Here is a 72,089-nt window from a genome sequence, read left to right on the forward strand (position 1 = left end):
AGCCTCCGTCACAAGGTCTATTGATCCTGTATTCTATCTAGAATGAGGTCTTAGATATACTTGATTTTCAATGGTTATTCAATTAAATTAATTTAAGAAATGAAAAAGATTTAGCATACAACCTTAACAATCGCCATCTTAATTAATTAATTCACTCGTAAAAACCGATTTATCAGACATCTTCCATTGTTTGGTTTCCCTTATCACTTTTATCTTTTTGCCCTGTTTAATGCACTATATATCATCTTATTGTTGTTTTATTTAATCTAAACATTTTCCACGGTTATTTATGAAATTCATTCGTTTGATGATCATCCTATTACCTTGAGTTTGTTCCTATTCTCTTTTTACTCAATTAAAATATCAAAATAGAATCATTTAATAATTCTTTTTGCGATTCTTGTTACTTAATAAACAACCGTTGGTTCAGTACTATTTGTCAATGATCAGTAGCAATCTAACTGAAATAAATGTTCACTGTAGTAAAACAAGTGATATAGAGCTGTCATTACTACAATACCACATTTTACACTTATGAAATAAAATAATTAAGAATGAATTGGGAATAATTAAGCTTTTTTAAAACTTGACTAAACAAGAAAAATGCTTACAATTAAGTTGCAATAAAATCACAACTAGCTGGGAAACTAGTAAATAACTTTCCCAACAAGTTACAATCTGTTATATCCCGACGAGAATCATGAATAGTAACTTTTGAGAACTGTTAAGTAGCTAAACTATGCATATTCATGTTCCTCTTATTATAAGCTTGACCCATAGACAATTACACGATATACCGTTCTTGAGTTATGCCCAGTCTATCAGTTATAGTCTCGCACATTCACAGTCACATTGGGCTAAATATTGTACAAATGTTATTTTCTATTTTATGGTACGATGTGGTCTGTTTGGTTGGTATAGAAACCCAGTATGTTTGAAATACATGATTCATATCGTGCAGGTTGAGATTGGTGTTCTGGATTTAACGGGCAGGGTTAGGTAGGATAAAGCACCGATAAAGACTCTAAACTGCTCGTACGGGTTTATGCGTCATTGATTTGGTCGATAAGTTACTGTTCTCTAATTGGTGGTATCATTACGTTTATATATTAACAGGGCTACAAGGCCACAAGTTATAACACAATCAATTTGACGTAGTATACGTCGATTACGAGATAATCAGTCAGCTTCATGAAAGGATTATTATAATAGTAATAGTAATTAGCAATTCATTCATTATTATGTATTAACCACAAATTAATAATTTAAACGAAGATAATCACTCTTAGATTTCTTTATTGAAATAGATACTCAGGTCAATCAAGAAATAACCAACCAAATTACTTTAGTAGTTTCCTCGTAATCTTTATTTACATTGCAATATATCTATAGTTTAATGTATATAGTTAAAAAAGGTTTCTGCAACATTGATTAATGTCAAGGTAATTTCAACTGCAGATGCACTCCAGTTAGTTCTCTTCTGGCAGGCTTTTTACTTGATGTATATATGTTTTGTATATGTATTATACAAGCAAAACCCTTAGTTTTATGTTAGTGAATTCTGAGGAAACCGTTACTTATTCTGTTAAATGACGAACAAGGACAAATCTATGAGTAAAGTTCGGAAAAAATTTAAGTAAACAATATAAGCAAATATACAATGCAGAAGAATTCGCGAATTGAAATTGTAAATGTCGGTTAACATAAAACAACTAAATCCTTTTTATATAAAGTTGAACGTGAAATTTTCCTTAACGTTAACAATCAGTCCAAATGACTAGGTCAGTATAGAATAAATGTATGGATCAAGATAAATAAACACTTCATAAGAATGAACAATTATACAGCATTCATGCAATTTCTTACCTTATTTCATACACCGAAAACTTGATTACAAATAAATCCCTTAGTACAAAAATTCAAGGCAATTCGATGAAGAAAATTCTTTTTCTGACGCTATTATATACGTAAGCTGTACAATCGTGTTCATAGTTAATTAACAAATCAAATAATCTTTAAGAAACTGGTGTAAAGTTACATCCTGTTGTGTGTCAAAGAAAGTCAGAGAAGGGTTTTTGTGGATATTATAGTAATGGATTGGTTGAAGTTAGACATTAACACCGTTGGATGCCGACTCAGTGGTCCAGTGGTTAAGCGCTCGCGCGCGAGACTGTCAGGTTCTGGGTTCGAACCTCGCGAGGCGGGATCGTGGATACGCACTACTAAAGAGTCCCATAATAGGACGAGACAGCCGTCCAGTGATTCCAAGTTTTCCATGGTAGTCTAGCTTAGATCGACTCATGAATTCAACTATCAAAGAAAGTCGTGTATCAATCGAGAATTTGAAGAAAGATAATAAGATCAAATCAAATGTGTGAAAGATAACTGTCCACTTGACGAGTATGAGAAGGGTGATTAAAACATTGGAAACATTAAGATGATAATAACGAATACTTAAAGTTAAAAATATATAAAATATCAGAAGGATGAATCAACAATGAAATTATCTTTTATGAAAATTAAGCGTTAGGACCATGGGACAATGAAGGCTTGCACTTGTCGCTTTGTACACAAAGTTTAATTCCTAAAAAAACGATGGATTACTAACGCTGCTACAGTGCATACATTATTAATTTGCGCTCCTCATGATCTAAATCATCTGGACATTTTAATTTTCAGAATGACTGAATCGTAATTTCTACTGATTTTCAAAGAAATGGAAATAAGGGAATCACATAAAATGACCCTGAATAAATATCTACGACTTGATAATCATTTTTACGTGAGGACGACAAAACTGAAATCATGATTAGCCCTAAGAAATACAAGCATTTTTTTTTGCTAAATACTGGTTATTGGCCCATAACATTTTTGTTATAATCGTCCATGTACAATCTAAGTTCATTGTTTTAAATCTGATCAAAATCGGATCAATCCAAGTTGTGGTGTTCCAACAATAGTACATATCACTAGGTATTTGCTTATTACTACAACAAAAGACACATTGAAGAACATTGGCACATTTAATAATAATATTAATTTTCTAGATTAGTAAGGCTTTATAGGTACAATGATAAAATATTCTTATTTTATTTCTGAGTAGTTTTACCAAACTTTCAAGTAGATTTCCTCAAAGCTTTAGGGCTGTATCACATGTGCTCATTTGTGAATATTAAAAGATCAAATCGTATCATTCTTCTAAACCATTCACATTATTTTCATGCCATTACATTAATATACATTTTCTAAGATAAAACAATGTCATTTCTCTATCTAATCATCATATTTGTGTTAATAAGTTGCAATCCTTGTTTTTACATTCGTATTTATTCTATTCTAGATGTTACACAACCAGGAATTTATTTATTACTTGTTCGAATACTGGTTGGAAGATTTCAAAGTATTTTGGTAAAAAGAGTAACAATTACAGGTCCAGGTATTTTGTGAAATTTAGAAATTATGCCGATAATACATGTATATATTTATATGCTTTATTCAAATGGATAATCTTATAATAAGCTGAATACTATAACTGTCTATATATTAATGTGTAACAAATTTCGACCGAAAGTTATTGGTCATGTTTATTTTAGACAGTTTGCTTTTGGACGGATGACTACGACGTACTTCTGTTCATCTACTGACATTTTATTCATCGGAATTATGAAATATTTCAATACACAATTATATCTATCCGTATGAAGTTATAACCGGTTCATTGTTTGGAGTTAAACAATGAGAACAGATTGGTTGATTACTTCACTGTAATATTAGATTTTTTGAAGTTACCATTGTAGATCACAGGAATCCTACTTAGTGATGTAACATTGAAACGACTTTTATTTATGTAGAGTTTTTGTTATTAAATCATAATAGTTGGAGAGCCATTGAAGAACAAACACCATTGATCTAAACTGCTAACAAACATTGTATTCATAACGAACTTTCTTAAACCATCTAAATACGAAACTGTATGAAAAGTGTACTATACATAATAGATGAGGGTTATTTATCATTATAAGCCAGTTTTTTTTGTATTTTCTGTCCAACTTAGTTAATATGTATCAGATGAATTGGTAGTTTAACAAACGCTTCCATTGTTTATTTACAGACATTTACCGTACATTACTAGAAAATCAATCGCTAGAAGTAGTGGAAATAGTTTTAATCGTATTGGCTTGTTTATTACTGCTGGTTATTGGATTTATCTTATTGTACTATGTAAGTCATTATAATTACATATGCTTATGTCACTTAATCATTTCTTTTATACCTTATCGTAACTAAGTATACCAATGTTCATTTAGAATGATTTCGTATGTATACTGTCAGTGAAAATGACCTCATCTAATTAGGAAAAAAATACCCAGAAAGTTTGATTCTGAAAATAATCAGTTGATTGATTTATGAATTCTGCTTGAATGATACAAGACCAAATATACAATGTATTCTTATTGTTATTATTATTACTGTATTCTTACTGTTTCATTTCATTGTTTTTATGTGTTGTTTAGTAGTACAAATTATGAGGCTGATTGCTGTCCACAAATACTCACTGTTTGAAAGTAACACAATGAGTGACTGAATAGTTCTTGTATTAATCCAGCAGATATATCAAACCTTGGTTATTGAGGATGTAGTTCTGAAATGATTAGACTTGGGACCTATAAATTTCGCAGCTAGTGAGATACATTAGAGTGAATAGTTCACAGTTGCATCCGAAGTCATACTGTGATATAAAATGGTTTTCATAAAAGATTAATTATGATTATCGATTTCGCTAACAGTTTTATTGACTCCATTTATCTGAACTTTCTACTATAACATCAATTCTTAAGCTTATCATCAGACCTGACATTTATGATTGCGATTCTATGTGAGGTATAATGCTCTCTGAAGTTGGATGATTTTTCCAGCTGACGTCTATTGGTGATGAAATGCACTTTGAATTCGATTAAATCCTCACAAAATAAGCTTTGGATTCTGATTACATAATCCATGAATCAGTAGTTTCATTGCATTTCATTATTTGTATTTTCATAACTGCTCTATTTATCACGAAACAGTTTATAAGAAAACATAAAACAAACAAGGAAATCGAAGAAACTTGGGTACTCAATCCAGAGAAAATTTGTGATGGTAAGTAAATATCATAATAATGAGTTAATTTGCAATAAAACGGATAATGTTGGATGCTGAAATTGAAGATGAGCTTAAAAAAGTACTTTTCAGGAAACAGTGTTATTTAAGAAACTATTTTTGACAGGATTTCATTCAGATTTCGATAACAAAATCTTTGTTAAATCAAGTCTCTACAGTATTTAAGAAGGGCTTATCACGAGGAATTCTGAAATTCAAATAAAAAATATTTTCAACTCATTAGACTGAATTCTCGTATATATATATAATAGTACATAAAGGATGGAGAAATTTTGTTCAATAAAGGAACAATTATTATAAGCTGAGATGATGGTGGCTAGTAGCGGAATGCAGGACGCACGTTTTGTCCTATTTGGGACTCGTCAGTTAGATGCACCTGCATTCCAAGATTGATATTCAATTAAGGCAATGACGGGGCAATCTGCACAGGATACACATATGCCAATAAGTGACTGATCAGTCGCAGTCCTAAATACCAACTAGGAAGATTCAAGCAACTAATACAAAATGAATTAAACTTCACCTTATTACACTAGCTGTCTTGACTCAATAGCTAAGTGGATAACGAAACGGCGTTTGAAAAAAACGGTAGTGAGTTCGAGTCTCGGAGTGAGCATCAACTCAGAGATCCAGGTGCATCCAGCCAACCTGTCCCAAATAGGATGAGACGTAAATTCCTCTACTCGCCACCGTCATCTCAGCTTATAATTTCTGTTCCTAAGCCTTGTATGTTCATTATTCTTTAGCCTTCTGATATTCATCTCTTACATTATGTGATTGAGGTTCATATATTTGTTTACTTTATCATGTTGAGCGAATACCCAATCACTTAATAAATTTCATTACCTTCTTGGTGGAGTTTTGTTCTCTGAGCTGGATGGTTTGGTCGTGGAGCTTTCATCGTTCTTCTGAACGACATCATCAGCACAAACTTCAGATAGAAGTGAAGTGTTTGAATTTCTCCATATGTGTCTCAAAGCTTGTTCTGTGCACCTCGACGTTGATTGGTTCTTATTGACCTTAAATTTGTCGTTGTTTACTTCTTTGTTTTGGTTGTGTCTCCCATTGTTTTGATTTTTGTTCTTATGTTTGTGCATGCATCCTCTGAATTACTGCTTTCCAACTTATAAATATATATAGACCATAGCATTGTATACCTATTTTTCTCATTCTTATGATTTCGATTACGTTTCGAATATTTATCTAAACTACACAAACTAAAGTGTGTTAAACATTTATTATTAATTATATCTATATTAGTGATTATAATTTTAAGTTGTATACAAGTGATGAGAAACCATGAAACAGACTAAGGAATTATTTTTACTGTGCAAACCTTGTTGTTTAAACTCTGTCTAAAGGGAGACTTTATTTTAATGAAAGATGAGAAACGTTAAGGTATACATGAGTTATTAACTATTGTTTAGACGATCCGACCATGTTAAAAATGAATTTTAAACATTTTAAAGCACATTATAGTGGGATTTTAGAATGATTTATATTAGTTTGATTTGAGCAACATAACGAAAAGTTATTCTCACACTAGTATGTGTTTGTTTATTGCCGCTCTTCTATGATGTATACCCAACATTTAGTTCAGGAAAAAGTTTTCAAGCAAAATGTGGTCATCATTGACCTTTATTGGTTTATATACAAGTCCATTACAGGTTTTCTGTATATTTCTTAGTCTGTCCAACCACTCGCTTATTTATATAAGTTAATATATACAATCCAACATAGAATAATGCTTGTTTGATATTGATTCGTTCAATCAGATCGAGATCTGTAATAACTTTTATTAATTACAATTATTTTAGTTGATCCAGAGGACAGGTGGATTAAAATGTTTCTATCCCGTTCAACAAACTGTTCGCTTAAGATGATGTAAGTTACTTTCAACAACATTCATGAAGTTTAGCGACGTCAATATTTTTATAATTATTGCATGAAACCTATACATTAATTAAGAATTAATGTAGTATGGTAGAAATAACTTCTTTTAAAATTTCAAAGGCATTACTTACTTACGCCTATTACTCCCAATGGACCATAGGCTACCTACCAGCACTCTCCAACCCACTCTGTTCTGGGCCTTTCTTTCTAGTCCTATCCAATTGTAGTTCATTCTTCTCATGTCTGTCTCCATATCTCGGCGTGATGTGTGCTTTGATCTTTCTCTTCTCCTTTGGCCTTAAGGATTCCGTTTGAGGGCTTGTCTTGTGGCGCAGTTGGGTGCTTTCCTCAATGTGTGTCCTATCCACTTCCAGCGCTTCTTCCTCCGCTGGAATCTGGTTATAAAATAATCAGTTTTGACAACTTCAATTAAATCTATTTTTTTGAAGACATTACAACCTTGGTCGCTGACATACAACTTAGAAATTAGTTATCCCAATTTACTAGTCATAGAATGAATCTCTTCAAGATAAAAGTTCATGAATGAATTATGCATCTGAAGTACGTTCTAGTGATCTTTGTACCCTAAGAGGACACAATAATTTATTATTATACCTTATGATTTAATTCGTCAATTTCAGTCAGTTACAAAGATCATATTATGGCATAATATTAAATAATAACTAATAACAAGAACACAGCTATCAAGATAATTTTATAAGGTAACTGTCCTCAAGAAGAGCGGCTTGTACTGATCATAAAGCCATCGAAAAATTAAACAATATCAACTATCATGATGTTATTTATCCAACATCCGAGAGAAATTGTTGTCTTTTGAACAGAATAATAAGTTGATAAACATTAAGGTGTTCAATCTGAACATTCACAGTATGATTAGATGGTCCTAGTTTGATTCGCAACCTGATCATATTACACAAATATTTTACAGAGTTTTGCAGGAGTTCAGAAATTATTTCGTTGTGTTAGTGAACCATGATCAATTAATAATCCTTCTCTTAGGTGAAATAATAACTGGTTACAGATTCTTGATTAAAAATTAGATTATTGCTCTTAGTTTGTTTACTTCATTTAAACTAATAGTTATTACTGTTGAATGAATTTTGTATACAAGTTATTGATCTTAAATTCATTCGGAATTCGTGGATATTACTGCACGTTTTGGTATGACTAGACGCGCAAGAAGATTAATCTTCTCTGGAGGTTTTAACAGTCTGAAAATGTTTCAGTAATAAATCACTGTCTGCTGACCTTGATTATCCTTAGTTTGATGGAAGTAAATGTTGTGTGCAGACAAGAAAGTAGCGTTTATCTAGTAGTCGATAATTAAAGAGTTTTGTTTTATCAATGTTGAATGGGTAATAAAAAACACTCAATTTTGTACTTTTTAAAATTTTTAGCGACTGCGTTCCAGTAGCAATGAAACAAGTCTACGTTGAATTTACTGAGTTAACAAGCGATATGCAAAGACAACTATGGGAAGTTAAGTAAGTTATAATAACAGAAAAACACGATTATTCTTTATAATTATGCTGGATTTAAAATTATCGATCACACGGTCCATGTTTATTGGTCTAGTGTCAAAACCTGAAGGCTTTCAGTTTGATCTTATGTAAAGTCATGGATAAACGCATTTAGTAAGCTTCAGACTGCAATTGATAACTGTTTAATGCACTTTGGTTATGGGATTGATGTCACTTCACCATGGAAATCATCTTCAAAATAATTAAAAAAGCCACTATTAGATGTTGTTTCACGTAATCATATATAACAATAACGTAATCATAACAACAAGAAAACTCGACCTACTAATAATGAAATCGAAATTCGATCTATCGTAAATGACATATAAGAAGCAGATTATAATTTCGACTTATCTCATTCGATGTCAAGTGGCTGATTTTACTTCATACGATATCCAAAAGTGGTGACATTAAGATTTTTTTCTTCCCTTTTTCATAAGCCTAAGTACGTGTAGAAGGTTTTCGGGTTGAGATTAACTTTCATTAAAAATCAACTAGGGATCACTAGTAAACCAGAAATCCTTTAGTAGCTGTTTCGTCCTAGCCTGTGCATTTTTATTAGTTTACATACTACTTCAATGAGTTCTTGCCGAGTTACTCAAAGTGAACTATTTCCAGACTCTTGAATAACCTTATTTATCAATTTTAGCTGATTTGACTCATGATCTTTTCTTGGTGAACGCTGTAAAACAAAAAAACTAGATATTTATATTCCAAACAAGTAATATACCAAATAGTGTAGTACAATGATTTGCATATTGTTGGAACTACATTGTTGAATTGATGCACTGAAGAGGAATGAACCGTAGAGTACTCTATACTCGATTCTCTGATAAACTAAACAAACTCTGTCTTCTTGATGTCTTTTATTGAGGCAAACAGTTAAAGATTTTTACTAATGTTACGAAGTTGAATTTTTCCTCATGTATTTTACAGGAAAATGAAACATAATAATTTAGTGAAGCTCATTGGGGTCACATTTATATCACCTGTCTTATCATTGTATACAGAGTTTTGTGATAGAGGAAGTTTGTGTTACGTACTTCGACGTGATTCTATCCCGCTAAGTTGGAGTTTAAGGTAAGTGTACAGTACACAGGATATATTTTTGAATATTCTCACAAGACCAGAATAACATAGAATTAAATTACTATGGAGCATCTCTAGTTTATTATTACATAACATTTATTAATAACTGATACGAGCCAATATTAATTAGAGTAAAGCAACATTATTAACTATGACTGTCTGACATATTCTGAATATAAAGATATTTACCACAAAAGTCAAATTTTTTAAAAATCTTGAATAATTGCAAATTATATCTTAGATGATGAATTTTTCAGGAGCAAAGCAAATAATTTATGCTTTCCATGAAGAAGCTCATTAGTTCAGAAATTCAACATTGAATATTCAATAGAGAATTCAATTCATCATTGATTTACACTTCTAGATTAGTCACTATCTTGAATGAAGAAATATAACGATGAACTTTCATATGAATTTTAACAATTGCATGAACTGTTTTGCATAAACAGAATCTTGGATTTTGGGTTTTAAAAATCAACTACTATCAATGTTAAGTAACATTAAGTTTCAGTTTGAGAAGGACAGGAGGCTTGATGGCCTGTGTTAGTCCTGGTAATGGTGGTCTCTCAGTTGATCCAACTTTCTTTTGAAAGAGTCGACTGATGGAGCCTTAAACACGTGCTGAAGTAATGAGTTCCACTCGTTGATGATTCAATGGGAAAGTTGGTATTCAGCTGACAAGTAATTTGTTCTCGGCTTATGAACTTTTTTGAAGTGTCCTCGTAAATTCTCTGTTTTGGAAGACAAGAAAAATTAGGGCATATCAGGTGCTAATTTATCACTAAGTAATTTGAAAACTGTTATCAAGTCGCCTCTAGCTCTGCAATATGACAACGGGAAAAGGTTCAGCTTGGCCAGTAGGGCTTCATACGGAAGATTCGTTATTCCGGGAATCAGCTTAGTTGCCGTTCTCTGAACCTTTTCCAGAAGCTCACTGTCTTTTTTCAAGCAGGGGCTAGCCGCTTGTATGCAGTACTCAAGTTTAGGACGTACGAACACTGTATACAAAGTCAAAAACGTCTTAGCGTCGAAATGACTAAAAGCCCTACGTATTAACCGTAACGTTCTAAAACCTTTGGCGGCTATTGCTCGGCAGTGTGCAGTAGTCTTTAGGTCTTGGCTAACGATGACTCCTAAGTCATTATATGTCTGGACGACAGGTAGCTCAGTGTTATTCATCGTGTATGTATCTGTACCTTGATGACCGATATGCATTGCAACACACTTGGAAGTATTTATCGGCAACTGCCAGGTTTGAGACCATTCAGATCATTTCTTCAGGTCATTTTGGAGTTCTTAGCTATCACCCTCACATTGTATCGTTCTCCATATCCTGACATCGTCAGCATATAGCAAGACCGATGATGATAGGAGACGGGGAAGGTCATTTACATACAAGAGGAATAGCACTGGTCCCAAAACTGTACCCTGGGGCACTAAGCACAGTTCCCCAGCTAGATAACCTTGAGTTCACCCGTACTCTTTGTTGACGCTCAACTAAGAAGTCTTTTATCCACATAAATAGATTGCCTCCAATCCCGACATTTCTTATCTTAAATAACAGCCAGTTGTGCGGAACTTCGTCGAAAGCTTTGCTGAAATCAATGAAGGCTACGTCTACAGGTGACTATTGGTCCTTTGAAGTAAAAGTTATTGACATCTAATTATAGAAATATGTATTTTGTTGAATATGAATTTAGTATAATCTTCTTTTTCTTATATATTTCTTTAAATAGAATAGGTTTTTTAACTGGTCTTGCAAATGGTTTAGCTTATTTACATCATTGTCAGATTGTACATGGTCGATTGAATTCATCAAATTGTGTGGTTAGTGAAAAATGGACATGTAAAATAACAGATTATGGATTAGATAATTTAATTTGGTCAAATGATTTTGAAAAACATAAAACGTTTTTAGATAAACCAGAAAATTTACCATATATTCCACCTGAATATAGAGGTAAGCGTTAAATTTATGAAGGTTTTATAGTATTTTTAATAATATCTTTAACAATATGGTATTGCGGGGTCGTGGATACCTATTGCTGAGGAGTATCACAATAGGAGGAAACGGCCATCCAGTGATTCCAGGTTTTCCATGATGGTCTAACTTTAATTGACTCATGATCTCAACTACTGAAATTACTACAATCTCCACAAAACCCTTCTGATACTAATCAACATATGCTCACCAGTGACTGTCTTCAAGAGGTATATCCTGGAGTTCTAGTGAGAAGCAGTGACCACTGGAGTTCAACCGGGTCGGTTGTGAGATAGTAACTCACTGATGACAATGGTGAATGTGTCTCTCAGTTTTGTGGATTGGTTGAAGTTAGACATTAACACCGCTGGATGCCGGCTATCTCAGTGGTCTACTGGTTAGGCGCTCGCACGCGAGACTGATAGGTCATGTGATCAAATCCCGCGAGGCGAGATCGTGGATGCGCACTGCTGGAGTCCCACAATAGGATGAAACGGTCGTCCACTGCTTCCAGGTTTTCCGTGGAGATCTAGCTTCAATTTACTCATGATCTCAACTACTGAAATATGATAACAGTTTGACTAAATCTACGGAAAACATTACTGCTGGGATGTGCTTTATTGGTTAATTTTTGGGGCATTTTAATTTCTTATTTCTCAGGGAAGTTAAAGTAAGGGTATGTTCAAAAAGTTTTAATTTATTATGACACTAGTTTATTTTGGAGGTCATACATAAATAAGTCTATCCTCATTGTTACTATTTTGTAGCAAATGAACTTAGCTCATTTACATTAAAACAGTAATTCATATCTTTGAACTATAATACTATCTTTGATGAATTGAAAGGCGGGATAACTAAATGCTATGTATTTTGATCTTTTGGGTTATGTATATAATTACATTATGTATCATTATTTTGTAACACCTTATTTATTAATCTATATGAGTAATGAATAGGTATTTTCCAACGCTTATTATTCTTTATGTTCACAATTTTCTTCCATCTGTACCCTATTAGCCCTTCATTGTTTTACAGTATTTAATTGCTTTTTCATACTGAATAATACTTATGATTCTATCTTATTATACACTTAGTTATGGTAAATAGTTGTGAATATGATTGTACAGCTACGTTAAATGATATCGTTCAAATGGAAATAAGTATTAAAACCCGGAATTAAAGCGTATGAGAAATCGCATTTCATCCATCATAGGGTAGTTAAATAAATGTTGTTTGTCAAAAACACAGATACTATGAAAGAATCAACACTTGAATTGAATAGAAATAAGGCTCAGCTATAGGTATTGAACTAAGAATTGCTTGCTGAACATGCTAATCAGCTCCATACAACTTTTAGTTAAGTGGAACTTCGCTAATTTGATTATAAAATTTTCGATACGTATTCATTTAACCTTCAATCGTCTGCATATCGAATAAAGCTCAGTGGTCTAATACCACTATTGTTATCCACCCATCTTAGTTATGATAATTGTTTCAAGAAGTTGGTCAGTTCGCACAACATACCTAGATATCATTTGAAACTTTATTCATGCCAAACCCTGATCAGTTAGCATTACACATTGTAAATCATGGTATGTTTGTATCCTAAACACTTTGTTTTCATCCAATTTTGAAAACTTAATTAGACATTGTAAGAAGTGTTGTTAATGTAACGAAGTCTTTATTTATTTCTTTCTTTCAATGATAAGCCTAGATTGATCATGACATTTAGCTTAATGTCTGATGTTAATGATTTTAATTCCATTGTTCAGAATGCATCCAGTTAGCATCAGTTAAATAAATCTATTTCCAATTTTTTTTCTTAGATTATAAAGAAACACTATTCGTGCCAGCAGTAGACATATACAGCTTTGGTACAATCATGTGGGAAACGGCAAGTCGGAGTGATCCGTCTCAAGTTAGTTTTAAAATTATTTATGTGGTACAGTCGTTGTTTATAAGATAAGTTGGGTTGCAAAACATTATGTTCAAGAGGGTGATTAAAAATATCGATTATTGTAGGTTAATTTATTTGGTTTTTCACACTCAAGTTAACATGTTTGTCCTCTAAATCAGCATTATTTTTTTTATTTGCTAAATTAGGATGACGAATTTGTGGCAGATCCAATGTATAATCACCCGGAATTGCCGACTAAAAGACGTTTTGAAACTGATGTTAAATACGAGGTTGCAACAGTACCGCCTTTTGAAGAATACAACAATGTGAGTTTTAAGTCAAATAATTCCGGAAAAATTATTTCCTCAAAAGGTGTAACTTTTCCATGCTTACATTACGGTTTTGCACTTTAAGGGATGTTGACACGAAAATTTGATTCCTTTGGATAAAATCAAGGAACATTTCATGAACAGACGGTTTCATTGAAAGAATTTGACAATTTGAAGATCGGCGCCACAAGTTACGTTGCCTTGGATGAACATTATATATTTTACTATATCTTAATGTATGCTGAATTATTAAGTACTGTTTACTTTGCTTTCTGCCACTTATTGCATGATTTATTCTTCTAGGTGCTGTGCGAATTTCTCTTCGAATTCAAGTCTGGAATGGAAGTAGAGTTGCGATAAGTAGACCGATAGGAGTGTAGCTCATCTCGACTTATTATTAATGGTGTTAGTCAGAACGTAACATTGGTCACGTTTAGAATGCTCGGCTATAGATGATTTACAAAAAACGAGGCGGAAAAATTATGATAGGAATTGTGGTTTACAGGTCGAGTATGTTGTGATGAAAATCATCTCAAGATGTGGCAACTTACCTAATTGTTTATCTCTCCGATTACGATATAATATTTCCCCCAATATTTGTATTTCACTTGCTTTAAGGAAACATCTAAGCTAGCGCAATTTAAACTATTCCATTTTTGAATACGCGTATTAGTAAATTGTTAACAGAACAAACTAGCCTGACGAAAATGTATCATTGGGAGTCTCATGACTTTCTGGGCAATATCTTGTTTTCTTGGAAACCTTAATTTCTTAAGTTTCAGTTTATTTATGAATATTAATCATCATAGCACATATCACTACCTGTTCTGACGAGAATGTCATATAGAATCAGTAGTTCCATAAAGTCTCGTGGTTTGAATTAACCAAACTTCTAATCTCAGGTTGTGATTACTTTTTTGACAGCAAAATATTTTATTATTGAGTGAGTGTTTTAAGTTCCACACAGGTTTGTCTCAAAGATTCATAAAATATCACAGATTGAAACCATGAGTCAGTTGAAGCTAGACCACCATTGAAAACTGACTCATGATTTCAATCTGTGAAAATTTCTAAAAATCTCCACAAACCCCTTCTGATCATAAAATATCAGTCACTAGAACAGTTCGAGACATTTTAACAATCTATAAGTATTGTGTTTAACTAGCTCCAATTACTTTGTTGCTTAGAACTTATACGCACATGGCGTTCAACCTTTTACAAGTTCTGTTGTGTGATTTGCAAGAAAGGACGAATAGTTTTTAAAGCAAACAGAAAAACATCACTTTCCAGTATGGGCCATTGTGGTGTATATTACTTATGTTTGCAGATATAAGTAGTATGTAACACAAGTCGGAAGTGGAATGTCTGTGAACAGAAGGTTGAGGAGATTAAAATGAACAGAAGAGAGAACGAAACTAATAGCAATCAAGATAACAATTCAAAGTAGTTGTGCAAATGATGTAATCGATGTATTATTTTCACTTTGTGATTTTGCATCCACCAGAGTTCTCGTTCACTACACTATCACTTAATTGATTTCATATAATAATCATGTGATTATTGTTTAATTTGTCTTACATTAGTTGATGGAATCTTGTTGGAGTGAAAATACACTTAGACCAAACTTAAATGCAATTATAGAATGGTTGACAAAGATTAATCCAAAAAATATTGGAGTTGATGAAGATACAATACTTGTAAGTAGTATCATTTGCCTGTTATAAGTGGATTATAATGTTATTGTTGATTTTATCACTTTACAAATAAACAGTATATCTTAATTTTTCAATAATTGTTATTATTAGAGAGTTCAAGCGCTTGTCACAGTCATTTTAAAACTTAACCATAAGGCAGATTGTTTAAAGAAAGGGTTTAAAATAATGCAGCACACTACTACGTTTCACGACAAGAATATTAGATTCTGTGTGGTTCAGAGTCTGAAAATTCTAAGCCTTATTTAAAGTAGTATTGTAGTAAATGATCACTTAGGTGCTATAAACCGATTTATTGTTTTACGTAAGATCAAACAATGGGTTAGTAAAATACGAAAATCATACATTTAACAAACCATTTGCACATCCTTTTTTGTTTTGTACTTTAGATACTCTATTATTCCGCTAATTCTGTTGTTATTTCGATTACTCTCCGATTTTTCTGCCAATTCTCTTCATTTCAATCTACCTCTGTCAAGTATGCCACTCCCTATTGATGCTACATAATATTGATATCTGTCGGTATAAGTAGCATACACCATAATATGTCATATTTTGAAATTCTGTTATTACCAAACACAGTGTTATTCACTCATATGACAAACAAACTGATCTATAATTTTAGGGTTACCTTTTATAGTGAACTAATACCATACAAAAAACATTTAAGAAAAAGATCACCATTAGACAGTTGTTATGTCCTTATATGAATCGCATCATCAATGTGAATCTATGGTCTTACATAGATCAAATGAAAATATGCATTTGACAATTTTGTTACTTAAGTTGCTTTAAATAAAATAAAAATTGTGCATAGATTTATCGTTTGACAAATACGTCTGTTATTTCCATAACACCAGCGCCATAGAATTCAAATATTTTAAATGTTTTGATCAATTATACAGATGATAGAATTTCTAAGTGAACATAATGAAATCACCGAAATTTACCATCATACAAACTAGACTAAGATGAATGATATCAAGACATATGAAACTTTATACAACACGAATGGACATTGAACTATTATTAAGCCTACATTGTAAGAGTGGATACAATAGTACTGATGAGTACCATTTCATAAAAAAAATTATGTAACTTGATAAAACAACTATTTTTATGGCTTTTATCACGGACTAAATGTCGTTAGATAAGTATTATGCATAGGAAGCACTGAACAACTGTTACATTTTAGTATGGGGTGCCCCAGTAGTGTACATTCACGACCCCACAGAGAACCAAACCCAGAAAATTCAAGTCTTGATGAGAGCGCTTAACCTTTAGACCAATAATCTGGCATCCAGTGGTCTATATGTTTCAGTTCAATAGGTTTTGCGATATCATACTACTATCTTCTATTGTCTCCGATGAATAATCGTTTCGCACCTGAAATAATTTATTTCCAGTGGTTACGGGTTTTAACTGAAACTTATTAAATTAACTTCTAAAAGTATTCGCTCGAGAGTTGGTGTAGGGGGTCTGTGGAGATTATCACGTTTTCACGGTTTGCAGTGCTTCCTAGATTTCCATCATTGTTATGTAAGCTGTGAAATTTCTTCAGTATTCATAAAGCCCCTTGTACCAAAAATAATTGTTTTCCTTTTTTGTGTTAAATTTTCTAACTACTCATGTTTGCTTCCTTTAATTTAAGACGAAAGAATATGCTAAATGTCTTGAATCTATTATTGAAGATAGAACACAAGCGCTTCGTAGTGAACAAAAAATGGCAGACACTTTACTTAACAGTAGGTTGAACATTTGTTTTGGGGGCTAATATATACATGTATATCCAATGGAGACTATGTCCATATGATAATTTATTATTTAATTGTACATAAACTATAGACATAAATCATGTAAATTTTTTATACCATTCAAAATTCAAATATGATAAGCTTTGTGAACTTTTGTGATCTTATTGAAATCAAGGACTGAATATTCATGAATGGGACTATCCAATATATAATTGCAATGAAGCTTCTCTGAGACCCTACTTAGATGGAAGTTAAAAACTGACCATGAAAGTTAATGATTCATAGATCAATAGAAGTTTATAATCTACAAAGTTTTAAATGAATTATTCATTTTACTTAAGTGTTCTCCATTAAAATGTTTGATCAAACTACTGTTAAAAACATTTATATTTGTAGAATTTAATAGTCTATCGTTTACTATGCTTAATTCTACTGTCATGCATCGTAATGGTAAAATAAAGTCTTTATTATCTATAGAGATATAGTATCAATTTTCAGTACAACGTGGTTCGATCAAGGCGGCCTCCTTAAATATCTGAGCTACCTGCTCCTGCCGTCTGAATATTTCAACAAGTTATCTGTTTTGTTGTTATTTTTAGCATATCATTATGCCTATTAGTCTCATAACCTATTCAGGTGAGTTTGTGAAATGTTTACCACATTTCGCTGTACAAGTTACAAAAAAGCTCAATCAGAGACATCGCGGTTGCTGGAAATATGCATCGAAAAGAATATACATTAATAAGATGTCTATTCCTGAACTGCTAACATCTAACTACTTACCACTCAATCTTTATCGTCAATATCGATCAAGAACTAAGAAATGAAAACTCGCTGAAATACTTTGTGCTGAGAATTCTATAATGTACCAAAAACATAATATTTAATGAAGCCATTAATAAAAATATTAACCTGTTTTACCATGCAGTTGTCATTGTTTGAATATTGGCACAAACTAATTGTCACTTTTGCTTACCATTAAATACTTGCAGTTTACAATGTTTTGTATATTGTAAGGTAAATGAAAACCTAATTATTTCACAGTTACATATTTAGGGGGATTCATTTACCTTAAATATAGTATAAAATAATGATATTGTTAGTGGTCTAGAATGTTACAGAATATATTGCAACTGAGCGAAATATTTATTATTCCAAGTTCATTAAAGCACAAGTATGGATTCTGAACGGTTAAATTTACTGATTACTTTTAAGTGTAATTAGAGCACAGTTGCTAAAATTGCGTTAATTTATAAATAACCTTCGTTATAGTGGTTCAAAGCAAACATTTAGATTTGTCGAAACCTCCATACAAATAAATTTAATCCTTCTTGTCTGTTTGATAGCATATTGTATTGACATTTAATCTACCCAGGAGTTCGATAAGCACCTTCTTATAACATTATTTAAGAATATGTATATCATTTGATCTTATTGATCGATATATCTTTATATAAAACGTTCTTAATGTTCACAGTGTTGTATACTTCAAGTTACTAAACTATTCTACTAACTTATCTAAAGCTTAAATTCACTTGGTTTTGTGGTACTTGAATCTTCCCATTGATGATTAGGACTACAATTGATCAGTCTCTTATTGGCGTATGTCTATACTGCGCGTATTGCCTCGATATTGCCTTAATTCACAAGCGTTATAAGCAAACGCGCGTTCTGGATTCCACTGCTAGCAACTATCCATCTTAGCTTATGTATCTAAAGTTTATTTAGTTAACTTGATTGGTTACATTCCCACATTTTTAAATTCTTTTTTAATTTCTATAACAACTTTTTTCACTTTCTATCTTACTTTAGGTATGTTACCAAAACAAGTTGTAGAAATGCTAAGACATGGTGAGAATGTACCGCCTGAAGCATTTGAACAATGTACAATATACTTTAGTGATATTGTCGGTTTTACCACAATTTCATCAAGTTCTACACCATTTGAAGTAATAATTTATTTATTATTATAAGAAATAGTTATTTAAATTATCTTCGTGTATGTAACTTCATTGGCTTTCGGTAAATTTTGAATGGTTGAACTTACGTATGTAAAGTACCATCAAGGATCTTTCATTATATATGCACATTACGGGTTTGAAAAACATTGTTGTTAATGTACTAGATAGATCTCCTAGAAAATGGTATTCTCTCTACAAAGAATGTTCATAAATAATTGACGAGAAGTGAGAAAATTGCTTGACTGGAAAGTATTAATTAGCGGGAGATATAGACTTAGAGCATTCAATCAGTTTATCTTAACCACTTAATACTAAACTAACTCCAGTGATTAATGCTAAGAATTCTTGATCAACTTATCATAACTATTCTTCTTCATTAATATTCAAGTATTATTGTGGATTACAGATTGATAGCACTTTGTAAATAGTAGTTTGGAACGATATACACTGATCTTTCCTGTTTTTTCTTCTATCTTTATGCATCAGCTGCATTCATCTAACCAGTGATTTATGTATGAAAACAATGATTATTTATTTTTACTTGTTTTAAATAGACACGATAGTTCTGTTTCATTTTGTTATTAAAACACAATGTTCATCTCACTGGAGTTTTACTAGATTAACTACCTGTAATTATATGAAAAAAACCCAATGATTATGGCTATTGGCGATAACGAAATAGACATATTTGAGAAATATTCCATCTTTTAATTGTATAGAAATCAAAAATTTCCATCAAATTACTAATATTTTAATGGTTGAGATCATGAGTCAATTGAAGCTAGACCACCATGGAAAACCTGGAAGCACTGGACGACCGTTTCATCCTATTGTGGTACTCCTCAGCAGTGCTCATCCACGATCTCAACATTCAGTGCTTTCAGGTTTTCCATGATGGTTTAACTTCAGTTGACTCATCTTTAGTCAATTTTTAGTGAAAATTGATTAAGAAATAAGTTAGGGAAGTTGCTAAATCAACCTTTCTTCATTAATGTATAGATATATAGTTTGTTAAATAAAACTTATTTCCAGGTTGTAGAATTTCTAAACAAATTGTACACTCAATTCGATGATATCATTGATCGATACGACGTTTATAAAGTGGAAACAATTGGTGATGCATGTAAGTAATGATTTTTCGTAACAATTTTATTGTTGACTACATATTAGGTATGTAATTGTTGGAAATCTAAAAAGCAAACACAAATCTGTCATATTTCTTTGACACTTCCTAGAATTCTTAAAATGTTGCCTTAAAATTTTCCATTCCAGGGTTACTGTGGTAGGTTTCAGTTAACTGACGTTGAGTATCTTCTCTAGTAATATCAGAACAGTTGTCTCGTGAGTAAATGTGTTTGCCTATTTTAATCGTGTTGTTTGAGTATTCAGGTATTAGTTGAGTAGAAAAATAAGATGGAACAAGTGCTTATTGTTCTATGGAACGAAGAGTTGGTCAGTCATTAGATTTCTGTGAAGATTCAATCTTGATTTACAGATTTACTTAGCATTTTAACATATAATTGATAGTTTAAGTAAAATAATTGCAATCTGAGCACAAATAAATTATGATACATAAAGGTGAACGAAATGAGACCTATATTAATTGATTTCGTCATTCTAATTTACAGAATTTCACCAATGAAGGCAAGTTGGAGAAAAAGGAATTATTAATAAGATCAATAAAGCCTCAGATTAATCTTTTCGCTTTAATGTCATTTATTAAACAGATATGAATTATTATGATACTGATCCATCATTAATAAATTCACTATAAATCTCTTCTGAAGATCAGACGGTTAGATTTGCTTAGATGTTCTCTATCTACCCGTTTGAAACTCATCAGAGTAACTTTTATAGACATTCAACTGTTTGAATTCACTCTAGAATCTCTTGAATGTCACTTTTTCAAGTTTAAAGAGGAGGCACTGTTTTTCATCATTATTTTAGATATGGTTGCATCAGGTGTTCCAAGAAGAAATGGTGAACGTCATGCGATAGCAATAGCTGACATGTCACTTGATCTAGTCAGTGTTTCACACAGTTTCGTAATTCCTCACAAACCTGATGAACCGTTAAAAATTCGAGTTGGTTTACATTCAGGTAAGTAATAATATGGTAGGTGTTATACATCACAAATCTATTTTTTAGATGAAAATATAGTAATTTTTTAGGACTACTAAAGTCTAAAAAAACCGAACAAATCCTAGTTCAATCTTTTATTACTATTGGTCAGTAAGATTCAGTAATATACTTCTTAGCCTGATTAATTATGATTTAATAGGTGAATATATGGATTTATACATATAGTCTCAGTTTCACAAACGTTTTTATTACAAGGCCATATGAACATTGATATCATGGCAAATAGAGGTGACCTATCAATGCCAAAGTAACTTCACTAAAGATATTGAAATTCTTCAATAATTAATGAAAGTAATAGCGTTGCTTTATCAGTGTTACAAGTAGGACTGTTCAGAGTTTCCACTTGTCAGGAATCATTTCGCTGCTTGAAATGAAGAGAACTATAAATTTCCAACTGTTAGTTGGGATCTGAATTTAGATTTACTGAAGTTCAAGTTGTTTTTTTTGTTACTTGTTTGAATCTTCCCCACTGGTATTCAGAACTGTAATCGATCCGTCTCTTATTGGAATATGTGCATTCTGTGCGGATTGCCTCGATATTGCCTGAAGCCACAAGCATTGTAGGCAGAGATGAGTGGTGGCTAGCAGTTGAATACGGGATGTGCGTTTCGTCATCTGGATTTACCTGCATTTCACGGTTGATGTTCATCCCCGCTTATTATGCTTTCGAGTTGAGACAATATCGAAATAATCCGAACAGAATGTACATAAGCCAATAAGTGACTGATCAATCGCAGTCCTAAACACCAATTAAAAAGATTCAAACTACCAATACAAAAATGAATTAAACTTTACTTCATTGCACACACTAGTGGCTGTCTGGAGCCAGTATCTAAGTGGATAACGCAATGGCTTTTTAAACAAACGGCAGTGGGTTCGAGTTTCGGAGTGAAAACCAACTCAAGGATTCAGCCACATCCATCTGACAAGTCTATAATTTTATTTATTTAGCTAGCTGCCTCAATCTTAAATGAATACAGAACAGTCATTTAAGTGAACAGTAATGCAAACGCTTTGAAATCTTCGAAACAATGTGAAAACTTACTACCAAACCTTGTAGCTATACAGTCTCTGGAAAGACACTTTGTATTTTTAATGTTAGAGAGTGAACTCAGTGAATCTTCTCAATTTGTATAGAAAGCATATTGAATTTGATTAAAAACGCCAACTTTAATAGGTTTTATTACATAAACGACATGTTCCTCGTAAAATAATTTCAAATTATCTGAATAATCCTAACGATATCAGTCTTGAATTTGACTATTACACTTGGTTGGGGTTAGCATTGTAGCTTGTTTTTCAAGGGTTACTAGGAGGTTTTTAATTCAAAATTATAAATAAAGCGTAGAAAATAATTTGTTGATAAAACATAGTCAAGTTAGTAACATAAACTGCTTTCGTTTCAATTCACTTGGTATTGTTGTACTCCTATCTTCTCACTGTTCATCCTGTGTGAACTGCCTCGATATAATCTTAAGTCAAAAGCTTTCGTATGTTTTAATTTTAAACTTTTGATCTTTCGTTTGAGAAGTATGCAATTTATGAATTGTTAAATCAATAGAGGAAAATCTTGACATCAACGTTACGACAAGTGTATTCATTAAACTACTCGGAATAAAACATCTTGTTTGAAAATAAAGGTACCAGGTATCGACGGTTCAGTTAGGGTTTGTGTATTCTCGACGAAATGTGTTTACCTTGGATAAAAACTATTTTGTCCTATGAACATTACACCAGTCAATCAGTAGTTAGCAATCAATATCTTGTTATTTGATCCTTTGTTTTGAACGACATATTAAGGTCATATTTGTGAATATACCACTAAATTATGGTACTTTATTTGAGGTGGAATGGTTGGATATAGACGACAAAAAATGACGAATCCAATTTCAGTTCTTTCTATGATCAGTCACCAGGACATCTTTACAACTTAATGAAGATCAGTCATGGCCAATTAGAATACGATGCTCCAGATTTTCTATCACTTTACTCTAACAACCCAACATTACACTAAGTGTCTTAAAATAATTTTTTTCAACAAAAATTAAGTCAGCAATACAGAAATTGTAAAATTAGTTTAGGTGCCAATCGGTAAGCTGTTGACAGCTATGGTGTGATAGCTAAATGAATTCCATGGGAAGCAATAAATGGATCAACAGTTGATCCACAAGCTTATTCTTTTTAACGATGACTTTATTTTGAACCTTCAATAGAACTGTTATTTTCGATCTATTTGACTTATCAATTCCAAAATACATGAAAATTTAATCATTGTTTCCGTTTATTATTTTCAACCACACAGCTGTCTCAGAAACCTTGTATAAATTGTTTTTTTGACAGTTGCTTGAATCATGATTAAGTAGTACGCATACTAATCTATAACATTTAATATTTTCCATCTTTAATAATTATAGGTCCAGTATGTGCTGGTGTTGTTGGTTTGAAAATGCCAAGATACTGTCTTTTTGGTGATACAGTCAACACAGCAAGTCGAATGGAAAGTACTGGCGAAGGTAAATTTACTATTTCAATTTATTGTATTCCAGTTAAGTGATGCCTTTAAATAGGTAAATCATGAAAAAATAAGTATGAGAAACACCATACCTTGAAGGATTCTTTCCTCATAAAAAATCTTCTTAAGTGAATTACGATATAAGGAAACTGTGATTTCCAAAGTATCATAAATAAAGGAATAAATGCATCTACATATAAAATTCTTTTGACAGGTCAGACTGGTTTTCTTAAACTGATAACTTAATCCCACAGAAAATCCAATACTCTAACAAACATGTGTACGCAGGTCAAAGCTGAAAATCTGTTGGAAAACAAAGAGTGAATGGATCTGGACCACTGAGATCGATTCTGACTAATATCGTCCGATGTCTCCAGTCATTCGTTATTATAATATTCTGGATATTAACCAAGTATTCTTCATCTACCTAAATCCAGCTGTTATTGACCTCCTGGACTAATGTCACATTTTGATTTGGCCCCCTTAACTTCCTTTTAACGCCTAAACCAGCAAAAATCATGTGTCGGATTAAAGAGTGGCTGGACATACGCAATCTATGTCCCGATCACATCAATCAATTTCCCACCCTTACCTATTTTCTCACTTCTAACATCAGCATTGCTCACTCACTGACCTTAACATGCATGGATCAAAGTGAATTAAACAGATCTTTAGTCAAAAGTTGACAACCTAACAGTGTCTATTTCTAAAAGCCACGTTTCATGGCCATTAGTAGCATTATAATACATAAAGTAATATAAACAAAAATAAGCGTGATTACATGTTGTAAATCAGTCACTCGTAAATTAAGACTTGACTATTGGGATACTCCGACCTATATATATATCACATTACGTAAGTAAGTAGTAGAAGAAAATTCTATAAGGTAGTGGATCGCAATTAGCAAGGTAGAACGAACATGATCATACATTTGCTTACATTAATTGACCACTGATTTACAGCTAATGCCAAATGATCTCTTTCTTACTGATCTAATTTTAAAGATCATGTTGTAACGTGTTAAATGGTTTAAGTGACTTGATATCATGGTGCGCAACAGGATCAGACATGATATTGATTACTGTCATGTAATCCATTGCTGCTTACATGTTAAAGGTAATATTTTTTACGATAACACAGTGTGATATTAGTTCATATTCTGCAGGAAGCATCAGTTGCATCAAAATTACGAATTTACTAACATGACTTAGTGTACATAGTTTACAACTATCAAATTAATTGGTCTTATAATTAGGTAATCACTAAATGATTATTATAGTTATGATAGACTTGTAATTTGTTTTTTTTCTTGCTGTGGAATAATGATCGCTAGACCAAATATATTGATAACGAATGTTATTGGTGTGTTATTTAGAGAAAGTATATGTCACTAGATTTTGTAAAGTTTATTCATTTGTAGAATTTTTCCGGCATGACTAGGCTTATTTCGTTTTATTTTTTTAATATTGATAAGCTTACAAAATACACTGCTCAGAAACAACACACGCTATATTGGATCGACTTGGTGGTTTCACTTTTGAAAAACGTGGTACAATAACTGTGAAAGTAAGTAGAATAAAAGAAATGTTTTTAATGTTCCTCTTTTTCAGCCAGTTTCTATCAGTAACCAGATTAAGCGGTCTATCACTGTTATAGCTTTGGGGTTCAGTTAATTACCTGATACACTCTTCAGTCGATAATCCGACATATCTAAAAAGAACCAGACATAGGCCAAAATAAAGTTTTTTGAAAGAATCATTTATACAATATGAATAGTTCCTTATACGTTGCATCTCAGATATATCTCTTTGCACTTCTTGACTAATCACAATTCACTTAGGTTAAATAAATTATAAGTGATGGCTTTTTCATGACAATAAGCAAGTGGTGAAGTGCCACTAGTGAACACAAGACTGGATCTGTGGATTTTGAAGTAATATTTTACTTAGAACTTCAGGTTATTTTAAAACTGAATTAGGTGATGCCAATATTTGAAACCATTATTTGTCATAGATTGGGATCAAATAAATCAATGAAAATAACTGTAGAGAAGTTTCCTTCTAGTTTGTGACCCATTAGTGGGACGCTTACTGAATTGGAAGGTGGTACGTCTGTTCACATGCTGACGACAACAACTCATCTAATAATCAAAGCTTGCATTAACGGTCAATCCAAGTTCCATCGATGATTTATTACCTCACTGTTTGCAAAATCCTCTTAAATCGGAAATGACGTTTTATCGACTTGAAAATGAGAATTTATAATCTCGAGACCTATATATAGATCAGTGATACATTGTTAAACAAATTAACTTTATGTACATGGACCAGTGGATTTAGAGGTATAGTGCCCGCTATGAGATATTTAGTTCCGCAAATCTGTCGCATATCAAAGTTTCTAATTAGAATATCAACTACCAAAGCATTCTCTTTTAAACGTTATGTAGTCAGTGTTTGTTTTTGTTAACAGCCATCTTCAATTCGCTAGTCACCGTGAAAAAATCTTTGTTTTTCCTGTTGAAGACAGAATTATCAATTTAGTTTTGAAAACTTCTAACTTCTCATATAAAGGAACATTTTCCCACCGAATATCCAGCTTTGTACGATATTCATGTTTCAACTTATCTATGACATTTGAATTCATTCTCGGAATTTATCAAGTGTCATCTCAATTTTGTTTCTCGCGGTAAATATTTTACATTCAAATATTCAATGATAGTTAAAAACTTTCATAACGAAATTAATGACAAATTAGCATATAAGTGTAGTATGATTAAGCCCAATATGTTTATAAAACGAGTGTCATACAGTAACGCTCTATGTTTTATAATAATAATTTAAGGCATGAAAACTCATGAAGGTTGAATTTTTATAATTGCATCCTATCACACACATTTTAAGATTCACTTGTGCTAGTTAGCATCCCTATATCTTATCAAACCTCTAATAGTAGCCATTTGAAACCAGTGAAACGTTTCTGAATTTATATACAAACTTAATGTCTTTTCTTTATTGACAATGAAGAGCAGTGTCTATTATCATTAGTATTTGTTTTCAGGAGTTAGATCACTTATAACACAGATCGCCATTACAGAAATCATATTTCGATGCGGAACCTCAAAATATATCGGTAGGTAGGTATGGATACTCTCACTAATATCAAAATAAGCATTTTACATTCGATTACGCAAGGATTTGTGGGGTGACATTCTACTAGTTGTGATCACACATAATTTAAACCAGTATCCAAGTATTCAACATGGTATTATTTAACGGCTGATTAAATTAGAAATCATAATTAGTTTAATCTTCAGTCTACTCGATCAACAGTATTATCTACCACAACAATCATTCATCATGTCAACTCACTTCATTCCAAAAGTGAATACGAATTAACTGATGAACAAAATCCCAAACATAACTCATTATGCCTTATGTTTGCATTTCATTGATAAACAGATACTTTGAAGGTTATCAATACTTATGCGAATTGATTTGCTAATTCAAACTCCTTTCCGAAGGGCTTTTACCGGTTACATAAAAAGAAATTCTTCATTATTAAGCACTTAATGAATGATTATATCTATCTCTAGTGAGTTCTGCAACATAGATTACATTTAATAACATTTGTCTTGTTATAACCAGTTATATAACATGATACATTTTGTCTCTTTATTCAAGGGAAAAGGGGATATGCAGACATGGTGGATCACAGGACGTACTAGAGCTGATTTGGCGAAAGATTGCTGCCCACTGCCAATGAACTGGAAAAAAAGACTGAAAAAAACAGAACCTTCGAACCAAACTGAGAATCCATAACAAAAATTACATTCATACCATTCATGGATTGACGAAAACTTAAGAAGATCTTGTAAAGTGTTATATATCATATCGAGTCCTCAGATTATATAATATTATATTATTTATGGTGCTTAAAAGAGTATTCGCCACAGTTCATGCATTTTAATCTTGACATCTTTAGCAAGCATTCTCATTTTGTTTTGAATAATGAATCCTACAAAAGTAACTGACTATTAAATTGTTGTCTCGGTGTTTTGAACTACTAACAATTTAAAAGTAGCATAATAACAATTATGCCAATAGTGTTGACAATTTGAATGCTGAAGGTGTTATCTCAGTTTAAATGAATTATTCTTTTTAAAATTGCTTTGAATAAAATAGTGGTAGAAAATATTGGATTATCATTGTTATTCTTTAAATGCTACGTGTAAGAAAATTTGAGGATGATATGTTATCTGTTCACTTAACTAATCTCATTTACCATATGATTGTAATAGTGTGTTTATCCAGTTTTCTCAGATTCATCTTTGGTACAAGAATTTAGCTAATAATCTGCTATTTCTTATATGATCAGCCCACGTTTTAGTTTCAATGGTTATCTTTAGTCTCAGCTAATGTCTTTCAGATCAAAACCACTTACTATAGAAAGGAATTTTCCGTAATTCTGTTCTAACTACCACAAAGGAGTAGCTGAATTTTGAACTCTTTATGTTGTAATAAGAAATGTAAATGATAAGGATAGATCTAGGCCACAGACTCAGCAATAAAATTCTCTGAAACATGGAACAGAGTGAAGGAAAAATATCGCAACTGAATTTATATTTGGAATCCATAACTTACTTTTCAAAAACACGGATTCGGTTTTTCAGCCTCCCCTAAAAATTTTCAACTTCATGAGGTTATACTCATTGACAGCCTTCTAAAGCCATACGTATGAAATATCTTAAAAAATCATGTTGAATCCTTTGAGTTTCTGAATACAGAAGATAAGGTTCTGGAAACCGCATAAGTGCTATAGAAATGCTGACTTGCATCAGTGTTTTTAAAAGATTATAGCTTTTCTTGGTTATTTGTTCTCTGAAGAAGTGGTTTGCACTGAGTCACGAAACGTCAGAAAATCTAGTTTTTCCGTGATGTTTTCTGAGTTTTCTTCATGGTATACACTGAATCAAAGCCTCAACATGTACCAACCTCTGTGATAGTTGGTAGAAAACAGATTTTTATTGGCTGCATAATGTTATGATAAGACATAATTCACAGCAGCACAGTGTATAACCTCCTAATGTACGACATTAATGATTATTTTTGTTTACCAGACTCCTAAAGACTAAGCAGTGTATGAAACCCTCAAGCACTGAGAACTTTGAGACTATACTCGACCACTTAGCTAATCAAAAGCGAATAACTTCTAAAGACTGGTTCATACTGAAAATTATTATAGACAAGTCCTCATTATTTTTAGAAATTGTCTTAAACAAAATTATTTAGCAGGTTTGATTTCATTTTGCCTTATTATAATAAAAGTATAATTGGTGCGATCTATGTTCTATTTTAGAGATAGTGAAATGCATATGTATATAAATAATCAGATGTTAAGAGATTTAATATGATTTGAATCGTGTATCTCTCAAGAATTTCCATAGTAGCCACAATGTCACCTGAAGATATTTGATTTGACTGTTTGTTAATAATTGTATAATCATCAATTAGTTTACTAATTTAAAAAGCTTTTCTTCAAACTGACTCACAATCATATGATAGTTTGTTGTTTTCTTCATCAATTGATGCATTTGATCTATGTCAATCTGGTTATTTAGCAAACAATATTCAGCCTTTGATTGGCTGACTTTTATGATACTTTTATTTCATATTTTCGTTGAATATAATTATTGATAAATACATCTAAGTATAAAAAAATATCTACGTTTATGGATGAAATACCACATAGACTGTTGATGATACAACTGTAAGTACTTGAAAATCATTAAACCTTAATGTTGATAAGTGACTTATTCAGTAATTGTGGACATTTCTAAGTTAGTCAGTGATATACCTTTGAATATTTCAGTTGTGTCTTATTCTTTCATTCATTTCTTTCTTTCATTGAGTAAAATAATGTTTGGAATTCAAAATCAGTAATGTATTTAATATGTGCCATTTCATTCTGAAAACAATTCCTGCGATTAATGACATGGAAAAAGGGTGTATTATCTGACAGCTTTGGTTAATTTGAAGAAAATAAACTTTGACCGTCAAACGATACATTCATTGCATAGTTGTAAATCTGGATGCCTTTAATAGTCACTCACTTCAACTTTATTATTTCTGATTGAGATCACGCATCAATGAATGCTAGATCATGGTTGATAACCTGGAAGCACTGGACAATCGTTTCGTTATAGTATGGGGTCGCTCAGCAGTGCGCATCCAGGATCCCACACGCAGGACTTGAACCCAGGACCTCCGGTCTCGCGTGCAGAAGCTTATTTATGTCCATACAATTTACCAAGACAGACTGTAGTGTCGAATGCTTAGAATCGAAACAAAGGGACAAAAACAGTATTCTGTTTTGTAAGTTTGATCAACCATAGTTTTAATGGAGTCGGTTTACTATTAGAAAAGGTTACTGTTGATGAGAGGCCGTTCATATGAATTTATATCACACAAAGTTGCTAATCATTATACCAACCGGTCAAAAGTAATACATTTAGTTAGGACAGTAGTAATAGTTGGTGGTGACGAGATCATATAGATTTCGAAGTTAAAGTAAAACAGTAGTATATGATATTAACAGATGTTAGTCATCGTATATAGATATAGTAACCAGTGAATCCCAGATCGATCGGTTAAAGTGAGACATTCGGAGAGAGTTATGTTAATTTTGAGTCTATCTATGGCCCAGTTGGGAGGACTGTATAAATTTTAAAATTTCTGAATTCCAAGAACCAATTGTAAACTCTAATTCTTTTAGTGATTTCCTAACTGATATCAGTCTGTGATGTTAACCATTTCGAGACTAAACCAACCCCCACAGACTGTTCATCTAGGAGATGAATGTCATGTTAATTCAACTTTAAAAGAAAATATTCTTCCGCTTTTTTCCATTTCAGGGTATTATTATTATATCCTAACTAACTACAGTTTACAAAATCTAAATTACTTTATAATGATATATTACATTGCCGCCTTAAAAGCGAAAGTCATAATTAATAAAAATGATATGCTTGTTCACTAATAACAATTCATAATATTATGATAATTTTTTAAATATTCGATTTCATCACTCTTCATGTTTGTCATTAACTTGTGTAGACATGCATGTATGTATATATTTGTATGATAATTATGGCCAACAAGTTGGTTGTAAGCTCTCTGAAACCGTATGGGGTTGTGGAGTTTGTTATGCTTTTGGTTGAAATCATGAATCGATTGATGTTAGAGGACTATTGAAAAACCGGAAGCACTGGATAGGACTCTGCAGCAGTGAGCACATACGGTTCGAACCCAGGATGATCTCTATCAAAAACTTAACCATCTTCACAACCGCATACTATGTACTCACCAGTGACTAGCTTCGTGAGAGAATTCTCGGAGTTCTAGTGAGAAACCGTTACCAATGAAGCTAATCCATGTGAGGTAGAGATAGGTATCTACTTCAGTGTTATGTTTGAAGCGATTACGAGTTCACCCAGTCTGCGAACCGAACAAAGACTCTGTGGCCAAAGACCAATAAGCCAGGTATTGTGATGCGTCCCAGCACTGCTAACCAGAGACAGAAGTCCAAGTTCGAAACGGGGAAACATATTCCGCAAGCAGCCAGAAGCACGAGCAACCACGAAAAGTCGAGTCGGAGACACACTCATTTATATATTGGTTTGTACACCCATTTTTTTGATTTATAATCAGAATAAATCACATATCTGAAAAATACTTCATACAATAATATCGTATGTTATACAGAATAAAATGTCATAGGGGAAAACAGTAACGAATACTATACTGAGTGATCATCAAATTGAATTAAATAGAATTCATGTTGAATAAAAATCATGAGGAGTAAATAAATCTAATTCTGACTTTTCATCACGACAATTGAAGATGCCGCCTCAGTGGTCTTGAGGTTCGCGCGCGAGAGTTACGCTCATTCCAGTACTCCCAGTTTATATATATATATATATATATATATATATATATATATATATATATATATTAATGTGTCTATGCATTAGACTGGGTGTATCCATTAAGAAAAAATGATATACAATAATGTATGTATGTGTATTATCCGTTTAGTGTATAAGTACACTTTGTATTATCAACAAATTAAACTGATAAAAATCGATTAATATTCAACCAATCTCATTCATTATAATAATAATAATCATAAATGTTCATTTGTTCATTAACTCCATTTAATTAAACAATGGAAATTTATTTATTTCATTATTATTAAAAATACCTATTTATCCGTTTCAATAAAAAAACTTTCTTTCTAATTTGATATGTGAAGTTAGTATCATACAGCACATTGTTCAGTGATTATAGCAAACAGCCAACAACATCAACAACAACAACAACAACAACAACGTCAACAACATCAACATGTTAGCACATTCTGAATTTGCTGATATTTTAATAGAACAATCTAAATTATTTCATGAATTATATGATGATAATTTAATGAAAATGACAGCAAAATTAGATGATTTTCAAAGAATTCGTACATTAGGACGTGGTGGTTTTGGTCATGTTCTATTAGTACGTCATATTTATACTGATAAATATTTTGCATTAAAAATATTATCTAAAATACAAATAATTAAAACTCATCAAATTCATAATGCAATTAATGAGAAACGTATATTGGCTGCATGTAATTTTACATTTATTATACCATTATATTATAGTTTTAAAGATAATAGTAATTTATATCTGGTTATGGAATATGCAATAGGTGGTGATTTATTTACATTATTACGTCATATGAAACAATTCTCTAATGAAATGGTCAAATTCTATGGTGCTCAAGTGATATTAGCATTTGAATATTTACATTATTTAACAATAGTTTATCGTGATTTAAAACCAGAAAATCTTTTAATTCATTCTAATGGTTTTATTAAATTAACTGATTTAGGTTTTGCTAAATTATTACCTAAACATAAACGTACATGGACATTATGTGGTACACCAGATTATATGGCACCAGAGATTATATTAAATAAAGGTTATCATCATTCAATTGATTGGTGGGCATTTGGTATATTATTATATGAAATGACTACTGGTTATCCACCATTTATGCATTATGATCAAATGAAAACATTTGAATTAATTATTATTGGTGATATTAAATTTACAAATCATTTTAATCCATTATTAAAAGATTTAATCAGGAATTTAATACAAATTGATTTAAGTCGACGTTATGGTAATTTAAAAAATGGTATCCATGATATTAAAAATCATGATTATTTTAAAGATTTAAATTGGTTACAATTATATCAATTGAATATTGAACCTCCTTATAAACCATTATATAATAATAATAATAATTCACAAGATATAAATCATTTTGATTATTCTAATGAATTCAATTTCAATATTGCTGAAAAAGAACAATTTGAAAATAGTTTTGATGATTTTTGAAATCGTTTTCCTTTTGTTTTCATGGTTTTATTCAATTCCGATTTGTTATGGTTTAATTTATTGATATGAATTGTATTCATAGCTTAATTCACTGTTAATTATGTAATAAAAAGAGATAGAAAAAAAGAAAGAAAGAAAGAAAGGAAGGAAGAAAGCATAGTGTACAATATCACAGGTAAATATGATGTTATAACATATTGAAGAGTAAACTCACAACATTGAAAATTGAACAAAGTTAACTAGAAAATGAATTATTCCTTTTTTCTTATCAAAATTAACATCCTATGTAATTCATAAGTCATATACATACATCATTTACTTAGTTTATTACTTAAGTAGTTTGCATATTTTCACAATACTTTTCTTATTTGACATTTTTATTTTAAGTGAATACAGAATGATCTTTTTTTCATAAGCGTTCTCAGAGATTAATTGAGTTTTTAATGTTGCTGAGTTTCATCCCACGTGGAATTATGGATAAGTGCTGTTAAGGTATCTCATAACTATTCAGTGTTTTATGATTTCTATTGGTTGCTTAACTAAGACCAATCAACGAAGTTAACTATAACAATTTTACTATTCAATAAATTTCTGGGATTATTAATCATATATATATATATATATATATATATATATCAGTGGAGATAGTAGTATTAGTATTACCACTACTACTACTACTACTACTACTACTACTACTACTACTACTACTACTACTACTACTACGACTAATACTACTACTACTACTACGACTAATACTACTACTACTACTACTACTACTACTACTACTACCATTAGTTGTATTAGTAATAACAGTAGAAATTCAATGCCATAAACCCTGGTCCGGATAGGAAATTTAGAATCGCAAACACCTTTAGTAAGTTTATTTACAGAGGTTTGAGAATAAAATAATGGAATATAACGCTTATTGTGATACTGGTTGATCATTTAAAAAAGAGAAATCGTTGTACTTCTAATGAATTGTAAACTAATGATGAACAACATTTTCTTTCTTCACTTTCATTGTAATAGCTAAATTGTTCAACAGAAGTAGTCTTTGTGAAGATATTGTAAGATTGGATTAAAGGCTCAGTTTGAATTGAAGTTATCTGGGTAACTGTAAAAAAATCGTGAGATTTCATAATGTTGTTTTCTATTGAGTGTGAAGCGACAGACGCGCGTTTACTTTTACGGCGTCCTGAACTTCAATAAAACAAATACCTAATTCTCTTCGATACTCATTGTCGTTTTCCTAAAGCTGACGATTTGTAACAAAAGCTGACCTTCTGTTGCGAACTTAAAGGAATCACAGGTGGCTATGAATTTCGAAGTAAATCCTGAAATTATTGTGAGTCAAACGTCGATTGAATTTTTAAAAAAATATACTTTACACAGTGAGCTCACCTAATATGAAGAAAATATTTAATTTTATAAGTGCTAACTTTGTAATTGTCTTTCAAAGTTAAATATTACATGAGTCAAGACAAAGCAAACGTAAAACATATTCTTGCAGCATTTAAATGCTAAGATATAATCCAGTTACCCGTGCTTACTCCTGCCAAACCAGATATCAAGACCAGAAATTTAGGGGATTATACACATACCATTCGTACACTAATAATCTATCGAAGCAGATGCTTCTTTAGATGTGGTTTGATGCTATTTAAAAAGATCGAGATTTTTACCCAAATATTTTTACTTTGGATTATTCTCAATGTGCAAAGAAGGGGCCCAATATGGTTTAACGTAGAAATCATCACTAATCTTCGGAGCAGAATGATTTGTAAAAGTATTGTGATACACTGAAAACTGAGAAAGCCAAATTTGAGACATTTGATGCTTACCCTAATTAAATTCCTTAATAGATTGTAAAACAGGGCTTAAATGTTCCCCAACAGAATTCCCGTTTTTTTCGTACATTAACCAAAGGTAAACATAGGACATGCCCTATCAACACTTTATGTAAATAGTTGTTCTTGATAAAAGTCTCCTCCAAAAACCAAGATTATTCACAAATTAATCATTGAAAACACTATCCAGCTAACAGTAAATTACAGTAATTACATCATTTAAATGTAATTCAAGTGTATTAACAATTCAATAGCCCAACATCTTTAGATTATCTGAAATGTTTAACAGAATAAAATCATTTAAATGATTAATATCAATGAATTTACTTTAAAAGAATAAATGACTGATTTCATCATAAACAAATAAAGCAATAGAAGTACAATTAATATCCATGAAACATAGAAACTATTCAAAGAATTTTTTTCACAGGGCAACTTTTCATTATGAATTCTTAATAAAATTAAACCCGATCGAATTAATTCAAATCAGTTTAATTTACACACAATAAAACAAATGAATACAGATATATATAACAATGAATAGAATAAATAAAGTAGGATTGAATAATGTCAGTCATTCATATGTTGATTAGTTATACAGTTCATGACCTTAAATCTCTGTCCTCAAGTTATTCGAATCAAATAGATTATGTATAGACAGCTTATAATAAAATGTATACTATGTGTGTACTATAATAATTTGAATGAAATTTTAAGAAAAAATATTGACATTTCAGCAAACTGTTTATAATTTATTCAGTAGTATATAAATAAGATAATCATCATAAATTTCAATTTTAAACTAAAGATTAATTTCCGTTTTGAAATAATTCAATGAACTAATTTCTTGTGAATAAACAACTTTTGAAAGATCTATTGGCCTATACTGTAATAGGTAGTCGATATACTTAGTTACTGAAGAAATACATATCTCAATAATGTAAGTGGAATATGAAAAAGAAGGGAGATATTTCCGATTACTTAATGACATTGTCAGTAAATAATAATGAAAATAAATTCAACAGTTACTGGATCTTTGAATTATGGAATGTTTTGGTTTGTTTGTTCCTAGGCTTCTTCAAATCTGAACTCATGATAGCTACTATTGAGTGTCAAGATTGGTGATCAATTAACCGCTTCTCTCACTCAGACGAGTATGAAAATAACGCATCTAAGTTGTTTAGAGAAAACAGATCATGTCTTAATGAAGCGGTTGAAATGATTTCTGAGATTTGGTGCAAAGTATTACAGAGTGGCTGTTATTGTTCTTTTTATGAGGAAATTTTCTCCGAAAACACATTGGTTACTATTTAAGAAACACCAGGTTACAAATATATCTTTAACATTAAACTAACTGAATTTATTATACATGAAGTAAATTGATGTCGCTTAACATCAATTGTCGTAATTGAGACGCATTTTATCATATCGATTTTAAGTGCTTTATGAAATATTAACGAACAAATGATCTTGATATTTTTTTGAGAGTAAAATAGACGCTTATCCTGTTGCACTTTTGAAAAGAGATCAGAAGATCTATATGGTTGAACTGCTTTATAGTTTTCAGAACAGTTTTCACTTTTATTATCACAATTACTATCAGATAAATGTTTTAATGAATCATGTTAATCATTTTGAGATAAATGGACTTTCCTAGCTCACAAGGGGAAAACCAAGGTCCTCAAATACAACATGGAAAACAGCAATCCAATCAATCTTGATGGCGAAACTCTGAAAGATGTAGAATCCTTCACATACCTGGAAAGCATCATCGATGAACAAGGAGGTTCAGATGCAGACGTAAAGGCGAGGATTGGCAAAGCAATGATAGCATTCCTACAGTTGAAGAACATATGAAACTCAAAACAACTTTCAACCAATACCGAAGTCACAATCTTCTATACGAACGTCAAAACAGCCAGTTCTACTGTACGGAGCTGAGACTTGGAGAACTACAACAACTACCATCAAGAAGGTACGAGTATTTATAAATGGTTGTCTACACAAGATACTCAACATCCATTGGCCGGATACCATCAGCAATAGCCTTCTGTGGGAGAGAACAAAACAACTTCCAGCTGAAGAAGAAATTAGGAAAAGACGATGGAAATGGATAGGACATACACTAGGCAAATCGTCAAACTGCATCACGAGGCAAGCCCTAACTTGGAATCCTGAAGGGAAGCAAAAAAGAGGAAGGCCAAAGAACACATTGCGTCGGATAATAGAAGCAGATATGAAAACGATGAATTACGATTGGATGGAGCTAGAAAGGATTGCCCAGGACAGGGTTGGATGGAGAATGCTGATGAGTGGCCTATGCTCCTTCAAGACGAGTAACAGGCGTATGTAAGTACGAAACTTGGGTATTCGCAAAAAACATTTACCCGAAAATCAATTTGAAACAAAAAATAACCATTGGTTTAACTAATCTGTCTCATTATCGGTTAGCAATCTTTATGAGTTACGGTATGGTTCAAAACTATTTTTTTGTATCAGAGATGATATACGATTAAAACATGAAATATTGGTTTTTCTCTGGTATATTTACTGCTGTTAGATTTAACTATCGATAGAATATACTTGCCAGTAGAAGTCACCTTAAATACTTCAGTTAGAAAGTGTAAAACTGTCGCCAAATCTAGTGATTTGGATATAAATACGTTAGGAACTGAATGAAGATATTACTATGAAATCAGTAATATATATATATATATATATATATATATATATATATAGTACAACTATTCTAGTCTGACAATAAGACACTAAATACTGTTCCATATATTCATAACTATAGTAAACTTTGTGACGAGAATGTTTTTGTCATCATTTTTATGATTATTAAGTGTTTCAATGTTATTTTACTTATTAAGCTTGTCACTTAATAAAATATCGAGGCAATCCGCACAGGGTGCACATACGCCAACAAAAGACTGATCACTTGTAGTCCTAAATAACAATGGGAAGATACAAGTTAATGACATCAATTGAATTTAAAACTTCACCCTATTACACAAACAGGTGGCTATTGGAACTCAGTAGCTAAGTGGATAAAGCAATAGCGTTTGAAGCGAACGGTAGTGGGTTTGTGTCGTAGAGTGAGGATCAACACTAATACGCAGGTAAATCCAGCTGACGAGCCACAAATAGGACGAAACGCACGTCCTGGATTCCACTGCTAGTCACTATCCATCTTCATTACGTTATAGGATGTTTGAATATTTATTTAATGTAAGCTTAGTATTTTACTTATCATCAAATATGACTAAAGTATATTGTGTTAAAATAACATAAATATTTCACAGGTATTGGTTGTTTGAATCTTCCATTGATGTTGATCAGTCTCTTTTAAGCATATGTGCATTCCAAATGGATTTTCTCGATATTGCCATTGAATAACAAACATTATAAACAAAGATGGAAAGTTCAAACAGCCAATACAAATGAACTGAACTCCACTGCATTGTAGAAACGGCTATCTGGACTCAGTAGCTAAATAGATAATTCCGTGACGCTTGAAGTAATCGGTACTGCATTTAAGTAAACATCAACTCTGAAATGGATGTATTTCCAGCTTACAAGCTCCAAATAGGCCGAAACATGTGTACTGCATTCCACTGCTAGTCACCAGGCATTATTGCTTATAGATGAATGTTTTATTGATATACAATTATACTTTGATGAGCTAATTGTATATAATTCATGTCAAATAAGGTTTTATTCTCAAAACTCACCATCGTTTCACACCTAAAGCATCGGTTGTTTAAATGAATGAATTATTATTTAAGGATTTCAATGTTAAACTCATCTATAGATGAATATACTGAGCACAGTATAATCTCGTCGTTATGACACATTATCATTTAAATATCTTAGTCATAATTTTATCTGAAACTTGAGTAGTCATCCCACAGTGATAAAATTTAAAAAAAAATGGTATAGTAGAAAATATCATTAAATTTATTCAACATTATATCAAGAATCTTTCCTATATGTAGATTTACTTGTACATTGACAACTACATTCAGTTACAATTGGTAAATGTACTCTATACCAATTACATTTGGATAAAGGCCATTTTTCAGGGCATATATAACGTAGTATAGCTATATTCTTTGTATTTTTTTCTTGACAATACATTCCAGGAGGTAGTGAACATGAAGTATTAGCTAAATTAACACATTGACCAATTTTAATCCATCTTGGCCAAAATTTTGGTCCTAAATCATACCATATATAATATAATGGGCAATTATTATAATCATTTAAAAATTCTCGTAGAATACGTTTTAATTGACGATTTTTTTTCATTCGATTATATTTAAAATATTGTTGATTCGATTGAAAATGTAACAATTGATCATTGAATTGATTTTTATATTTTAAATTTTCAATCAATTTTAATCGATGCATTATATTTTGAAAAAATTGATTTAAATTAGTATCTATGTGATTTTGTTTTTTTCTTTTTTTATATGAATCATAAATATTTAAAAAATTTTGATGATTTTTTGATTTGATTTTACGTGATCTTCGATTTCTATTTAATGATAATAATGTTTCAAATGTATTTTTATCATCATTTATAAACGTTGATGAAATTAATCTACCACTTGGAAACATGATAGCTTCCCATGGTTTATTAAATGACATAAATTCACTATTAAAATTTTGTCCACCTAATAAACGAATCATTTCATTATGTTTTAATAATACATGATTATGAAATGGTCGTTCATTAGGTATTAATGGAATTTGATTAGGGAATATAGTTAATTGATTAGGTTGAATCATTTGATTAGTTGTTCTAAAATTTGAATTCATCTCTGCTTTTATATGAACTGGATCATTTTTTAATCTTTGAAAAATATTTACATTTCCGGATGTTTGTAAATTATGATAAAATTCTAAAGGTTTTGATTTATTAAATTTAATTGATGTAATATTACTGATTTCATTGTTTGTATTAGGTGTATAATATAAAGTTGGTTTTTCCATTTGATATGAATTTATATTTCGATTTTGAAATAAATGCCATAAATAATTTGAAATATTCGATTTATCAATTGAGTTACCATAGTTACTAATAGGATTCACATCTTGTAAATCATTGACAATATATGTTGATTTTGATGTAATTCGATTTGAATAAATTAAAGGTAAATCAATGAAAATACATATGAATATTATTAATTGAATGTATATATTAGACATTGTAAAACATTAATCTATATTGCATAATGAACATATATTCTATACACTGTACATGTTTAAAAGTTATAGTTGCTAGGGTGATTATGAAATTTTTATTTATATCATAATTTTATTCATTAAAATTGAAATTATTTATTTATTATTAGTTGAAATTGAAAATACAATTGATAAGTAGTATGTTAAATTTTTATTGTTTTTCTTCTTTTACTATTCCATCTGGTCAATTGAAATAGAATTATATTTAATTAATTAGATGTTGTATAGCGGTTATAGTTGGCATATGAGTTAGTTCTTTTTACAAATGAAACATTTTGTTTTTTCTGCATTGTTGTATTGTTTCAGCTGACCTTGAAAGTTTTGTGAATAGGTAAAATGTTATTTTCTATTCATTTTATTATAAACAAAATCGACATTCATAGATATCGGGGGGGGGGTTTGGGTGGTAGGGAGAAAACAAAATCAGTGATATTTTATCTTGACCAATAGGCGATTGGTTTTATGAATTTATAAATTTGTTCATTGTGTATAGAACAACTTTTACTCTAAAGAAGTAATTTTAATAAAATGATTTAATCTCAACTGAGAAAAATCATAAATAAGAGTTGATTGGGAATTTTGTGTAGTATGAACATAGTGTTCATTTACTACTAAAGATTAAGTTGGTTATTTCGTCTTAGTTACCAATTGAAGGGGATCTATTGTTATTTACAAGTAGACAAGTCATCTAATTTTTTTTTAAAAAGAACATTTTGAAACTCATCACATTCCAATGAAAAATAAATTTACTTTTCAATATTTTCTTTCAAATAATCACTTACTATAGTATGCTTTTCTTATGATAATAAGACGTATTAATTCATAGAAAAGAATGCTACATTACAGATTTTTATCAACTCGCACAAGTATAAACCGTAATGAACAATCAATCAACTTTTTGAGTTGCGCTAATAACTTTCAGACATTGTTAAATGAACGTTGCTATGTTCCTGAGTTATGGATGTACACTGTTTAAAAGTTCTATACTGGGACGAAGCGGACGTCTAGTGCTTCCAGGTTTGTAATAGAAGTCAAATTCAGATTAGTTTGTGACTTTGATAATGAAAATACTACAATCTTCACAAATCCCTTATACTAGGTATGCATCAGTTGAAATTAAAATTGTGTAAAACTCATATCCGTCTGACAACTAACGGATTACGCTTCAAGTTAACTTTGAATTAATTAAAATAATATAGTAATAATCATCACAAGCCTATACTGATAAAATAAAAGGATAATATAAGAAATTGGAATGACTAACTATTTAGACCCTACAAGCTATGTAATTCAGTTAATGAAATTATATTTTTCTGCATACAATTGGCGACACTGCGTTATACGGCTGTAAAGTAAACTTCGGATCTTATTAATGTTCATAAAACCGGAAATACTTTATGAAAATGTAGTTTCGTAAAGACACCAACTTCTAAATAAATTTTCTTCGGATAACAAAAATATTTAGGTCCATTCATATCTATATTCTACACTTGAATTGGTTCAAATTAATACAATCTGTGTTTTTTTTCGGTTTGCTTAGTGAGAAGACAAACTTGTATCCAATAGTGAAAAATGTTGCCATCAAGTTAGTATTTGAAATCGATTACCATGGAGGCAGATTTCAGATCATAGATACTAAAATAGTCAGTCGTAGTACATTTAGAAGCATAGAGATAAATACCTATCAATTTTCAGTTTTAATGTTTTGATATATTTAAATTTTTATTCTATCGTACTGTGTTAACCAAGCCTTATTCTTTTGTTCAAAATGCAAAAACTATGAAGTTTAAATTGAAAACCATAAAAACAGCATACAAAGTCCAAAATTAAAACAAATTTATAATTTAATAGGGTGAATTATCATGATTTCTTCAACTAAACATTTATTCACTGGGCACTCAGATCACTTGAAGAATCATTTAAGTTGAAGAAATACTTAGAAACAACTAACATTTATAGATAAACATATTAGAAACATTCAAAATTCTTTATTATCTATCTATGATAGGAATCAGTAAATAAAGACAATAAGTATATTTTGAGATTTCGAGTTGGAAAGATATTTCTTGTTTGATATGCTACTTGAAAGAATGTGAATTAGTGACATAAAAAATATGAAGACGAATAAATTTGATGTAAATCAAACAAAATTCATATTAATGAAACAAACAAATAAAAATATGATACCAGAATGGAGTTTTGTGGAAATTTTAATAATTTAATGGTTGAATTCATGAGTTAATTAAAGCTAGACCACCATGGAAAATCTGAAAGCACTGGACAATCGTTGACAGTAACTCAATTTCGTGGATTAGTTGAAGTTAGACATCAGCACTGTTGGATGTCGGTTCATTGGTCTATAGGTTAAGCGTTCGCGTGTGAGCACGATAGATCCTGGACTCGAATCCCGCGAGCAGGATCGTGGGTGCATGCTGCTGAGGAGTCCCATACTAGGACGAAACGACGGTTCAGTGCTTCCAGGTTTTCCGTGGTGGTCTAGCTTAAATTGAATCATGATTTGAACTATTAAATTATTAAAAAGATATTCTTAACCTGATGAATAGTAAAATAAACCCCAATTATATGTTTCCCAATAGATATTTTCATATTTTCGTCAAAATAAATCTGTGATTGTGACTAGAAATCACTCAATACTAATTACCTCAAGATGCTAAAAATATAATCACTAATTATTAACGTAAGATAAACACACAGGTAACAATAGAATGCACCATTTAATGTAATCCTTTGAAGTGTTTGATTTTATTTATGTTCCACTCCATGGTAACAGCTGTTATGGGTTACTGATTTTTCGACACAATCAAATGTTTTGATCTACTCAAGGGCTAAAAATTATTGTAGCTTACATAGTATTTAGAGATAGTAGATAATTCATTTGGAATTCGACAGAGTGTATACAAATAATTTTGATAATAATAATAATTATTATTGCCATTATTCGTATCATAAGTCCACCCATGGTGGAGGTTTGTAGCTCAGATGGATGATTTTGATGAAGTTTTGTTCTCATCATCAGCACAGGAAAATCATGCACAAATATAGGAACAAAAATCAAACCAACAGGAGACAGAACCAAAACAAAGAAGTAAACAATGACAAATTTAAGGTCAATAAGAATCAATCAACATCGAGGTGCACAGAACAAGCTGTGAAACACATATGGAAAAATTCGAACACTTCACTTCTATCTGAAGTTTGTGCTAATGATGTCGTTCAGAAGAACGATGAAAGCTCTATGACCAAACCATCCAGCTCAGAGAACAAAACTTCATCAAAATAAGTCCACCCATGGAAATCATTCTTGTGAAAAAGAAAAGAGTATGAACAAAAACTGTTATCAATAGCTTACTATCAAGGTCTTAATAACATGAACAAATCAATAATAAATTTAATGTATTAATGCTTAGAGAATAGTGTAATTTGTTTATTCTATAGGTTTTAAAATTACAAATTATAACGATTTACCATAGAGGCTAATACCATTCAATCTAATCTACTAGAAAATCGATATTAAATAAACAATTATTTTTCATTTTTAGTTTCCTCAAAAAACACCCCTGAAATCAATAAATTTAATATTATTTCTTTATTCTATTCTAATTAGTTTATTATTCGAACTTATACATTGATTTAATGGCGCCTATCTCTCCCTCTCTCTTTCTCTCTCTCTTCCTCTCTCTTTTTACACATTTTTATTACTAAAACACACTGAACATTATTTCTTTTACTATAAACAACAATCATGTAGATATTCCATATATTGAAATAAATATTTACCACGTTACACAGAGACAAAATAACTTTTTTTCTTCATATTTATTGTGATATTGTTTTTACTGTGAAAAAAAGAGAAAAAAGAAAAAAAAAGAAAATAAGTAATAATATTGATGAATATATGAGACAATATGTAGTGAATAAAGTTTTTTCCTCTTTCTCTCTCTCTAAAATCTTTCTCTATACTTTTTACGTGTGTGCGTGTATTTGTTTGACAACTTGAATAAAGATATTCAAAAAAAATAGTTTGTTATTCTTATCATGGTAACTATTATTATTTGTATATTTTAGTTACCTGTCAGTATTCATCGTAAATTTTATTTAGTTTGATTATTATCGGTAGTTTATTTATAATAATGGTGATAATAACATTTAATGGTGAATTATATATATATATGGACACTGAAATGACAATTTATGTTGCCAATGTCTTGGGGCTTTATTTAAACAAAATAAACTTTATAATATTTTTACATAAATATAAAAATATAATCATAAAACGTATTGCTGTAATAAACGAAAATTATTACTGAAGATTTACATACACATTGAATGACTGTAATTAGGCGCCATAACATTATACAATTTACATTTTTGTTCAAGATAAATAAGGCGCCATACTTGATTATACGACACAAAAAAAAGAGATGTAATAGAATTTATGAACATTACCATAATTATAATACACATTGTGTCGTAATATGTAAGCGTATAAAAATAAATGATAATTTGTTTTCAAGTTTGTAATGCGTTTATCAATGTCATTTATTGCATGTTAATTATATAGACATTGGAAAATTGAAATAAGTAAGTTTATACCTGTTCATCATGCAGAAATAGTAAAGTAATCAAATGTTATTATTTTTCTAAAATATGTTTAGTATTTAATTAAAATGAACAATTAACCTAAGGTAATTACCATGTGAATTAACCTATGAGAAGGTAGAAAAGCATTTTCTATAACAGTTATAAATATGTAGGTAAATATCTGAATGAAAGGCGTATACTAAGTGAAAGCAGAATTATAGAACATTATTGTTATGAATTGATCAAAACGGTGAACACGGATGGAATTTGAATTTGTTATATTCGTGCTGCTCGTAGAACAAGTAACTCGTAACAGGTTTAGATGTCATATTGAGATCTGAGTTTACAATTGATTAGCCAGTGAATATGAACAAGTATCATGTTATCTAGTCCCACAGCGCGGAATGAATTTCATCAATCAATTGTAAAATCCGTCCTACAGTAGGCAATTCTCTGCTCAATGTCTTCAGCTGTGAACGTGGTTGCTGGTGTTTGGAATCCTACAAAGAACGTCACTTCCAAATAGCATAAAATCTAGGTTCACAGTTTCCTGTCGACTATTTTCAGCAAGCGGAAACTATAGGAATTTCGAGCTTGTAAACTTATATTAGAAATCATGTAGTTAAATCGTTTGGATAATCAAATATGTAACCACACTTACAGGAGAGTGGGCTTTTTCAAATCTCTTATCTCAAATCAAACACAAAACTGTCGACTATCAGCTAATTCATCTGTGTTCTTTAATTAATAATCAACTAAAAGATCTCAGTTGTTAGGGAAATTCAGAAAGTTTATTTTGTTTCAAATCTCCAATAAGCTAGGTCGAAGTTTATAGCATCCTCGACTAACCAATCAGCGTTATTAGAAATTCCTAACCACAATAGGTAGAATCGACCTGATTAAATACTATTTGAGTCTTTAATAACCATCTACCTCTCAAACTCATTTCACTTTACTAGAAAAATTAGAGCCTCCGAGGTTTAAAACTTCAAATACTACTTAAAAGTCTGAATGAGGATATTTCATGTTTTCCGATAACAGCTTTCTTGATGAAATAAACCCTGATAAAAAATCTCCAATTTCAACTCCCAAGTATCAACGTAATCACGCTGAGAAAGAGAAAGTAAGTCATAATTGTAATAACGTTTTTTTTAAAAAGTTTTCTGTACATTCCTAATCCAGTCGCAATCCTGAATATGTAAGTGTAGAATCTGAAATCCGTTTAGTGATCTTCGATTTCCACTGATAGTCTATCTGTTTTATAGGATAACAAATAAATGGTATTTTACTAAAACAAAAACCAGTCTAACCAAACATTTAGCGTGTGAAATGATGCCTAAAATATTTTTATTCATTTTTAAAAGATTCCCTAGACATATGAGGTTGGTATATAAATTGACTGAGGTTAATGGTAACTATTTTTCAATTGAAAGTATCTCGTACAGATTATTTTAGTTTAGTCTTATCTCTTAAACATAAAGCAATAATCCTCACATATTCTTAATCACTTATGTTTAGCTAAACGGTTACTTTCACTAGTATTGCAGTAAACATTAAATGCCCCAATAACCATTAATTTAGTCAGAGTTCCTGTTGATTTATTGATTTATTAATGAGAAATAAAAGTCATTTATTTCTCTTTTTATTGTTCAATTGTTTTACATACAATAACCTACATTCAAATCATTAATAGATTTCTTTGTATAAAACAAACTATCTTGACTTGTGAATTTTATACGTATTCACTTGATCAATGGCTTTCATTAAAAGAATTTAGATGGTTTGTGGACCTTTATCTAACTCCAGGTCGATCGTATGAATGATTGCTATTGAAATACATATGTTGGCTATCTTCTCATAGAATTGTCGACTTAACTTGCGTTAGTGTATAACGGAATTAAATAAGTCAAATATGGGAATCAATTTTCGAATATGTACATTTCGTGCACTGGTTGGTTTGAACAGGCAATCAAGGAGATGAAACAGAGAGGGAAGAGCGAAGGAGATTGGAGAAGTGAAAAAAATGACTCGCAGTACAAAAGGCGTGTTAGCCAATTCGATTTAACTAAACGTTAATCAAGATTTATAGCCAGATAAAAATGCTCTATAGACATGTATTGAGTAATATAGTATGTGTACATAAATAGGCTCATCTAAAAACAGTCAAAGCTGATAAACGAATAATTAATATGGTCAAAACGTGACTCAAGCAGAATGAATAAAAATCTGTCCGAAAGCTAAAATAAGATATGTAGGTTTAACATACCAATACAGACTAGTCGTTTTTGGTGAAGCATTAAATACTGCTACTAGATAGTGTCTGTCATCATCATTCAGTTCAAAAACAATGGACAACTATAAAATCTATTTTTAAATTGGTCGTTGATTATAACAACGTAGCACCATTTCCGAAATTCAAATCTATTAAAATGCATGGTATTTAATTTACTGGATATTTTCTTTAACATTTTAACACAAAGGTGAATTTTGCTACATACAACGTTAGGGATAAGCCAACGTATTTAATTATTGCATTGTAAATAGACTAGATTGGTTTGGATAATTCATTTGTTATTTGAAATTTCTATTAGAACAATTCGATTCAAAGAAATAGTCAGAAATATATCCATATAATAATAGATGAATTATTTAATTCATTTTATGAATAGGAACATTATCTTTTACATACTTCAGAAGTGATAGACGCAAACATAAAGTCTAACATTTATGTTGACAATGCAAGTAAATAAGGACTTTTCACTGTGATCGAATAGCTGTGTAAATTTATTATTAATTTAATAGTTGAATTCATAAGCCAAATAAGGCTGGACCACCACGGAAACCCTGGGAGCACTGGGGGACGTTTCTTCCCAATACGGGACTCATCAGCAGTGGGCATTCACGATCTCGCGAGGAGGATTACAACCCAGGGCCTTCAGTTTCGCGCGCGAACGCTTAACCAACGGCACCATTTTATAGGTCTAGTGATAATGTCATTATTTTGAAGAAGTCGATCAGTATTTAATTACAGTTTTACCCGCTTTAGGTATATCGACTTATATAACTGGATTGCAGTGAATATTCACATCTTTCAGAATGAATATATATTTGTAATCTTCGGAGACATTAAGCGATAATGGACTATACAAATAATTAACAAAATAATAATATATTTTGCCTATTTCGCCCCCTATGAATTTTAACGTTAATGTTCATGATCTCAATTACTTTGAGTTATACAGTCACAATATTACTTACAAAAAATAATAACAAATAAATTATTATTTGAGTAGTATATTTGAGAAAGTTTAACTTTAGAACAGTTTGTCCTTATCTTAAACTTATCCTAAAGATTAGGTTTTAATTTGTTTTCACATTATTTCTTTATTATCCTTATCTCTTCTTACCCTCCAACTCTGGTCTAGTTGATTTTTTATATTGTTATATATAAATGTTCTTAACATATATATTATATGTATGATCAGATTGTTCAAAATGTATTGCTCCATTATGTCATCATATAGTCATGATAATCTTCGTCTTCTTCTTATGACACTATCGAAATATAGAATAATTACTATTTACATACTACTATATTCATTTACAACGAAATATATAACTTATATGAATAGGAACCGTACCAGTATTTTAGTAACCAAAGGGTAAATTTCATTAAACTGATTTTTATTTAATACTACTTATTTCAATCAAGTTTTATGCATAGAATTATGTTTTTTGTTGTTGTTTTTTTGGTTCACAGCTGTTGACAACATATTCACTATATGGTTAGGTATGATTGTATATTCTCATATGTATATGTATATATGTAATCTATTTTCATGTTAGAAATAAAATTAAGAGAAAAGTTTAATTATTGAAAATTTACATGAATTTTGGCGCCATAAAAGAATTTTAACACTTCTATCCTGTAATAATTTCTAGTTGTTATATGTATTGGGAATGTGTACAATATAAAGGAAGGAGGGAGGGAGGGAGATAGAGAGGAAGTGAAAGATTGAGGATATTCATGAGAGTAAAAAACTAAAAAGAAAATATTCATACATTTTCTCTAATTCATTTATTATCAAATGAATAACGGACATGTATAAATGAAGAGAAAAATAGAAATGTATATTTATTGTAATATAAAATAACACTAGAATAAACTTGGTTTACACTGGAGATAGTTCATTGTAACTGGGATGGGTTATGTTTCTAAAAAAAATATATGGAATAATTGTTTGTTTTAACTGTCCAATGAAAGAATTTTAATGATGGCGCCTTAAAAATTAGAAAAAAAATTTATGTCATTAGAATACATGTAATTATGATGTGTTGTTTTTGTTTTTCAATTTTGTTCATCTTAAAATAATAAATTCTGTCTTACATCATACATTTCAATCGGGTAAAAAGAAATGACTTTAGTTAATGATAATATGACGTTTCAATATTGGTATATACCATTTAACAAAAGGATGATGTCAACATTTTAGTTAAATGATTACATAATATTAGTTTAAATTTATTTTATATTAATCTATATTACAAAATATTTTACTACTGATAAATTAAATAAGGCATATATTCATATGATGAATATTTCATCTTGCTATTGTCAAGCCATAAACCCATAAATCATATAGCTTTATTGATATTTTATAAGCGATATTACTTGTGAAATAGATAAAATGGAAAACGTTTATGAAGTATCATCTTACATAATATTTGCGTTGTATATTTGGAACTTTGCATTGGTATACGAAAGTTTGTTAACTGTTCATTAACTTTACGACCAGTCAGTCAGCTACAACGTAGGACCAGACACATATGTACATTGGTCCAAGTTGCTATACCTCATTAGCACAGCAAGATGAACACCGGATTCCTAGAAGTAGTTAACTCAATGGTGTAATATACAAAAAGATAGATTTTATGTTAGGATATGGTACAGAAACAAAGAATTAGTTCGTAGAAAGATATGAGGCGATTTTAATTTCATAGTTTAAGGGAAAATAGAGAGTGTATAATTTATGGAGATTTAAACGATAAGTAGTACCTGAAAATTCTAATACATAAATTAGTAATTTTAAGCTTTTAGAAATAAATAACATGTAAACTAAACAATTATCACAATGTACGTTTGTTCATAAGATATTGATTAATAACCAATAATGGTAAATGTTTAGCCAGTTGTAAGAATACCGAGTTGTGAAACTTTTAAGAACGTTATGAAAGCTTCATTACATAGATGTAGGTATGAGCAAACCTTGAGTAAATATTCAAAAGCAACTACCACTTTAAAGGGCGATTCTTGATTATTACCCTGAAGAAGTCCAGACAAGTTAACTGAACGAAATATTGGAATTGCTTAAATTTCAATTGGTGAGATTATTTCAAATATAATTTTCACATATTATGACTAGATTCTCATTCAACAAATGAAAACAACTAAATAAGCGGACAATATTCTTTCCGATTAGATCCTCATCAGGCTTTACTCTAATATACAGTAATATGCATATACATATGTGAAATTATTAAACCAATCAAGGTAGTTTATAAGTCAATGGTAACAATAGAAACGATTACATAATAAGGGAAAAGTACGAATTGATAGTGTGATGACAGTTGTACTAGTTTTAATAAGAATAATAAAGGCTTAAACCAGTGTTAAATAATCGGAAATAGGTCAATAATTAGAAAAATGTAGACACTGTAATAACATTCATAGAAAGATTATAAGATTACATAATAAGAGGTGTTCAGATAATTGAGCCATGAAACATATATTTGGGGAAAAAGAAAGGAAATGGTAGGTGAACGTGAAAGAAAAATAAACGACGAAAGAGTATGGAAAATAATAAAAAAAAGTCATTTATTAAGGCCAAGTGAGAGATAACGGTGTTACAAATTTCTTATGAATAAAAAACCTTGGATTGTTGGCTTGAATTCCTAAAGCTTCTGCTCTATGTGAAAGACAAGATCGAACCCCATAAAGAAAACTAGTGGGAATACGATAAATAACTTTAAATGACTTATTTATGTCTGCTCATAAACTGACTTGATTAGTTTAATAATTTCATATATGCATATAAATATTGCTGTATATTAGAACTCGGATACGAGAACATGTCTTAGTTCGGTTTTATAAGGGTGAAAGGAAAGCAGTTAGGAGTTTTACACTAGAACTCCTAACCGACTTTAATCATTCTACGGATCCACAGCAAAATTTTAAGGTTTTTTATATGATTCTTTCAAGTCTACCTAGATTTCTTCGTATTCGACTCCTAAAAATAACCGAAGCTCTTACCATCCATGAGCTCAAACCAGAACTGTCCGTACAAAAGAAGTATGTCCTATCGTTATCGTTACCTTGGCCTTGATTAATATGATTATTACTACTGCATTCTCTTTTACTTATGTCTGATATTCTCATTATTTTATTGATAAATACTCGTCATATCACCTTATTTATTTTTACACCTTTATAAACTTTAACTATTGTGGATGTGTCGCTCAATTTTGTGGATTGGTCGAAGTTAGACATTAACACCGTTGGATGGCAGCTCAGTGATCTAGTGGTTAAGCGCGAGACTGATAGGTCATGGGTTCAAATCTCACGAGGCGGGGTCAGTGATGTGCACTGTTGGGGAGTCCGACAATAGGACGAAACGACCATTCAGTGCTTGCAGATTTTCCATGATGTTCATGATCTCAACCATTGAAATGACTATAATATCCACAAAAATCCTTCTGATATTGTAACAAAAACATTTTAATCATCTTATTATATTCACTAAATCTGTTGTTATTAGTCGTATTACGTAATCTAGTCTTATAATCTTTCTATTACGTCATCTTAGTTATTCGTGTTCACATTCCCTCACGGAATTAGCACTTCAACAAAAAACAACAATTTTTCATGTATATACGATTGTACATCTTGATAATCAATTCGTTGAATAGAGATCTCTTTGTTGAACTTTGTGTTATTAATATCAGAATAAAATTTGATGAGGATCTTATTGAAAACAAGATTGTTCTCTTACATAAATGTTGTGTTGTAAATCATAATTAGGGAAAACAAATTTTTATAAAAAAAGAGTTACATTTAGAAAAAAATTCATTTTATTCGTTGAAATTAATTATTTTAATTATAACATCAAAGTTATTAAATGTCTATTATGATGTAACAGTTTTATATTAACCACAGATGTTTTATAATCTGTTTACAATTACATAACTCTATTATTATTATTGTTATTATTACTGTTCATTAAAATAATACAATTAATTCCCTTTATTATCATTATTAATACACATAGTAACAGGAGTAATTTGTTTCCTTATTCTATCGGCAATCAAAAAGTTTTTTTGTTTATTCTGTTCATCTAATGTATAATTGTAAACTTCTTTTACTTGTTTGTAGACCAGATGGTTATATTGAATTATTAAATGTAAAACTACATTGTATTGATATATATATATATATATATATATATATATTATAGTCTATCTATTTTATAATAATGTACCATAATTAGTGCATAGTGATAAATATTGATACATTGAAAAATTGCACCTGTGTACATGTTTCTATATTATTTTCCTATTTTCAAATTAATATACAATTTATTCATGCCAAATTTTATTACTGATCATTATAAAGAAATAAATATGTATATATGGTTTTTTTGAGAGGGAGTTGGATAACCATGCTTAATAGTTTCCGTAGGCTTTATATAAACAACAAGATTGATGATCCATGTTCATAGATTGAATTGCAATTAGTAGTTGCAAATCATCTATTGTAAAGGACATATTGTATTGTCGGAGATAAACTACATTTGATGTATATATATATATATATATATCCAAACTTGACTGATTTAGTCTGTACTTACTATTTATATGGAAGATGAAATTTAATATTCAGTTTATGATGTAAGAACAATAAAAACTTATTCCATTTACATGTTAATTGAAAACACTAAAATTTAAACTTGAACATGTTGTTAATAAAGAAATTATGCAATAGTTACATTCATCAGTTAATTAAAGTTAGATCATCATAGAAAACCTGAAACTCCTGAACGACCGTTTCGTCCAAATATAAAACTGATGAATTATTGAAATCCCTATGAATTTCCTTCCTGATAAGAATTTTCAATTTTTGTTAATAATAATCCCTCAATTCAAGTTTCAAACAAAACATATTCAAGTCATAGTTTCATAATGTTTTCTTCTTGTTTTAAGAAACGTTTACTAAAGAAAACAAACGGATAAATGAACAGGCTATAATTGATGGATGAATCAATCAAATTTAAGATAACAGGTCTTGGATTTTAGTACAAAATTTATTTACTCATTTGGTTAGATACTATTTCAGCATTATAGCTGATGTTAATTTGTTATCAAAAACCATAAATCTAATACCTAACTATTAATTATCAATTGTAAATCATAATTATAATTCCTCACATTGGTTTATAACCCTCATTTAGTTCTAATTAGGAGATGGATATGCTGAAGATCATCTCAACATTACTTGAAGATCTTCCAGAAATTATAATCTCATGGTACACATTACTTAGACTAATTATCTTACAACAATAAAATTCCTAATATTATAAAGGATTATATCTAGCTGAAACAACAGTAAACATCAAATTACATTTTGAATCCTTCTTTTTTCTCTTCTTAACATGTAGTTCAATTTTCAAAAATGTACCATTTGACAGAATAGAGAAGAAGAAAAAGAAAAAAAGGTGTGAATTTTCTTAATTAATTTTGACAGTTAACTTTTTTTCTTTTTTACAAAAATCTGTCAAAATATTTATGTCTATAAAAGTAAAGAATCATATGACAAAAACAAAAGATTCTTTTTAACATATGGTCATGTCGAGTCAAACATTATTGTTGTTGTTGTTAGGCATTTCTACTAGTTGAATAACTAAGATTAACTTAGGTGATTTGAAGAAATATTCACAAAATGAATATCTATAATAGTCTTTCTTTAAGTTTATATGCTTGTAGTACTATTTTATTATTTATTTACATGAATACAATCGTTCACATCTTATATAATACAGAGTCAATGAAAATTTCGAATATACATATATATATATATATATACATGTACCTTACTAATATTTACTTACACCCTCATGAATACGTTTAACTTATGAAGGCTTTTGTAAATGTATAATTACCAACTGCTCCAATAAATCACAAAAACCTAATTTTTCCTTCTTTCTTAAGTTTACTAAAATAAAGAAGGAAAAAAGAATCATTAGAAATATATGTTCATAGAATAAGAAGCAAAGAAAAAGAAAGAAAAAAGAAAAGAAACGTCCGTAATAAACAAAAATCACAATTTTCACATTCATTAGATAGTTTTCCTTTTCCCCCTTTGATGTAGGCAAATTGCTTTTGGTGTTAATAGTGTGTTTTTCTCTTTTTTTTTAAAGAATATTTGATAGGAAAAACTTGAATATAACATACATATGAAATAATAAATATTTACTAAGGGAATAAAAGCTTTCTTCATACATTATTAAATGCATTCTTAGCTAATATTAAACTAAATATTTTTGTTGCTAAGATAATGAATGTGATGAAAACACATTTGAATAAACTTTTTTTGAAAAATATAGCATGGAAACAATTTAGAAACTTTTTTTATATTTAGAAATACATTTATGAATCGATTTAAGCTAGATCACCATTGAAAACCTAAAAGTATTGAATAGCTAGTTTGTTCTAATATGGAACTCTTCAGTAATGAACATTCACTTGGATGTGATTATCCGGTGTAATGCCAAGTTTCTAATGATGATCTAGGCTAGATAGACTTATGAATTTAACTATTTCGAAAAAATTTTTTACTAAAATCTCCATAAATTCTCATTTTGATGATTTAGAAATTGTTTACATATACAAGAGTGAATTCACACTGATTGTTAAACAAAACGACCAAATAACAGAATAATCTGATTTTTGTTTGTTTGACAAATTCTCTTCAATTGCTTACGTTTGTCAAGCAATTGGAAAATAATGTTAAAACTTGCCGTACACATTTGATATCTTATTATCTGAAAATGTTTCATTTGAAGATTCCACGAGAGAAGTTTTGAAGAAAAACATTTTTACTCGGGGAAAACTGTTACCGAACGTTACGTAACAATAAGTTCGAAAATAAATTCATCTACAGAGTAATATAATTGAAGTTCAGACTAAGCACTAGAGTGGAGGCAAAAAGATTATACACTTAAATACTGGGTAGTAAAGTTGAAGTAAACGAAAAATCAGGTAAGGAAAAGTAAGTGATTATTTCATGTAAAATTATGCAATGCTTACATAAAATATGAAAATCATACATTAAATTCATTATTTGTATATCTTCCTTCAACTGTCTTTCACGATTCTGCCAACTCTGTCATTATTCCAATTGCTCTCTGTTTCCTTTCCTGTTCTCATCAATTCAATCTTATGATGGCAAACATTCCAATTACGATTGGTGCTACATACTACTATTATCTGCAAGGACAAGTAACATACACCACAAGGTTATCATAGGATGCTCAACTACAGATGTCAGCTGGTGATAAATTGGTTGTATTTAGAGCTAAATAAATGTGGAATCAGTGAACTGCTGATCTTTTAACTTGATGGTCGATCGACATCGTGTTTGTTATCGGTTCGTTACAGTATAAGACTTTAAAAGCTCCACATTGAGTGTTTATAAATCCGAATGAAACAGAAATCAACAACTGAAACGTACTCCAGTTTATATCTGTCCCATTGAAAAAGCCATATACATATAACTCACAGAAAACAACAAGTCGAATGAAATATTTTCCAGTACAATCAAAATATCCATTTTTATTTTAACGTGCTTAAATTAATGGTCTGAGGTACTAACATGTTTCTTGAAATAACTTTATAATACATGTTTACTATATCGGTACTACGCTATACTCATCGTATCTAAAAAAGACGGTCATTTGGTAACTGTTTTTAGAGAATCTTATACTTCCTGAATGTTCGCTTTATTCTGCGATGTTGTGACACAATGCAGAAAGATGTTTGTTTAATTGAAACCGATAAGTAGGATAATAATCACTCGTAAATAGTAAATATACATTGTAAATATATATGATTCAGCGTATAGACCATTTGAATCAGTTAAACATGTCGTATATTTTCCGGAATACATGTCACAATGAAACAAACTACAAAAAGGTTGGTATTTTCGGGAGGTAAGAGAAAAACTTTAAATTAAATCTCAAATAAACGAATGTTGCCAAATTGCTACCACGAAGTATACATTTTTGTGTCAAATACTCATGTAGAGTCATGAGTATGGAATATTTAGAAGATGAAGATAAATTAAATCTTTGACGAATGCTGTCTCGGAATGGAACTTAACTCCAAAACCGGAAAGTAAAATATGCATATGTTCATTAGTAACAGACTTTGGAATACGTTTCAGGAATTCTGGTGAAGATTCATGTTCGATTTATTTCAACCATGTAAATGTACAGGTGTCTCTAATGAGACAGGATGATTACCGAGCTCTTTGTTGAAATAAATCAGCCCACAATAAAACTTGAAGATATTCGATTCAACTGTGAGTATGGTCGTAATTATAAACTAGTAGGGAGTTCTGAAATAGATGGATAGATGGATACATGATAAAATACCACTGAATCATTGATTAAACATGTGGAAACTGTATACTTTAGTTTCCAGAACTTGGATGAATATATTGCAGGTAACCCATCAGGCTCACAGAATATAAAACTACCAACATAAAATATAGTGTTATGAGAATACAAATGTGATTTCAACACCTTTTGTATCGTCTAGATATGTATACGGCTATTATAATCATATTTTTCTAATAAACTGATGTTATGACTAAGGTTTCTAAAAGTTTGATTATTTCAAGCAAATTTTTATTCATTACCATAATAACAAGCATCAAGTGCACTCATCCTGAAATTTTACAAACCTCACTTGCTGTCTAGACAAATCATTGTTAAGCTCTTTGAGTACATTGAAGGAAAAAATGATTTCCGGTTCTTTTATAAAAGAAATAACGTCAGCTATATGGTTAAGTTCTGTTAACTATGATAATTATCTTTAAGTGTTTACTACTTAACAGTGAAGCAAACTAATTTCCTTAAATAACATACTTTATTCAATGTAGAAATCTAAGAGGGTAGTTTATTTCTTACAGGTAGGGATAACCAAATGTTTCATAATACAACATTCCGGAATCTCTTAGTAAAATCTAAGAACCATACAGTAAATTATTCATTTGCAAAACATTCATCAATTGTCTCAGACATTGTCATTCCTTCGATTCCATACCAGTCACCCTTTGTTCACGTTCGCCTTTTATAGATTTTCTCAACTATCTGCCACCAAGCATTCCACTTTCAATTGATGATATATACTACTTATATCTGTTGATATCAGTAGCATACCACATTAAATTATGAACTAATTAATGTTGTATTTAACAATCTATAAACAGATATTATTGATTTAGAACTTAATTTCCAGCATTATTCATCTGAAAAAATCACACATGTATCCTACTGAACTGTTTACCAAGTCGAATTGCAAATAGTTTCATAAATTCTCCATGTTTTATTTATTTGCAAATCTGTATTGAATAGGAAGAATTACTGATGTATTTTAATGATTTAGTATTTGAAAATGCTTTACATTTTCAGTAGTATTTTTGTTATCAAAACAATTTTTTCCTTTTCCAAAGTTATAATGTAATCTATCCGGGTTTCTGTTTTTTGGTTTATCAATTTACCCTTTTAAATGGTATAAAAAAATTAGGATTATCTGAGTGAAGTCACTGAAGAACTAAGGAGAAAAATGCAATAAGGAACAGTTGTTTTGAATTAGTCTTTATTATGAGTAGAAATTTTAGTTTAGCTGCAGTACTGTGGTATGTGCTACTGATGTAGACAGTCGAAAGTGAAATGTCTGGCAGGAGAAGGTTAAGAAGATCGATGAAAAGCGAACAAGAACAGAGAGTGATTGGTGTGGAGATAAAAGAGAACTGAAGTCTGAGACGATTGACTGGCATTTTACAGAAGGAACAGTGAAGTTTGAGACAACTGGCTAACATTTTTCAAATGAAGAATTTACTGTATCGTTATCAGATTTTACAAAGAGATTCTATAATTTAGTGTAGAATTACATTCGACTGTCCTTGCTTGTCTTCTTGTTCACTACAGTACAATGCTGAATTATTCAAAATTGTGTATAGGTGTTCTCGTTCTTAATCGACTTCGATCTTACATTTTATCGAAAATTCTCATAGAAATGTCCCCATACTGTGCTCATGGTATTTGTAGTGAATATGGAGAATTTTGTTTTACAAATGACAATGTAATACGTAACATGCAAATCAAACAATCATTCTTTCAATATTCTGTTTATGCAAAAACGAAGATGAAATCATTCTAATGGTAAACCACTGAATTGTACGTGAGCTGATAGAATGGTTTTATTTAAATCTATTACAATTTTTGTTTTTTTAGCTGGGACGTCACCATTTTGTTATGTCAAAGCATCGTATATATTTTATCTTTCAAGGAATTCGATAAGAAAGATATTGTATACTACCCAGATCTCTCTGAATAATCTATATGTGACTAATAAGAAGGATTCAGAAAGCAATCAATTCACTGTTAGATTAATGAGTTTCTCTTGGGATATTTCTGGATTACACCAAATTGTTATAAACCTATTTATATAGCTTATGTAAACTATTTGATGGAACTTTCCCACTTGTTCAACTATTCATATTTCAATATAGTAATGTTGTGGTGTGTTTCTACAAATAAACCAATTTTATATACCTCTAGCCAACGATAACAGAAGTATTAAAAAACAGTGTAGTTGATTATTCAGCAATTATGTGCATATAGATTTCTTCTTAATTATCTCCATATACGTGAACTACACTTTTATTATTTATTATCATAAGAAAATGTGATCTGAATAGTAAACCGCATATAGATAATTCAATTTAGATATCTTATATGAAATAAAAGAGATATACACTTTTTCATACTGAATTAACGTGGAATTGTAGAAAAGATCAGTTCACATAAAGTGTCAGTGTAAGGATCGGGTCTCAAGATGGCATATTTAGGTGACTTCATAATGAAATAACTAAAAATTTAAAACCAGAACATCACTAACCCCTTGCAAATAGGGTTCAGTTCAAAAACATCGATTTGAACATCGATTTTGGTTTATAAATCCTATCAGAGAAGATCATAGAGTTACACAAAAGAACCTTCTGTCTCTCACCATTGATGTTTATATTCTTCAGTAAATATATATAAACCAATAAGTTGAGATAAATATTTTCCAACTTGACTAGTGAGTCATGCATTTATCAGTTCGATTATTTCCATGGTACTATAATTATTAGTTTGCAGATATATGCTCTATGTTATAAGAATCATGAAGCGTAAAGTAATACAACACCTTGTTAATAAAATTGTCATTGAGAGCAAACCAAAAGGTGAACAGAAGTAAGTCATAATTATTGTGCTTCTCTATCGCGTTCTATTATCATGCATCCTATTTATTAATTTTAATAAACAGCTTCAATTAAGGTAGATCGATTAAAACAATTAATAATACCAAAAGCAAACGCGTTTGCTTAAATATTTATGTGACATTATTTAGCTACTTACTTAGGTATTAGTAGTAAACATTATCAAACCGAATAAACAAGTGGAAAATATAACTTAGATGCTGATTGAACAACGAGAAGACGTAGTCGATCTGAAGTGTGATGTATTTGCACAGTACACATCAAACAGTCTGTGCACAAACATATTCACCAAGGCACTTATATGAAAACTAGTCAAGATTATGACTAGTGGTTAGCAGCGAAATTCAGGACGCGCTTTTCGTCCTATTTGGGACTCGTCAACTGTATGTACCTGCATCCCATAGTTGATGTTCACTTCAGGACTCGAACACAATACCCTTCACTTCATGCGCCATCGTTCTATCCACTTAGCCACTAAGCTCAGATAGTTACTGACCTGGTCAAAGGGGTGAAATTTAATTCATTTTTGTATTAGTTGTTTGAATCTTCCAATGATGTTCACGACTGCAATCGATCAGACTCAAAAAACCAATACTAAGGTGAATTTATAAAGATTAATTATATGAAAAAACAAATAAATATTAACCGACAATTGGAAATAAGGGAGAGAAGAAATTTAATGTAATATGGAAAGAAAAGGAATTTGTCAATTTACCGTAGGCCATAAAAGTACTTAAAAATTACTAGGATAGATTAAAGAGTAATGGATTATCTCCGGAAATTAGATTTTTCTGGCTGTGAAATTGTATTTCCGTGTACCCTTGTCTCCTTTATCCTTAGACCAATCAAAAACGTAGTTCACACCGTCCAATGGAGAGCCTGATTTCAGATATATAAAAACAATCAACTTCGAAGATGTGGCATCTCACAAAATTTATTACCTCAATCATGTTGTCCCTTATGTCTACACCGAACAACGAGGTGGAGAATATTTTCCTAGAGGTATTTGTTGGGGTTTGTTTTTTAACTGTGGAAGAGTTAACCAGACAATTAACAGTCTACGTGAGTCAAGCTTTCCGTCCTTTTATTATTTGAGATAGCCATCGCAAAGAGAGTGGTTTTTATACTATATGTTTACAGAATGAAGAGGCATAATCAGTGTCTGACGATGTTTTCATCAAGACAAAGATATGTTCCTTCAAATATCTGGTATATCAAAAAGTTAGGCAAGTTATTGGTTGTGGATGTCGGTCGCTCGCAGATGTTTGCATGATAGATGGATTGTTCACCGTAACCGGATGGTCGATGACTCATAACCATGATTTACTGCTCGTTGTTCATTAGCGAAGCCAGTGTTCCCGTAGTTTAATAGAACGTTAAATGAAGAGCGTTCGTCCATTTCTGATGTCGGAAGGTTTTATAGTAATCTATTTCGGTTATGAAACCTACAGAAAGTGTATATCATTGGGCAGAATATCTGCTTTATGCGTTGCCGTGTATTTGAACAATGGAGACTTCCAGGTTTGTTTGGTAGTTTTCACAATATTGACTTGATAGGTAATTTTGAAATCTTCGAGTCCACTGTCTGACTGGGGAAAAAGCACAGATGAAGCATGACTTAGACACTCAGCTGTAGTGCTATTTCTTCTGTACACGGGATCAGAAGAACATGCCCTACCGGTTTATGGACATCATAGGAATTGACGGCATTTATAAGTCTAACAGAAATCGCCACTCTACCATATAGATGCATTGAATGAGCCAGTGAATACCATACCAGTAGCCAGTGGATTCGCAGCTCGAGAGATGTATGACCTTATAGGAATTTTTTAGCCTCTTTCCTTGACAGTGTTTTGCCTGATATATCAATCGGAAGCTTCATTAAGAACGAGAGCCTTGCCATTATTAATACTCTTAGTGTAAAGTTCCCGGGTCCCCACTACATTTTATTTAAACCCCACATTGTACAAATGGTGATGTGGTGGGTAAGGAAAATATTATTTAGTCTGTTCCTGCGAAGTAGCTACTGGTTACCACAAGGTACCACGAATCAGTGAAGAAGGTTTTTGAGATGATTATCCTTAATAAGATGTTAAACGCCCCTCTTTAGAGCCACTTTTCAAAGTTATTTAACGGGCATCCGCTTTTCTTGTTGTTGAAAAATGTTTTCAAGAACTGAAGAACAAATATATGTACACGGATGTTTTATTAATATTTATGAATTACTATTATTATTTACATACTTCTAATTGCAGTGGGTTTAGCAGTATAACCGTGGTTTCCTGGAATTCAAGAAATAAACTAGATAAACTGAGTAAAGGTCATGAAATATCGACTGGGTTTGCGTAAGTTTAACGTAACCTTTAGTTAAAATAAGAGATTATCGATGATATTATGTTGATCGATATTTGTGAAGTGTAGTTAGACAAAGATGCTCAAGGCAATCCTTCACTTTGATCAACTACATAATAAATTAGAATTTGGGTTTCTTTCACACATTCTCCATAAATAATAATGTAATACTAATGGAAAATAGTGGTATAAGGCTCGTAAACTCGGCTCATCAAGAACCTCAGATTGTTGATGGTTGACATTATTCACTTAACATATTTTGTCGCATGAAATGTGTTAACAGAATTTAGATGCGCCACAGTAAACGTTCATCACATGATATGATTCACTTAATTCACATGATTTTTTAAAATATTTACATTGATCTGAAATTTCGTATTTTCAAAAGAAAACTTAAATTTAAGATGGTAATAAAATAATTTGACCTCCGCAGTAAATGAACACTCTTTTCTATTTCTTTCAACTAGGAAAAGAACATTCATCATAACAGTCATAATAATAATATTAATAATGACTATCAATAACGATGTTGTATCAGAAATAATCCTTAAGGTCTAACCATTGCTTACGAATTCCGTTTCATTAATAGCATAAAATAGATGAGGTTGATCAACAAGATAATTTGTAAAGAGTTAACCGTAGTGAGGGCATACCATCATCTCACCGTAGTGGTCCACCGTAGTTTGTTAAGATTTATGGAACATTTCATTTAACACAGTCGTATTATGTTCTTATCAGTTGGTAAGAATTCTCTTGTAGTACATGCTCATCAAACCATATCAATTATCCGTGTGCCATGTTCATTTAAAATAGGTATTGAGTATTTGTTAAATCTCTTAAAGTGTACTTACTCATGAGTAATTATTACATCTGATAAGCACAAACCATTCTTATCCAATATAGCACGATTAAGGCTTATTCAGTAAAAAATTAATTATAGCTGAAAACTATTTTATATATTCATATAGATGAACGTAAATGTTTAAACTATCACTTTCTGCTTAAATAAATTCCTTACTGTTTATGTTTATCTTCCGAGTCTTGTTGTTAAACTAAATTAACTTTTTTCAATAGTTGAGACCATGAGTCAGTTGAAGCTAGACCATCACGATCCCGCCCCGCGAGACTCGAACCCAGGACCTATTAGACTGGCGCGCGAGCGCTTAACCACTAGAGCACAAATGCGCACTGCTGAGGAGTTTCACAATAGGACGAAACGGTCGTCCAGTGCTTCCACGTTTTTCATGGTGGTCTAGCTTCAATTGACTCATGATCTCAACCATTGAAATGACTATAATATCCACAAAACCCCTTCTGAAATTAACTTATATTCCACAGATTGATGGTTTCTGTACAACGCCGTAAATACCGTACCGAAATTAGTTTCGTGCACCATTTCAGTTATGTACTTTACTACCGATGAACATATCTTCTTCTTCTTTACATACTTATTAGGTTTGTAGTTAGGAAACAGAATTTTCATGCAAAATGTAGGCAATCATCATGTGTAATAACAATAAATAGTAGCTCTCATATTGTTCAGAATAAAAAAGTTTGGTATTAGTGTTTAGTTTTCTTGACTCTCTACACTCACAGCACTTGAAATTTACGTTATTATTTCATTATAAAATGTTTTTAAATTGAAGTATAGTTCAAGGAAGAAAATGGACTGAACAGTTATCATGATTTATAAGCGAAGATGGATAGTGGCTAGTAGCGAAACCCAGGACGCGCGTTTCTTCCCAAGTGAACGACGTGATGGCGTTTGGAGCAAACGGTACTGGGTTCGAGTCCCGGAGTAAACATCAAGTCTGGGATGTAGGCACATCCAGCTGACGAGTCCCAAATGGGACGAAACGCACGTCCTGGATTCCACTGCTAGCCACTATTCATCACTGCTTATAAAGCTTGCGACTTAAGGCAATATCGAGAAAGTCCGCACAGGATGTACATATATCAACAAAAGACTGATCATTTGCAGTCCTAAATAACAATGGGATGATACAAGTACACAACACCAAATGAATTTAAGCTATCATGATCACCTTAGTAATTCTAAAATCTCATATCAGTAAATCAATAATTTGTAGTTTGACATATAATTATGAAAACTAGTATAGTTTTTGTATGAACCAATAATTTCTAATAACAAACATTATTCGGTCATTGGGCGGATGGATACCTGATGTAAAGCATTTTAGCTTAGTTAAAAATACTAGACATGATAACGGAGATATGTAGAGATATATTTAATTGTTAGGTAGTATTCCTAGAGGATTCACGGATACTTACCTCTAAATAGTTTAATAGTAGGATTAAACAGTTGTCTACTGTTCCCTCATTCTCATCGGTACGCCAACTGATGTCAATCTGTGACTGATACTAATTGCAAAAATTCATTTAAAAAAAATCAAGTCTAACAATTAGAAAATGTGGGTTGCTATTGAACAGAAGTATAAAAATCATGTTGCTATAGCAAACACAGTGGATGTTAAATATCACATGCCTCTATTATTTAGTTATCCATGCCATGTGATTGTTTTAATTAACTTTAAGTGGTAATTGTTTGGGGAGGATAGTTTCCAGATATTTTTGTTTACTCTATGTAATTTGGCAAATTCTCCTTAATCAGTGCAATTATTAATAATGCTTTTTGAAAAACACAGTATTATTTTTCGGTGTTGAAACCATAAGAGATTACCTTATATCCAACCTTCTGGTCACTTATGCACTACATGCAACCTTCAAAAGCGAATTCATCAACTTTATATATTGAAGTGAACATCAATTATGAGAAAGCTATTTGTCAGAGGAAATGTCATATATTCTATTCGTAAATCATCACTAGTACGAATGGTAATACATTTAAGCCAAAACCTCTGATCCAGTATTTCAGAATGTATTTATACCATAACTGATGAAAGCTACGTTTAAGTGTATGTTCAAACCGAAGATAACATGAGATGGCGGAGAAGTACAGTGTGTATGATAATTTTGAAACTTATCATTGTACGACTTACTTATGAGTGCTATTAATTGTTGGATGCAAAAACCAGAACTTACAACGTTTGTATTGTGGTCAATGATTCAACTAGGCTGCCTGAATTGAAGAAGGTGCACACTTTGAATATACGTGTAAGTTCTTAAATGATAAATGTTTCATATGCAAGCCACCTCTAAGCTGAACAGTGTGAATTGCTAATAATGTTTCGGATTTACATGGTTGCAAATGATTTCTACAGAAATCCAAAGATTTCAAACTGTAAAGCAGTAGTGAGCAAACAAACAGTTTGGGTTCTTTATTGTGAATCTGTTCAAAAGCACATGTAGAAAAGATATATATATATATATATATATATATACTACTACTTATTGATTTAATGAAGACAACACAAATGGATTTAATATTTTGACAATTAAAGTTGATCCAAATATCAATAAGATAAATAATATGAGGATACGTTTTTTCACATTAACAATAGTTGAGATCAAACACAAACTAAAAATTTACAATATTTAGAACAACACTGACTATTCTTCATGCAAGCATAGTTTGAACGAATGCAGTTTTGGCAAGTTCCCGCACCAAGCATATCATATTCACAGAGTAATTTGCCACAACAACGACGGAAAATTGTTCCTGTACAAGGTGAACCAAGTTTCTGGCAACAGTAGTTCACTGATTTGTAAAAGGAATATTATGAAGGATTAAAATGTATTAAAAGTGTAAATATATTGATTTTAGATTTTTCGTTACATTATTCACATAAACAACCCCAATATCTATCGTGATTTGCCATCTAAACTATTTGAGTATTTTATATAAGCAATGCATAAAAGAAAATAACATTATGGCCTGAAAATCCTTGAATACAATCATGATAAATTAGAGTCAAATGACTGTTACTTTAGTCTTTGGTCATTGTTAAGTTAAACAGTCTGGTAATAGATTATTGTGAATTAACTATGCCATATGGTGTAGGTAAAAAGAAAAATGACCTTGATTCTAAAAAATGTAAAACTGTGTTTCGGTTTGACAAATGATATGTCAAGAGTATTTCACACAAAAGTTATATTTTAGTACAGACTAACATCAACCGGTATATCAGTTTAAACTAATGCTAGACCTACAGTTCGTTCAAGTTTACAATTTCTAAGCAGTAATAGCTTAGAATTCCAGCTGGAATTATCGTTTGCATATTCAGGCATAATGATAAGCATATAATTGAAGGACTAAATGGAAATCCATCCTATGAATTTCCGTTTCTTGAATGATCAAAAGTGATTGAAATAAAATATTCCTAATACATTCAAATATCATAATACTTCATACATATAAATATACACAATATTTCAGTTTCTCAATGGAGTAATCGCTTATACGTTTTATGGTTAACACCGTAAATATATGTAGGAACTACTTGTTTACTTTCTAGCTGTTGACATTCATACAATGTTTAGTTTTCTCAGGTTTACTAGGATTGGACTAAGCTTTAAAATATTAATTCTTTATACTATTAAAACTCATTTCAACAGACACGGTTCCTTTTTGTACACATGCCTAGCTATGATAAGAACTATACTATTATATCAAGAAAATCAATATATCAAAGGATTGAAGTTTACATCTATTAAAAACTATGTGTGGAACACAAACTGATCCATGAATACTTTGTAATTGAAAAATTTAAAAAAATGGTGATAGAAATGTCTTTAAGCCTTAATTACCAAATGTTCTGCTTAGCTGTCATTAAAATTGTATACAAGATTATTTATTTGTGATTACAACAGGTAATTAGTCAAATTACTCAATTATACAAACAATTTTAGATCATATAAAAGATCTGTTCTAAATGTTTAAGAAAGACTTAAAAATATGAAATGGATCTAGATGGAACACTGACTAACTGACGTTCCATTTATGTTTAACTGTTACTGAAACAATTGGAACATCAGATTCAAAATCCAGAGACTATTAGTTATATTCTCCTACTAAGGGTACTTTCATCCTTAATAAAACAATGTAGTTAACTACTTGTCATTAAGTGAATCAATATCATTCACCTTTTTATTTTCACAAATTATATCCAATCTCTTCTAACAAGTTTACTTCAATTGACTGAGCTTAAGCTTTATCCAGATTTGACTTAATGGTCTGTTTTTTTTAATGTGACACTTGACAGTATCATCTGATAGTTTTCTTAAAATTAACTATTTGGCCATAATCAAAATTTTGATTATTACCCTGAAGAAGTCGAGACAAGTTAGCTGGACGAAATGTTGGAATTATTCCTAAATTTCAATCGGTGAGATAAGTTCAAATATAATTTTCACATATAACGACTTCTCTATACTTGGCGCCCAATTTTTGTCAAACTATTCGTTCTAATCTTGATGAATATTCGTATAATTTAACTATTTGGTGCTTAATTAATTTATCACTTTACATCTATTTAATATAGAAATCTACATTCATTTAAAGAATTTTTAATATTCTAAGAAAACGAACTCACTTTTCAGTAGTATAGTTATTAAAAATAGAAAGTATAACGTATAATTAGTCAAATAAGAGCACATTAAAAAATAAAACTGTCCAAATGATAATTAATTTTTAAATGTCATTAAGTGTTTATAATAGTTAATGATCATCCAATCAGATTCACTACTTTTTAAATTTGAAATAAACACCCAATGAAAATTAACATTTTGATGAACAATTTTCACTCAACTAACTTTTGGTCATTTGAAATAATCTATTTCAACTCAGTGGTCTAGAGATTAAGCGTTCGCGCTCTAAACTGGAGGTCCTTGGTTTGAGTCCCACATGCAGGATCATAGATGCGTATTGTTAAGGGGTCCAATACTAGGTCAAAACGGTCGTTCAGTGCTTACAGATTACCAATGGTGGTCTAGCCTACATCGGTTCATGAATTCAACTACTGAAATAGTAATGTTTGATAAAAAGGAATCACAATGTAATGAAAGATAAATAATGGAAGTGAGAGCTGATTAATTAGAAGTACATACATACCAACGCAAAATAATGAGTAACAACCACTATTTACTGGTGTAACTCGGCTTAAGAGCAGTTTATCGTAAGGTAAATAAATTAGTATCGATCCAATTCATGTTCAATGACTTTGATGCTGGCATATTCGGGTAACAGAATTAAAAGAACCAATACTTCATCGATAATTGAGGTCACACACACTATCGTAGTACAGTCGGAGCTAATAGAGACCAAAAAAGATAGTTCCTATCATCAAGATGATCAGTTCAGTAAATTACCAACGACATCACTACTGAAGGATCTAGAGGCAGGGTTAGACAGGTGTTTGTTGCACATCTAAGCTGCAACATTTCGCCAACTGATTTCAGTCAGTTAATGATAGAAAATTAGCCAGTCTGTCAAACAATAATCGTTTAGTGATTAGTGACCAATTTTAAAGTGGGTTGCCGATGTTTTATGAAGGTTATATAAATGGTAGGATTCAATTATGCTGACAGTATGGTATAGATAGTCGACGACTTTGAATGTTTGTCATACTTCGGAAATATGAACCGTTGTATTCTAACGCACTAGCATCAATATTATGATTTTAGCAACGGAAATTAAAACTCAAGTGGTCCAGTTCTAGTCATTCAGTCCCTTATAATCTAGCTGTACAGAAATTTTGATCTCGTTACTCATTTTGCATAATTTCATTTGATTTGGTTGCTCGTCAGTCGTTGTCTAACCGTCTTGAATCCTTCCGGTTCGGTAAATTTCCTAATAGGAGGCACCGGTAATGACGATCTTAATGCACTAGCCGTGTCCATTTTTAAAGTACCGTACTCATAACATTTGGGATGCACTTATAACAGTTGGAAGATTCTTGTTTTGAAGTTATTTATATAAGTATAAATCTAGCTATATCTGCTTTTTAAATATCAGCACGCCACTACCACTAACCTAGATATCTTCAGGTTCATTTAATATTTATGGTAATAATGTGTATTTAGTTGTCATCTAACTGAATTGATGATAACCTGGCTACAAATATTCACTTGTATTTACAAATAATAATGCTTGTATCTGTACCGTTAATCAATATGCTGAGATGTGACTATCATCTTTTTTAACATGTGTCAGTGTTCACAATGAATTTGGTGTTACGTTAATATGTACTGTAGCTCGTTACTTTGCCAATAGTCAGTTGACATTAACTAAAAAGTGATTAATTTTCTGTCACCTTAATCTAAGATCATTCGTGTGATTACCATTTAGTCATGTTCATGCTGTCAAGGTTTATTTAGTGATCACTGAGAAGATGTACGTACTTTGATCGCAATGTTTGCTTATAATTGCACTAAAGAGACAAAGATATCATGTTCTTTTATATGTAAAATGTTGTTTAACCGAAAAGTATTATTCATGGTGATTAAAGAAAAAAGAATTTTGACGAATAAAATAGAAGGTGCAACATTCTGACTAACCAGCCAACACAGTTTGATTTAACTTTGGAAATTATTTCATTTTTATTCAGTGAATAAACTAAGTTTGTAGAGATGCATTCCATTCAGTGATGATTCACTAGTTAACAGCGCAATAAATTCAGAATTTTAATAGCTGAGACCACGAGTCAATTGAAGCTAGATCACCATGGAAAACCTGGAAGCACTGGACGGCCGTTTCGTCCTATTGTGGGACTCTGCAGCAGTGCGTGTTCACGATCGCGCCTCGCGAGATTCGAACCCAGGATCTATCGGTCTCGCGCGCGAATGTTTACCCTCTAGACCACTGAGCCGGCATCCAACGTCCAGTGCTTCCAGGTTTTCCATGTTGGTCTAACTTCAATTGACTCATGACCTCACCTATTAAAATTACTATAATATCCACAAAAACCTCTTCAGAATTATTAGAATAATATGATTATGAAGATTGTTGATTTTGTAAATCACTGCGGATAACTACCGGTGTTTATAATGGTTAAAAGTAATTCAAAAGTAAGCAGCAGTAATGAAATATCAAAATATTTATTCACTTTTCAGTAGAATGATGAATAAACGGGGTTAGACATTCATTAGCATGGGAAAATTTATTGAACTTACGCGCTGAAGAAGTAGGCACATTATGTGGGCAGAAATTGTTGAAGTTTGGACAGGGACTTTTATTCTTCTTCTTCTTCTTCTTCTTCTTCTTATTATTATTATTATTATTATTATTATTATTATCAGAAACCGGATTTTCTGGATATCACAGTAACTTTAATAGTTGAATTCATGAGTCAATTAAAGCTAGACCACCATGGAAAACCTGGAATTACTGGACAGCCGTTCCGTCTTAGTATGGAACTTCTCAGCAGTGCGCATCCACGATCCCTCCTCGAGAAATTCGAACCCAGGACCTATCGGTCTTTTTCTTATTATTATTACTGTTATTATTGATATCCCATTGTTAAGTTTATTAAAATCTTGTCTATTATAAAACTCAGACCACCTTTATTTGTACAAAATAATTTGCTCTAACAGTGAATGAACCATTGTAACCGTTAAATAGTTCAAAGCTCTAGAGTGATGTGATGACTTATTTTTTCCGTATTACTGCAAATTTCTTCTCTCTTTTATTTCGAGTTATCATAATTGAACAATGAATCGTGACGTCAACATGATTCCTGTTAGATATGTGTCGGCCAATAAATCCTCAAAAACAGATAGCTCTGTAAGTCATCGGCATTGATTCTGACTTCATTAGTATTACTGGACACACCTAGCTGAAGGAGCTCGATAACGCATCCGCACCAGATCACGAGTGGTTACACCGTGCTACTCATTCCTTGCAACTGCTCTCCAGCTTAGACCAAACGCTTCTCGACATATAGATAGCTTTCCAAGTATATGCTCAAACTCCTTCATTTCTGACCTCTGATTTGATTGGGCTGGTTTACTTAGATTATAAAGTTATTATGTGTAAAGGCGTTGTTAACCTTCGGATACCTATGGCATCCTTATGTACAGCATTTAAGACAGATATACAACCTGCTTTTTATTAAAGTGTCTATCAGTAACTTTACATTAGGAAATGAATGTCTTCGGTCTTTAAGTTACATCAAGTTCCAAAGTGATGACGATAGGATGGAGGTGAGTTACTTTCTTAATTGACAATCATATAGTAACAGGTTCATTAAGAGAACATTTATTTTGAAATGGTGAGCTACTCCTTTAAATAGTTGCTAGATTCTTTTCCAAATTTACGGGAATGACGTTAGTGATTAAAAAGAATCAAGAATATGATGAATATATTTATTAAATCTATTGATAATACAAACTTTTTTCTCATCTTTTTTTACTAATTGCTTAGTTCCGGTGGTTGTATGACCTAAATTCAAATTATTTACTTAACAATTAAGATCATACTTTAATGTTTATATCACTGACCCAACAGGTTTATAGCAAGATGGAATAAATTTCAATATTTTTTTTGGTTGTTTTTGAGTTGCTAATGTGGTAACGTAAAGAGAACTTAGGGAAAAATGAAAGTTGTATTGTTATGTTGTTGTCTAATATGTGTTTCTAAGGTAAAATGCTCTGAGTCAATCGCTGTAATGTAGTTGTTTCCTTAGCCACTGAAAGGAAACGCTGGTTTCACAGGAATATCAACAAAGAAATCAATAGGCCGAAATCGACCTATCGATCTATCCATATGTGAGTTATTACCTATCTTTATTTCCATTGTCAATATTAGTTCATTCTCGTACAAGTGCAGCAATGAGACTTTTTTCTACTCCATCTATCCTGATGTCTTGAATGTGAGTTATATTATTCTTAAATTGATTCACTATTAAAGTTATCGAGAGTGTATGGTATGGAAATCAATGACAATGAACTAACGCTCTGATGCACTGTGACGCCAAAATATTCAGATTTCAACAATGTGTTGTCGAATAAGATATATTTTATTATCTAGATTCACGTATTTATCCACATAACTCAATTTGATGATAAATAGTTCATTACCATTAACTTCTTTTGTT

General features: G+C 31.1%; 3 protein-coding genes across 3 annotated transcripts; 2 read left to right on the forward strand and 1 right to left on the reverse strand.

Moving 5' to 3' along the window:
- The first annotated feature begins 8,469 nt into the window (after window positions 1-8,469).
- Window positions 8,470-30,025, forward strand: NPR1 (Nitrogen permease reactivator protein). Its single transcript, XM_051217006.1, has 14 exons — window positions 8,470-8,558; window positions 9,531-9,674; window positions 11,420-11,643; window positions 13,491-13,582; window positions 13,768-13,887; window positions 15,474-15,587; window positions 17,254-17,347; window positions 19,169-19,305; window positions 20,350-20,440; window positions 21,265-21,417; window positions 23,874-23,972; window positions 25,446-25,537; window positions 27,652-28,198; window positions 29,880-30,025. Exons 1-13 carry the CDS (start codon window positions 8,533-8,535, stop codon window positions 27,787-27,789), a joined length of 1,524 nt encoding a protein of 507 aa, XP_051065636.1. The 5' UTR covers window positions 8,470-8,532; the 3' UTR covers window positions 27,790-28,198; window positions 29,880-30,025.
- Window positions 30,026-32,373: 2,348 nt separating this feature from the next.
- On the forward strand, window positions 32,374-33,829 carry PKA1_5 (camp-dependent protein kinase catalytic subunit; the record flags this gene model as incomplete). The annotated part of the gene is made up of 1 exon (XM_012938058.3): window positions 32,374-33,829. One exon carries the CDS (start codon window positions 32,374-32,376, stop codon window positions 33,418-33,420), a length of 1,047 nt encoding a protein of 348 aa, XP_012793512.2. The 3' UTR covers window positions 33,421-33,829.
- A 5,416-nt stretch (window positions 33,830-39,245) lies between these two features.
- MS3_00008674 (uncharacterized protein) lies at window positions 39,246-40,787 on the reverse strand (the record flags this gene model as incomplete). Its single annotated transcript, XM_012938049.2, has 1 exon — window positions 39,246-40,787. Exon 1 carries the CDS (start codon window positions 40,482-40,484, stop codon window positions 39,246-39,248), a length of 1,239 nt encoding a protein of 412 aa, XP_012793503.1. The 5' UTR covers window positions 40,485-40,787.
- Window positions 40,788-72,089: the final 31,302 nt, after the last annotated feature.

Source organism: Schistosoma haematobium, chromosome 6 (assembly GCF_000699445.3).
Source record: "Schistosoma haematobium chromosome 6, whole genome shotgun sequence".
NCBI classification, from domain to species: Eukaryota; Metazoa; Platyhelminthes; class Trematoda; order Strigeidida; family Schistosomatidae; genus Schistosoma; species Schistosoma haematobium.

Bases quoted from the DNA above. Each gene is read 5' to 3' on its own strand.
- NPR1 (XM_051217006.1), top strand. From the start codon at position 8,533: ATGCAAAGACAACTATGGGAAGTTAA. The intron at 17,348-19,168 runs GTAGGTTGAACA...ATCTTACTTTAG, and splicing joins GGCAGACACTTTACTTAACA to GTATGTTACCAAAACAAGTT. The intron at 21,418-23,873 runs GTAAGTAATAAT...TAATAATTATAG, and splicing joins TCGAGTTGGTTTACATTCAG to GTCCAGTATGTGCTGGTGTT.